Raw genomic sequence first — 72,089 nt, 5'->3', positions numbered from 1 at the left:
ATAAACTTACCAATGAGCAGAACTATCTTCCATGAGAAAAGGGGTTGATTTTGCAATGGGTCAATTTGGTTTCCAGCAATCTTGCTGTTCAAAGATCTGCCCTCACGGCCACCAAGAAGGCCTTGCTTTCCAGGCACGTTGTCCTCCAACACCATTTCCTGAGTTTTGGTTGATGGCTCGGACGATGCTCAGGGGATCTTAAAAATACATGGAAGATGACGAAACCCACCTGCTGCTTACTGAGGGTGACCAATGTGGAGGGAGGTTGAGGCTCTCTCTCCACCTTGCAGCTCAGTATCGCTGAGCACGATCTGGGCCTGATCATCCAGGCTCCCACATAAGCCCAGACAAGAAGGAGGTGCAAGGAAGCAAGGCTTGTTCTGCTTCTTCTTAAGCTTGTTATTGGGTTGGCCAAAAATTTCGTTGGGATTTTCCATACCATCTTACAGAAAGATCAGAACGAACATTTTGGCCAACCCAATACAATGTAAAACAATGTGCTACCAACAGCACTGTGTTTGTCGCAGATGAGGCTATCAGGAAGCCCATAGGCTTGTGGACAGAAGACAGCTTCTCACTGTCTGGCAGCTATACCCCCCTGTGGAAATGAAGCCCTGTACCAGCATTTGGCATCCCCGTGCGAGCCCAGGGTGTACATTAGAGAACCAGCCCCTTATCCACAAGCCAGGCTCATCAGGCATGGTGGGCCCACAGCAAAGATTACCCTCCATAGTAACCAGCAGTTCTCCCTGATGATTGAGGTGCGACAGCCTAGATGGGCACAGTTTCCAAGAGGGAGGGGAAGGGGTAGACCACAGGGCCCTTTTCTCATTGTCCTTGCTGGATGGGAGTCACACCAGGAAGACAAGAATCAGGAGCAGATGATCAGAGGCCCTGGTCATGCCATCTCCTCCTCTGTGATTCCCAAAGTGAGGATGCCTCCTGCAGGAATGGATTTAGCCCACTTCTAGGTCTGCTTATATTTTCCGAGGCTCTGCAAGTAACTGCCTAATCCAGCATGAATGTCTTTGGTGTATTTGGAGTATTTGGTTAGTTTTGATTTTGTGCTTTACCTCAATGGCCCTACAATGGTGAAGCTCCCTGCCATGGGTAAAGCCTAAGTCAAGTTGTATTTCTGCAGCACAGCTGTGTCCTCATCCTGAGTACAGCTGCTCCCAATCATCTCTTGTAGGCTCATCAGAACGTTTCTAAATACTGTGCAGTAATTTTGAAGAAGTCTATATACCTATCACTTTGATTCTACTGTTAACATTTTACTATTTGTGCTTTATCCTTTCCATATATTCATTTTTTCTATCTATTCATCACTGCATCTTATTTTTGATGACTTTTAAAGTAAATTGCAAACATATTTATACTTTCCCCTAAAGACTTCAACATACATATAATCAACTAGATTTCAATATTTGCTCACAATTTTTCTTTTAATGAAAAAAATCTACATTTTGCCTTTAATCCTTGTGTCTGTGTATGTCCTCTAAGAAGATATGCCAAGATGAGATAAAATGTGTGAGAGATTTACTGGGGGAAAGTCTGTGAAGGAAAAACAGGAAGAGGCAGGGAGAGACACCAAACCCTGGTGCAGGTGTGACACTAGGAGAGGGAAAGGGAAAGGAAGGAGGGTTGGATTATAAGAGTCTCAGAGTGCAGTGCAGTTCTAGGAAATTTTTGGCCAGGCCAATGAGGAGTCCTAAAGCCAAAGCTGCACTATAGGAGGCCAACGAGGGGCAGGAATAGGCATGCACTGGTGCTTCACTGTTGAGTCATAGGCTATGAGCAGCCGGCAGAAGTGCAGTCTTGGTGCCGTCATGGTGGTAGACACACAGGGTGGCAGCTGAGCTGTCAGTCACTCTCCTCCCCACAGAATATCAGAACAGCTGCCACATCCCTGATCCTCTTCTCCCTAGAAGCAGCCAATATCCTCTTCTTATCTCCCACCACAGATTAGATTTGCTCATTCTAGGAACTTTGTATACATGGAATCATCTAGGATGGACCCTTATGTATCAGGCTCCTTTTTCCTAGGATAATGTTTTTGAGATTCATCTACGTTGCTGCAAGTACCAATGGTTCCTTCCTTTTCCATGATGAATGATTTTTCATTAAATGGATACGCTACAGTTTATTCATTCTCCTGTTAGTGGATATCTAGACTGTTTCCCTGTTTTATGAGGAAAACAGCTACGAATAGTCAAAATCGGGATTCCTATTGCAACAGCAAAGCTTGGTATAAGTGTTTACCTCAATTCTTGTTTTATTTAAGTTTAATTAAAGTAACCATATCTGTTGTGTAAGCTTTTTGGACAAAACAGACACCAGGCTTCATTGATAAGTGGTATCAATGACTATAGAGTTGCTGAAATTGACCAGTCTAGTTGGAAAGGCTCTGCCTACTTGTGTAAAGGCTTCTTACATTGTGCCTTGTCTACAGAGATGAAGCCCAAAGCCTTTTAAGAATACAAAAATTAATGCAGCTTATAGAGCAAGCTGAACAAGAAAAGGAATTAAGCGGTAGTTTTGGTCCAAGTTACACACATGACTCCCTCACAAACAGATCAAAAAGCAGAAGAGAGGCTCTCGAGGAAGATGGCAGAGGAATAAGGTGTGAAAATCACCTTTCTCCCCACAAACACATCATGAATACATCTACATGTGGAATATCTCCTACAGAACACCTACTGAACACTGGCAGGGGACCTCAGACTTCCAAAAAGGCAAGAAAATCCCCACATAACTAAGTAGGGCAAAAGAAAAAAGGAAAAAAAAAAACAAAAAAAGAGAGAGACAAAGGAATCTGGAGGAGACCTGCACCTCTGGGAGGGAGCTGTGAAGGGGAAAATGTTTCCACACACTTGGAAGCCCCTTCACTGGCGGGGACGGGGGAGCTTTGGAGCTCCTGGAGGAGAGGGCAACAACAGGTGTGAGGAGGGCAGAGTGGAGAGATCCCTTCACAGAAGCTCGGTGCTGACCAGTGCCTCCCAGCCTAAGATACTGGTCTGATCTCCTGCTGGATGGGTGGGGGCTGGGTGCTGAGGCTTGGGCTTTGGAGGACAGACCCCAGGGAGAGGACTGGAGTTGGCTGCTTGAGGACAGCCTAGGGGGGCTAGCGTGCCACAGCTAGCCAGCATGGAATCTGGGGAAAAGCCTGGGCCTGGCAGAGAGCCCAAAGACCTTTGTTTTGGGATGCTTGAGAGGCCGACCACCGTAGAAGCTTCCTGCTCCGCATGGTCATAGACAGCAAGAAAATGCCTACGTGAGCACCACCACTAGCCATGGCTGTTATATCGGAACACACAGCCTGCCATTGCAGTCACCAAGGGTCCTGTGTGCAAGGCATGTCTGTCCACAACCTCCTGGCAGCTGGTGCAGCCCACCACTGCCAAGGGTCCCATGTTCAGGGACAAACTTTCCTGGGAGAATGCATGGAGAACCTCAGGCTCATGTCAACCTCTGCTGCTGCAGGCACTCCCCACGCACTTCAATTGGACTGCCATATCCCTCCATCCCCCAGGCCTGATGGAGCAAGTGAGCTCTAATCATCCACTTTTGCCCCCTCTTGACTGGGGTAGGAGGAGGAACTGATACTTGAGAGCGGCCCACATGTAGAGGCGGGACCGAAACTGAACCCTGGGGACTGTGGGACCTAAGGAGAGAAAGGGAAACCTCTCCGTATAGCCACAGGAGGAACAGATTAAATACCCATAATTGGTTTTGTAGACCCTTCATCTGTGGATTACCTGAATAGATGAGTGTTCCTATAATTGAAGCTGTGGACTTTGGGGGCAACTGTGAACCTTGAGGGCAAGTTCATTTGGGAGTAAGGCCAGAACTAAGAGGAATTATGACCCTGCAGCCTTAGGAAAGGAGACTCCAGACACAGTAATTTGAACAAAGTGAGAAGACAGAGAAAGATGCAGCAGATGAAGGAAAAATGGAGGTGACTTCAGACTATACTACAAAGCTACAGTAATCAAGACAGTATGGTACTGGCACAAAACCAGAAATATAGATCAATGCAACAGGATAGAAAGCCCAGAGGTAAACCCACGTACCTATGGTCACCTTATCTTTGACAAAGGAGGCAAGAATAGACAACAGAGAAAAGACAGCATCTTCAATAAGCGGTGCTGGGGAATAAAGGATAGCTACACGTAAAAGAATGAAATTAGAACACTCTCTAATACCATACACAAAAATAAACTGAAAATGGGTTAAAGACCTAAATGTAAGGCCAGACACTATAAAACTCTTAGAGGAAAACATCGGCAGAACACTCTATGACATAAATCAAAGCAAGATCCTTTCTGACCCACCTTCTAGAGTAATGGAAATAAAAACAAAAATAAACAAGTGGGACCTAATGTAAAAGTTTTTGCACTGGAAAGGAAACCATAAAAAAGACAAAAAGACAATCCTCAGAATGGGAGAAACTATTTGCAAATGAAACAACAAACAAGGGATTAATCTCCAAAATATATAAGCAACTCTTGCAGCTCAATATCAAAATAACAAACAACTGCATCCAAAAATGGGTGGAAGACCTAAACAGACATTTCTCCAAGGAAGAATGGCCAAAAAACACATGAAAATATGCTCAACATCACTAATCATTAGAGAAATGCAAATCAAAACCACAGTGAGGTATCACCGCATATTGGTCAGAATGGCCATCATCAAAAAAATCTATAAACAATAAATGCTGGAGAAGGTGTGGAGAAAAGGGAACCCTCCTGCACTGTTGGTGGGAATGTAAATTGATACAGCTACTATGGAGAACAGTATGGATGTTCCTTAAAAAATTAAAAATAGAACTACCATATGACCCAACAATTCCACTACTGGGCATATACCCTAAGAAAACCAAAATTCAAAAAGTTATACATATCACAATGTTCACTGCAGCACTCTTTGCAATAGACAAGACATGGAAGCAACCTAAGTGTCCATCAACAGATGAATGGATAAAGAAGATGTGGCACATATATACAATGGAATATTACTCATCCATAAAACAGAACAAAATTGAGTTGTTTGTAGTGAGGTGGATGGACCTAGAGTCTGTCATACAGAGTGAAGTAAGCCAGAAAGAGAAAAACAAATACTGTCTGCTACTGCATATATATGCTACTGCATATATCTAAAAAAACGGTACTGATGAACCCAGTGGTTGGGCATGATTAAAAGACGCAAATGTAGAGAACGGACTTGAGGACATGCAGGAGTGAGGGAAGGGTAACCTGGGATGAAGTGATAGAGTAGCACTGACATATATACACTACCAAGTGTAAAATAGATAGCTAGTGGGAAGCTGCTGCATAACACAGGGAGATCAACTCGATGATTGGTGATGACCTAAAGGGGTGGGATAGGGAGGCTCAACAGGGTAGGGTTATGTGGGCATGGGTATATGTATAAATACAGCTGATTCACTTTGTTGTACAGTGGAAACTGGCACAACAGTGTAAAGCAATTACACTCCAATAAAGATCTGGAAAAAAAAAAGTGAATCAGCCAACTCACAGCAAAAAAAAAAAAAAAAAAAAAAAAGCAGAAGACCTGTTTTCAAGCCTTGCAAATCTGAATCCCTGAAGACTTCATACTTGCTTTCTTTTTTTTAGGAAAACCATTATATTGCTGCCAAACTGTAGAGTCCTAACATTATCCTCTTTTTGTAAGAAAAATATAATTGTCCTTGTCACTAATTGTCTCCTACTCTCTATGCTCAAGGATTTGGGTCAATGTTCACATCTGTGTTTTACCCCTGAAGTGTTATGAATCAAATGGAAAATGTCTCTAAGCACCTAATAGGTTGCTTATGATGTTTTAAGTGCTTAATTTTGCCAGTAATGAATATGTATAGTCTTTCCTACTTTTCCATATATATTTGCTGCTTGCCTGGAACATCCTAGGCAGCATAAGGGAAAGCTTGGGGAGTGTGTCCTGTCCAAGGACAGAGTTGGGGCACTTTTAGACTCCACACGATTTTATATTGATTTCCTCCCAACTCTCAGGTTATCACAGCTTGAATGTCCCCAAAAATGTTTAATTGGCATCCAGCACTTTTCCTTCCTAACACCTTTCACAGTGATAGCTCAGTAGTGGCTGGCCCTCACTGGATTGTGGTTATCTTCATGGCTAGAATGGAAGTTCCACATGAGTAAGGTTTATCATCACATCCCCAGGACCAAGTACAAGATTAGGTACAGAGTAGGGCGTCTGTACATATTTGTTGAATGAATGAATGAAATCGAGTGATAGTGTTTTAATGACGGGACTAAACAGATCAACAAATCAGAGAGCACAGCAACACAATGATTTCTTTTTTTTTTAATTTTTGTTTTATATTGGCATGTAGTTAATTAACAATGTTGTGTTAGTTTCAGGTGTACAGCAAAGTGATTCAGTTATACATATATATATATATATCCACTCTTTTTCAGATTCTTTTCCCCTTTAGGTTCGCAATGACTCTGATTAGCCCACCTTTGTCTGGGGAAGTTTCTAGGCAAAGTATTGAATTCATGGAGCATGAAGGAATAGTAAATAAATCGCTGTGCTGCAACTGTTGGCCAAATACAACTGTGGTGGCTCTTCATGGTGTGAACAGATTATTGCAGGGCCTTCCTGTGGAGAGGTGGTAAGAGCCAAGAATTGGAAATAGACAAATGTGGGTCAGTTCCTGGCCCATCCACTGGCCATAGGAGTGACCTCACTGAAGTCCTCAACTTTCAGGCTTAATCTATCTTCGCCATCTGTGAAATGGGGTAATAGCAGTCCCTGTGTCACAGTGTAGTGAGGCCTGGGAGAATCACGATGGTAAACACATAAGGAGGGGTTCGCCTGTGTGAACCAGGCTTCCGATTATTTTTGGAAGATGGTTCCAGAGATACTGAAGAGCTGTTGTGTCAGGGAGGGGTCTGCAATTGTAGATATAAGTCAAAATACACACAGGAAATACCAAATCTGATTGATTCCGTTAGTTGTCTAGTTTTTTCCAAACATTGCTAAAAACTTTAATTTTTTTCCATAAAACTCTAGAGTAGGTGACTTAATATTCTTGATTTAAATTTCATCAGATTCTTCCAGAGGACCACTTGTTACACACTTTAACTTTTAAAGCCACTCAGTTCTTTTGGGTCACTATAGTGTTCTTTCTTGCACTTGGGCAATAATTTATCAAATTGCTCTCAAGTGCTTTAGAAAGCTTACAATCTAAGCACTAGATTTATGCATTTCATTCTAGATTCCCCTCCCATAATTGACTCCACACATTAATTTTTTGTGTCAAATTGTAACGGTTGTTTTAGAGGTAAAATTTGCAATATTGGTCCCAATCTTTTAAGATGATGCTCCTGTTCATGCTTAAAAAAAGCTGTAATTTTAATATTAAGGATTTATGTTAATGTATAATTTTTTAAAATCTCAAACATCCATTATTCACATTTATTTTTAGGAACCAAAAATAAAGTGATATCCTGTACTTATCAGTAGGTATTTTTTCAATATTTTTGTTGCAATTATCTGACATATTAAAAAGGGCATAATATCCTATGTTGAATCATAAGAGCTGTAGAGAATGGAAAGAAAACAAACATAGAGTTGGTATGTGTGTGTTTTAAGGGTTAGAAATGAACAACATAAATAAAGCACTTTTGAGGGATTCTCAACTATCTGATTTAAATTAAAATCATAATATAGATAGGTGTGAAACATTGCTCAAATAAATTTCTAGAGAATATGAAATTAACATCCATATGTGTATTATTGTCCAAATCAATTGTAGCTTTCTCTTTAGTGCTATTTTCTAATACATTAATAATTGCCTTTTCCCAGTGATAAAGTCATAGTGTGACTTTGAATTGTTACTGTTCTTTTTGTAAATATCAGTTATTTTTATAAATATCAATCAATCAATAAATATATGCATTGGGCAACTGACTAACTCTGTATAAGTCAGAGCTAAAGAGAGAAAAATAAATGTTAAGAAGCATTGTTCCTTAATTGTCAAATATATGAAAATAAGACTTTGATAACAGATGTTCTAAGAACAACCGGGAAACTTACAAGGGTCCCTCAGGAGTTGACTACATACTACTCTTGTATGCAGTTTGTCGCGAGAACACTATATTTAAAAGGAAAGCAGTTTTGACTTCAAAAAAGGGCTCATTTATTTATGCTGAGAATCTGTGCGACCTGAGGGGCACAAATGTCTTCACACTCCTATTGGGGGTGATAATGGCAGGCCCTTTCCTGCAACTGAAACCAGCATTGAGGAAAATTGGCAGACCTGCTCTATGGCCACTAGGGTGCAGGGAGGGACAAATCAGGATTCAGGAAACATCTTTAAACATGAAAAATAGAATCTGCATAGCCAATAAATAAGTGCATATAAGACAGAGAAAAAAACCTAAAGGATAAAGAGAACAGGTTGATATTTAAATAGATAACAATATATAATTGTTCTTGGAAAATTATTGATAAAATTGCAGGTGCTTCTGGGTTGGCAGGTGCATGAAAGAAAGAACCTTTACAATGAAAGTGTTTGGTGCCCACTTCAGTTCTACAGCCTTCTTGGCAGCCTCAAAAGTGATGGATTTTATATCCTTTTTCCTAATGGCTATAACCTCAGAGAACAACAGGATACTCATTTTGTTTTGTTCTGTTTATTTAATTTCCAGAATAACAACTAAATTCAACTGTGTATCTTAGGCACATATGTTCTAGCTGTATCTTGACTTGGAACTTCTATATATTTTCCCCATGGCTTCTGTTTTATAACTGTGTCTGCATGACTCAGTTTTCTCTGAGGTACATACACTTGTTTTCATTTTATGTCCTTGCCTGTGTATAAAATTTTAATCTTCAATTAAGATTCTTATCCTCAAAAGGTAGGTTCCACCATGGTGAAGTGACATAATATTTCTCAAGTCCAGGGAGAGTCTGAGGTAGAGCTGCTAATTGTGTTTTAATTTCTATATTCATTCTTTATTGCTGCATAATAAACTATCCCCAAATTTAGTGGCTTAAAACAACAAGCATTGATTATTTCACGGTTCTGGGGGTCAGGAATCTGGGCATGGCTTAGCTGAACGCCTCAAGCTCAGAGGCTCAAGTGCTTCAGTCAAGCTGTTGGCCCTGCTGTGGTCATCTCAGGCTTGATAGGGCTGAAGAATCTGTGTCTACTCATCCTTCATGTGGCTGGACAGCCTCAGAAAATGCACTTCCAAGCTCATTCTCTTGGGCCTCTTCCCAGGGCTGCCTTACATTATGGCAGCTGGTCTCCCCCAAGGCTAGCCACCTAAGGGAGAGAAAGCCTAAGATAAAAGCCTCAGTCTAAAAAGAAACATCAAAGTGGCATCTGTTGGCTTCTACTGTATCCCATATTTTATAAGGGTGTCAGTCCAGCTCATACTCAAGGGGAGGGCATCCACAAGTGTGTGAGCACTGACAGGTGGGCATGATTGGGGCCATATTGGAGGCTGCCTGCCACAATTCCCATTTATTTTTCCCAGTTGATTTTACACTTAATTGTGTATCTAATATTGGGTATCCAATTTTTTCAATCTATCTTAGGTTTTATTGGACTATAAAGAAGGGCCACTGACTAACTTGAAGAGGGACAAAAATTATCGAGATAGACAAATTTTCAGAGTAGTAAAATTGATTAGGGTAGTTGCAATAAGAATAAGATAAAAGCTATATTAAGTTCTTTATGTCTTTTTTTGGTTGTTTTTGTCTAGTTTTGTGTGTGTTTTTGTTTTTGTTTCTTTTGTCCAGAAGGAACTTGGTTCTATTTTTTATCTATATCTAGATTCACATTAGCTAGAAACTCATCTACATACCCTTAAATTATATTGTTGGTCTTTTCTATAGATGGCTAAGTGTATAGTTTAGGCTGAAAGACAATGTGGAAAACTTAGCTTCTCTGGATTATTTTTATTTAAATATGGGAAATTGTTAACTATACTGTAAAAAGAGAACAGTATAAAACTTAATACATTTTTTACCCACAACAACCATTTTTATGCTAGCAAATTCAGAAAAAAATTTGAGCTTTGAAGTTGGTAAACCCAAGTCTAAATCTTGATTCTTATACTTGTTAGTTATGTGACACTGAACAAGACATTTTCAACTCAGTCAGGGTTCATTTGCCACAATGCCTGTCCAGGACTTGAAATATAAAATTAAGGAAGCAACGGTGGCTAAGCCAACGGATGAAATCACCTTAGCAACAAATTATTTTTTGAAGAGAATCAGGCTTCTTGATATGAACAACAGAAAGTGTTTCCAAAGCAACACAAGAAATTAATTGAAACAATATGAGACAACTCACAAAATCAATGGGAAGCCTAGGGCTTAGGTGTAAGAAAAAGGCAGGAATCAGGAACACTGAGTTTCCAGGACCACAGCCAAGGTCACCCCTCCAGTCGGGCAATCAAATTGTGTAGTGGCCTCGGCAGGGGAGGCAGCAGGGGCACTGCATCAGGCTTGCACCTGCTGGACACTTCACCCCCATCCCTCCCACCCCTGCATGAACTCTAAATGTTCTGTGGTCTTCTTGCTTCAAAAGTATCCAACTGACAGAGCTCAGGGGTCAGGAAGAGCCCAGGTCTTCCCTTAGAATTCTGGGGTTCACACAGCTTTAGGATCAACAAGCAGGGGAGGGCAGTTCAGATACTACACAGCAACAGAAGACAAAATTCCACCCCATTATCCCAGGGCAAGAGAAAAAATACGGAGCAACATTTTAAATTAAATTCCAATAAATTGTAAAAAAAAAAAAAAAATGTATAGTCTAACTAATGGTCTTCATATGCCTGAAGACAGAACATATAAATGGAGGAATCTGGTCAGGACAGAACACAAGAAAGAAAAAAAAGAGAAAAGGAGTCTGAGGAATAGGCATCTGCAGTGTGGGTTTGTCTAGCTCTGTCCTGGGAGGGGTGCCAGTGGGTTCTCAGCCCTCAGGCGTGGGTGGTCCCTTCCCATAGTTGAAGGTGCTTTGAGACCACTGGTGGGAAAACCACCCAAATCATCACCTCCATCTGTGTCTGTGTCCACCAAGCAAGCTTGCAAGGGTAACACAGTGTCTAGGTCAGGTTTGTACATTGTGGGGGACTATGCCGATGGAGTGACTGAAGTGCCCAATGGCCTTTGTCTTACTTCTCACAGAAAATGGCTAAATTGGATTTCTCTGGGTGGAGTTAATTAACACAGTCTCCTGAATCTGACAGAACGCAGGCAGTAAATTTTAGAATAATTAGAAATGTCTGCAGTAACTCCAGAGGAGCAGGAATATTTGGACTTGAGAAAATATGGCAGAGGAGAAATGATATGTTTACTCCACAATGTCTACCAAAAAGATTATGAATTAGCTTGTAATAAAAACCTGGGCTTAGGTTCATGCAAATTCAGAAAATGTTAACTTTTTCAAACTTAAGCATATCCTTTACTTCTATCTTCAGTTCCACTCTCCTCCCCACCCTTCAACACACCACACACACAGACAAGCTCCACACACCCACACATACACACACAGTACACAGCATACACACACACACCCCCCACACATGCCATACACATCCATCCTCCATTCCCTCCTTGACTAAGAACATTTTTGACATATTTATAGTGAGTTGGTTTGCTCTTTCTGGACTGACCCTAGGATCTAGGACTTACATTGTTTTCTGTGTTTATTTTTGGCTGAAAGTCTGCCTCCTCAGAAGGAGGACCTGTGGAGATAAGGATGCCTCCATATACCCAGAAGCCCATACAGTTCCCTGCTCATCGGAGGCATCTGTAAGGTTCTATGCAAAAGATTACTGAGCAAATGATGTGTGTGCCTGCTTGGGGAGAAATGTCTGCCTCCTGAATTGGCTTCTCTAACAAGGATACAGGTATCATTTCCCATGGGTGACACTCAGCCTTAACACAGGGAACAACCTTCCTGGAAATTGAATTTCAGATTCTGAGCAGACGACTAACTTCAGTGAGATCATTCCATCAGCCATTCTGCTGCCAGGGTCCTTCCTAAAGTGACCCGGATAGATGGCTTTCCCCTAGAAAATATTTCTAGGCTTCTCCTAGTATTAAAAAAAATGTCATCAAGGCTGAGGATTGACTGACTCTCTTTCTCTCAATATGGCTGTAACTGTTTTAGCACATGACCAGCCTGTTAAAAAGTCTAGACAGTCAGGTCAGATGACCAATGCAACTAACCTAAATTTTTACGCCACCTCGCACCTCTTTTTATCCTAAGGCAGAGAAAATATTAAGAGACCAGATGCGATAGTTGCATCTAGCCAATGTACAATCTTGTGTGTTGCAGATGGCCACAGGAACCTGAAGGCAGAGGACCAAGGGGAAGGAATGGCAGGAGGTAAAACAAAGTGACTTGAGGCAACTCCTTAACCCAGAATATGGACATAAAACAAGACCAAGGGATCATTAGATGATTGAAAATCCTACTTGGTTATAACATTTGTCATTCTCTGCGAAAGTCATTATATTCCTTAGGCTACTATATAATTCAGTCTATTAAGAAAAAGAAAAATTCAAGCTTTACCTTTAGAGCCAAAAGAAACTTTGCCCAGATTATATTACACTGTATTTGCACCAGCAGAGTGATCAAGAGGCACTGCTGATTTTAATTGATATATACATGTTTATTCTCGTTTAGGTTGGCAAACTAAAATTTCACTGCAAATCTAGTCTTTTTACTATGACATTATCTGAGTGTGTGTGCATCAGAAAAATTTTAAACCTCATATTCTTCACTTTCATAAGACAATGTTTCCCAAAATATTGAATAATCATTTCTAAAATACTGGTGAATATGATTTACAAGAAATTAATGAAATGCATTATACTTTATAACATAAAGGAAAATGTTTTCTCTAACAACTGTAATAAAATATTTATTGTCTATTTTTGAGACTTATTTGCAAAAATTTCAAATAAGATGACTGATAGTGGTTATATAAAATTTAGTTCAAAATTGTTTTCAAAATGTTAGACACTAAATTGAATACAATTCTATCAGTTAAAAACTATCTGCACCTATTGGATAATTTTAACTACTTATAACTTCTGAAACAGAGATTATACCTCTAATTAAATAAGGAATTTACTTCCAGATACCACCAGAAAGCTGAATGCAATTTATATCCATTTTTAGGTATGTCGTATATAATATCCTGTGAGTTAGCTCCTAATCATTATTTGCATAAAATTTTATGACTACCTGGTTCTTTAATATGCTCAAAATGGTACATTGGAAAGCTACTTCTATTATTAGAAGCAAAATATATTTGACTATTTTAAATTTATATTTTATAAATATAGGGAAAGCTACTGAGCTGGACTTCCGTGGTGAAATCACCGTCTTACATTATACATATTGACTAAATACTCATTGCTTCTCAGATCAAGTAATAATGAAATAGATCATCTTAAATCAAAGCTAATACAACCACTGTTTGTCTTTGCAGAGTAAATGATCCATTAAGATCAGCAGAACTTAGGAAGTGTTTTTAAAAACATAACTTTGGAACAATTGACAATACATTACAACACATTCATATTGTCACTGATTTGCATATATGTATATGCAGCAAGTGGCATTGTTATCTTATAGTTGTATTGACTCATAGAGAGCAGAACTGTGGTTGACAAGGAAGAGGAGGTGAGGGAGGGATGGAGTGGGAGTTTGGGGTTAGCAGATGCAAACTCTTACATATATGGTGGATAAACAACAAGGTCCCACAGTATAGCACAGGAACTGTATTCAACATCCTGTGATAAACCATAATGAAAAAGAATATAAAAAAGAATGTATACATATACGTATGTATAACTGAATCACTTTGCTGTACAGCAGAAATTAACACAACATTGTATTGATAAATCAACTATACTCCAATTTTAAAAAAGAATGTTTTACTTTGAAAAAATAACCATAAAGGACAAAAGACTGAAAAACAAAAAGAGACAGGAAGGAAGGAAGGAAGAGAGAAAGAAAGGAGGATAGATGAAAATAAAAGAAGGAAGCCAGCTTTGCAAAAAAAAGTCTTTCATTATAGTAAAAAATTATCTCACTTACTCCGTGATTTTTATTCTCCATAGACACAGGTCCAAATTCACTCTGCTATTGTAAATATGTTGGGCATAGCTAAATTTACCCAAAAATGTATTCCTAGTGTGCATGTGTGAAGCATGAAGAAGGCACTGGTCTACCTGTGTCCCATGTGAAGCCTGGAAGTAATGTAGGCATTCTTCAATGGCAGACGATGACAGTGAACTGACATCTTTTGCATATTACCAAATGCCATTTTTGGTGTCAAATGACCACTTCTTAAGTCTGGTGAACACGATTAATCATGAAATTTTAAGCCTTTTTCTACTTTGTACATGAAACAAAAGTTATTTGACCCTAAACAAGTAATCAGTAACAGAACAAACTGGAATCATGTGCCTCTTGATGTGATGTTCTGAGCAGGACACATCCCTCACTCTGTATTGTTACTTCCAAACATATAATGTGAATCTAATCATGAAGAAACATCAGACAATCACCCAATGAGGCACATTCTACAAAACGGCTGGCTATGATCATAACTAATCACTAGATCAAGAAAGAAAAACCAAGGCTGAGAAACTGTTCTTAACTGAAGGAGAGTAAGAGGGTGATGGCAATCTGTGATCTTGAGTTGGTCCTGAAACAGGAAGATAAAGAGCTATGAAGGGCATTATGGGTACAACTGATATCATTTAAATAAGGACTGTGAATTAGAGGATAGTACTATATCCATGTCAAATATCCTGATTTTGAATATTGTGTTAGAGAATGTCCATCCTCTTTGAAAACACAAAATAAAGTATTTCAGGAGAAAGGGAGAAATACAAAGTCAGAATTCAGGAAACAAGCAAAGAACAGCAGTAACATACGGAGAAGGGACATTCTTTGGTCTACTCTTATAATTCTTCTATAAGTTTGAAACAATTAAAATGAAATGTAACCAAAATACTATATTTGAATTGCCTTTGCCTGCCAGGGCCTTTTAGCCAATTCCACTGTGGCCATCTAATTGAGATCCTTGCCCCAGAAATAGACTTGGGAGAATAGCTCTGTGAGCCAGGACCCCAGGGGTTCCCCAGTACAATGAAGAGGAAGAAAGGACATTTTATTCATTTAGTCATTTTAGAGGGAGAGGACTTTGCTGGGTGTCAGTACATCTGAGTTAGCTTCTTCCTTTAAACTAATTTATGTGGTTAGTAATTAATGTGGTTACTAACCACTAATTTATGTGATTAGTAATTCAACCAAATAATGAATGACTCAGAGTTTGGATATTACACTAATGCGGTTTGACAAGACAGTTGTTAACGCTTTCTAAGAATCAACTTCATCTTCCCCTGTTCCCCACTTCCTTTGATTCTTAGATATTTATTTCTGAGAACTAAAATGTGTTTTAAAACACCAAATAGAATCCAGTTTTCTGATAGATTACAGGTTAATATTTTCTCATACAAATTTAATTTAAATTCAAACCAGAGAGTTGTGTCATACAATTTTAATTACAAAGGCAATGTTTTAATATTGTTAACTGTATTAAAAAGTACTTTTTTTTACAGTTATTAAAAAATATTGGCTATACTCTTTATAACTGTAAATGGAGTATAACTTTTAAAAGTGTGTAAAAAATGATACTCTTTTAAAAAGAAAGGGATAAATCATGACTCTCATATAAGTACAAAATAAACGTGTCACAGATTCTATTTAGCACAAGGGAACCAGTAAAGTGTTACAAGTAGTTTAAAAGAGAACTCAAAACACACATGTTGTAGACATCAGGAATGCTAAAATGAATGTACAAAATAGACGCAAAATTGTTCAATATCCACATGATAATACTCAATCACATTTCTAGGGACCAATTTGTTTTTCTAAGGATAAGAAAACTTGCTTTCTTATAAAAATTCTGCAACTTGCAGAGCTATAAAATAGATCAGACAATGAAAGATGGAGATAACCCAAAATGTGCTAGGCAGAATACCCAGTAATCTTTTTTGCCCATTTCAACGTCTTTCTCAATTTTTCCTGACAGTTATTTTAGGGAACTACCAACATTATGGAATAATTGTTCCATGAACCATTTGTAGATCAGTGCTTGGCTTCATCAAGTAGGGATCTTTGTTCAAAAGAGGCAAAAACAATTTTGGAAATAAAACACCTTACTCTGGAAATCTTTTAACTCAACAGGCAAAGATGGTTTTTCTAAATCTATTTTTATTTACAACATTTTAAAAAGTTGTGTTACTAGCTTAACACCGAAGAAACTGTAAAAATGTTCTTTCACTTTCATTACTGGGTAGGCATGAGGGCCCTGGCCCTGGAGCCAGACTCCTCCTGGTTACTTCTAGCTGTGTGATTGTGGATAAATCACTTCCATTTTCAGGATCTCAGGTTTCCCATCTGTCAAGTGGGCATAGGAACAGGACTACTTCATAGAAGTGTTATAAGGATGAAAATAATTAATATGCCTGTGTGGGATAGGTCTAAAATTAATATTATCAATTGGATGTAAAACCGAGAGGATTTCGAATGGTCTAACTGAGGCAGGAGATAGATGCACCCCCGGGGCAAACAGTTGGAGTTCCTTCTCTGTGGACCAATCCTCCAAGGCACAAATAGCAGGACAATTGAGGAAGGAGGCTTGGCCCTGCCCAGATAGAAGATAAGAGACCACGTATTCTCATTCTCCAAGTCAGAAGAACTCCCCAATGACTTTTTTGCTCAGAAAGCCTCCTTGGAGGTCAAAAGCAGAGTGACATTAAGTGATGCTAAGTCTACCCATAGGCCTCTTTGGTAGAATCCATCTTGGCTAAGAGACATGTGCGCACACATGGGAGGATCCTGAGATATACCAAATATAGACTCTGAACCAGGCAAATCAAAATGATTTGCCAAAGGAAACCCAGAAGAACTACCCCATATAAATGATTTATGTCACTTATATTTATATCTGCCACAAGGGCACAACTCTCTCTCTCTCTCTGAGTCTGCCCGTGCGTCTATCTACACGTATTCTACTCTTTTTTTTTTTTCCTATTAAATACTTTCCTTGTTTCATTACTTTCTGTCTTGGTGAGAATTCTTTTCTGCGAGGCTGAAGGGCAGGGCCTTGTCACTGACCACTGGTCTAGTGGCTAGGATTCGGCACTCTCACTGCCGAGACTCCGCTTCAGTCTCTGGTGAGGAACTGAAACCCTGCTTCAAGCAGCTGCAGGCTGAGGTCACCTGAGATCATAACCACATTTCCCCTCCGCACTCTGCTCCTGTGGGCAAGGTGCGCAAGTCAAACCACCCTTCTTATCTAACAGACCAGGCACAATACCTGCCTAGCCCTGAGGACCAGGCTTCAGCTCTCTGCCAGCTTGCAGGATTATTCAAACCAGAGAATGACATCCTCCTGTAGGAACTGGGGAGAGTCCACCATCTTGACCCTACAAAGCCCGCCTCTCACAGTCTGTTCCCAAGTGCATTCCCTGTGTGGCCCTGCATGGTGTGTGCAGTGTCCTTCTCCACAAGGCTGTGAGTCTGTGGCTAACAACCTGCTGTCAATTACATCTGTTCAGTATCCTGTGTTTGGTATCCTCATGACCTCAGGGCAGGAATCCCTCCTTCCCCAATGGAGTGAAGAGATGATTAAAACAGCATGCACATGACAAATGCTCAATAAATGATTGTTATTATTAGTATCTAGAAATAGCATCATTCCTGATGCTGTGCAATGTAGATTTTCACCATAGTACTTAGCTCATTAACAGCAAATACATTCACTTTGAAATAACAGTGGGATGACACTTTAATATTTTAATCTTCACTTCAGCTGACTGCTACAAAATAGTCTGATTTCTCTGGGATGCAGGAACTTTGAATTTCAAGGGCAATCTTCTGATATGTAAATTCAGGCAGCAAACTTAAAAATGAATATAAACCTCTGTGGGGCAAGCAAAGCATGCTTGGGGGCTTTTAGGGCCTGGAAATCTCCTGTTACAGCTGAAGTACAACTTCAGATGGGATTTCAGGTGCTATAAGGGCAAACACAAATTTAAAAAAATCAGTTGTTCCTGGTGCAAAAAAGAGAAAAGCAATTTCCCCTCTCCCCCCTTTTATTTTTTTAAAATTTCATTTATTTAATTTATTTTTTAATAAATTTTATTTATTTATTTATTTATTTACTGTGTTGGGTCTTCGTTGCTGCACACTGACTTTCTCTAGTTGTGGTGAGTGGGGGGCTACTCTTCATGCGTGGGCTCCTCATTGCCATGGCTTCTCTTGTTCCAGAGCACGGGCTCTAGGCGTGTGGGCTTCATTAGTTGTGGCACACAGGCTCAACAGTTGCAGCACACGGGCTTAGTTGCTCCGCCGCATGTGGTATCTTCCTGGAGCAGGGATCGAACCCGTGTCCCTTGCACTGGCAGGCAGATTCTTAACCACTGCGCCACCTAGGAAGTCCATCCCCCCTTTTTTAGAGCATTTACTCTAGAAAGCTTGTGATTGTAAATTCTTTCTCTCTCCTTTTGAGATGTATGTAAATCCTTTTAAAGCTTAAACAAGACTCTTGCCACTTTTACACCCCAAGACAGTTTTTCCCAATGACCCAGGAGCCATCTCTTTGAAATGTAATTATCAAAGAAGATTATGCCCTTATCTTCCAGACTCAGCAGGAGGGCAAGAGCCTAACTGCCTGGTTCCAAGTTTTAAAACTACTTCTTGTCATAAAGACATGAGAAGTTTTTTTCCTTCGGTTACAGGCAATCAGCTAACACAGATGGTCACCCCAATTACCAAGTGAATTTAGGATGAACTATTTGTGACAAATGGTTCTGTCCATTCCTATAACTTGAGGGCAAATTATCATCTATCTTGAGATCATGTACATAATGGGTCTTAGCTGCCCAGCTGTATGAAAGGGTTAGATTTTCTTTCATTTCTTTCACAATGTCCAATGTCGTTAGCAGACTGCCTGTGGTGTGCAGTTCAATGCTTATTCAATAACAAACTTGTTTTCTTTTTCTTCTGCTTTTGTGCTGAGGTTTTCTCAGATGGCAGGAGATTTTGTTTCTAATTTTTCTCCCACAGTGCCTCCTTCCTGCACAATTTTCAATGACCACAGCAAGCAGGGCTTTCCAAAGAAAAGCAAGTGCCTCCTGGTGGTCTTTATCACTTGATGGCTTACTTTTAGTAGCTCTGGCTGTAAAATGATATATCTTGCTGAGAGGTGTACACCTGTGCCTTTCACATTGCTCACTTGTTGGTCTTTGAGCTGTTCCCTAAGCCTAATGTGACTGTGGACAGACCAGTTCAGAATACACAGCTTGTAAGCATGGCGTCCTCCTGACCTGAAGGTGATTCTCACACACTCAGCCCTGGATAGAAACCATCCTTAATAACATGCAGAACATCTCCTCATTGCCCCTCATTCTCTCCTTTTCCAACAAGCCAGGGAATCCCTTGGCCAATCACTCCATCTAGACACGGAGGTGGGGTGGGGGCTGGGGTGGGGTGGGGGGGTTCCTCCTCTAGTTCTCTCTTCATGAATTTATTTCTTTTCCCTGATGCTGGCATTTAATCTTCCAAGATCCTTCTCTGTTGGGTGGCTTTATTTTCCAAAAGCTCTGAGGACTCTTAAATATGTCAACATCTATCATAAAAGAGTTGAAACCTAAGAGGTAACTTCATGCAACTGCCTGTCCTGACTTTATCAGCCAATTCTCAGGTGAAACAATCTGCCTTACACAATGGGGAAAGCAGCAGCTTTACAGCATTCTCTACATTTCTCCCCACACCTATTTCCTTTGTTAAAGACACTAGGTTTCCTTCTTTCCCCATCCTTATCCCCCGATTGTACTTTTTAATATCAAGTTCACAGATTGTTCTCTTATTTACCCCATTCACCCCCAACAATAAATATTTACTCTTTTGAGGCCAGAAAAAAGTCTTAGGTAACCATATTTTCTAGATTCCAAAATACCGTCAAATAGAAGAGACAGCATAAAATAAATGTTATTAGTAAAAATTAAAAAAAAATAAGCATTACCACTTTGAAATGTAAGTATTATTTGAAAGGTGACCCCTATTTTCTGAAATATTAAGTGATGAATTTGTACTTTATCATCAAGAAAATACATAGGTCAACATGGCATCAGTGACAAATAAACCCTCAGTGGGAATACGAATCAAGATGGCGGAGTAGGAGAAAGTGCACTCACTCCCTCTTGCAAGAGCACTGGAATTACAGCTAACTGCTGAACAATCATTGACAGAAAGACACGGGAACTCACCAAAAAAGATACCCCACATCCAGAGACAAAGGAGAAGCTGCAATGAGACAGTAGGAGGGGCACAATTGCGTTAAAATCAAATCCCATAAATGCTGGGTGGGTGAGTCACAAACTGGAGAACAGTTATACCACAGAAGTCCACCCACTAAAGTGAGGCTTCTGAGCCCCACGTCAGGATTCCCAACCTGGGGGTCTGGCAATGGGAGGAGGAATCACACTTTGAAAGCCAGAGGGATTTGATTGCAGGACCTCCACAGGAGTGGGGGAAACAGAGACTCCACTCTTGAAGGGCACACAAAAAATAGTGTGCTCACCAGGACCCAGGGGAAGAAGCAATGACCCCATAGAAGACTGAATCAGACCTACCTGCTGGGGTGCTGGAGGGTTGCCTGCAGAGGTGGGGGGCAGCTGTGGCTCACCAAGGAGACAGAGGCACTGGCAGCAGGGGATCTGGGAAGTGCTCATTGGTGTGAACCCTCCCAGAGTCCACCATTAGCCCCACCAAAGAGCCTGTAATCTCCAGTGCTGGGTAACCTCAGGCCAAACAACCAACAAGGTGGGAACAAAGCCCCATCCATTGGAAGACAAGCAGATTAAAGTTTCACTAAGCTCCACCCACCCAGCCCAACCCACCATCAGTCCCTCCCATCAGGAAGCACCCACCAGCCTCCTAAATAGCTTCTTCCACAATAGGGCAGACATCAGTATCAAGCAGTATCAGCAGTATTTTGTCTTGTGGAACTGAAAACCACAGTCACAGAAAGATAGAGAAAATGAAAAGGCAGAAGACTTTGCACCAGATGAAGGGACAAGATAAAACCACAGAAAAACAACTAAATGAAGAGGAGATAGGCACACTTCCAGAAAAAGAATTCAAAATAATGATTCTGAAGATGATCCAGGACTTTGAAAAAAGACTGGATGCAAAGATGGAAAAGTTGCAAGAAAAGTTTACCAAAGACTTGCAAGAATTAAAGAACAAACAAACAGAGATAAGCAATACAATAAGTGAAATGAAAAATACACTAGAAGGAACCAATAGCAGATTAACTGAGGCAGAAGGGTGAATAACAGACCTGGAAGACAGAATGGTGATAATCACTGATGCAGAAAAGAATAAAGAAAAAAGAATGAAAAGAACTGAAGACAGTCTAAGAGACCTCCGGGACAATGATAAACACACCAACATTTGCATTATAGGGGTCCCAGAAGGAGAAGAGAGAGAGAAAGGACCTGAGAAAATATTGGAAGAGATTATAGTTGAAAACTTCCCAACATGGGAAAGGAAATAATTATCCAAGTCCATGAAGTGCAGAGAGTCCCAGGCAGGATAAACCCAAGGAGAAACATGCCAAGACATATAGTAGTCAAATTGACAAAAATTAAAGACAGAGAAAAGTTATTAAAAGCAACAAGGGAAAAATGACAAATATCATACAAGGGAACTCCCATAAGGTTAACAGCTGATTTCTCAGCAGAAACTCTGCAAGCCAGAAGGGAGTGGCAGGATATATTTAAAGTGATGACAGGGAAGAACCTACAACCAAGAATACTCTACCCAGCAAGGATCTCATTCAGATTTGATGGAGAAATCAGAAGCTTTACAGACAAGCAACAGCTAAGAGAATTCAGCCCTACAACAAATGCTAGAGGAACTTCTTTAAGCAGGAAACATAAGAGAAGAAAAGGACCTACACAAACAAAAACAAAACAATTAAGAAAATGGTCATAGGAACATACATATCGATAATTACCTTAAATGAAAATGGACTAAATGCGCCAACCAAAAGACACAGACTGGCTGAATGGATACAAAAACAAGACCCATATATATGCTGTCTCCAAGAGACCCACTTCAGACCTAGGGACACATACAGACTGAAAGTGAGGGGATGGAAAAAGGTATTCCATGCCAATGGAAATCAAAAGAAAGCTGGAGTAGTGATACTCATACCAGATAAAATAGACTTTAAAATAAAAAAATGTTACAAGGGACAAGAAAAGACACTACATAATGATCAACGGATCAATCAAAGAAGAGATAACAATTATCAATACATATGCACCCAATATAGGAGCACCTCAATACAGAAGGCAAATGCTAACAAGTATGAAAGAGGGAATTGACAGTAACACAATAATTGTAGGGGACTTTAACACCCCACTTACACCAATGGATAGGTGATCCACACAGAAAATTAATAATGAAACACAAGCTTTAAAAGACACAATAAATCAGCTTGATTTAATAGATATCTATAGGACATGACTTCAAAAAACAGCAGATTACATGTTTTTCTCAAGTGCACATGGAACATTCTCCAGGATAGATCACATTTTGGGTCATAAGTCAAGCCTTGGTAAATTTAAGAAAATTGAAACCATATCAAGCATCTTTTCCAACAACAACTCTATGAGATTAGAAATCAATTACAGGAAAAAAACTGTACAAAACACAAATACATGGAGGCTAAACAATACGCTACTAAATAACCAACAGATCACTGAAGAAATCAAAGAGGAAATCAAAAAATACCTAGAGACAAATGACAATGAAAACACAATGATCCAAAACCTATGGGATGCATCAAAGGCAGTTCTAAGAGGGAAGTTTATAGCAATACAATCCTACCTCAAGAAACAAGAAAAATCCCAAATAAGCAATCAAACTTTACACCTAAAAAACTAGAGAAAGAAGAGCAAACAAAACCCAAAGTTAGTAGACAGAGAGAAATCATAAAGATCGGAGCAGAAATAAATGACATAGAAACAAAGAAAACAATAGCAACAATCAATAAAACTAAAAGCTGGTTCTTTGAGAAGATAAATAAAATTGATAAACCTCTAGCAAGACTCATCAAGAAAAAGATGGAGAGGACTCAAGTCAATAAAATTAGAAACGAAACAGGAGAAGTTACAACAGACACTGCAGAAATAAAAAGCACCATAAGAGATTACTACAAGCAACTATATGCCAATAAAATGGACAACCTGGATGAAATGGACAGATTCTTAGAAAGGTATAACCTTCCATGACTGAATCAGGAAGACATAGAAAGTATGAACAGGCCAATCACAAGCAATGAAATTGAAACTGTGATTAAAAATCTGCCAATAAACAAAAGTCCAGGACCAGGTGGATTCACAGGTGAATTTTATCAAACATTTAGAGAAGAGCTAACACCCATCCTTCTCAAACTCTTCCAAAAAATTGCAGAGGAAGGAACACTCCCAAACTCATTTTATGAGGCCATCATCACCCTGATACCAAAACCAGACAAAGATACTACAAAAAAAAGAAAACTACAGACCAATATCACTGATGAATTTAGATGCAGAAATCCTCAACAAAATACTAGCGAACAGAATCCAAAAACACATTAAAAGGATCACACACCATGATCAAGTGGTGTTTATCCCAGGAATGCAAGGATTCTTCAATATACCCAAATCAATCAATGTGATACACCATATTAACACATTGAAGGATAAAAGCCACATGATCATCTCAATAGGTGCAGAGAAAGATTTGACAAAATTCAACACCCATTTATGATAAAAACTCTCCAGAAGGTTGGCATAGAGGAAACTACCTTGACATAATAAAGACCACATATGACAAACCCACAGCCAACATCATTCTTAATGGTGAAAACTGAAAGCATTCCCTCTAAGATCAGGAATAGGACAAGGATGTCCACTCTCTCCACTACTATTCAACATAGTTTTGAAAGTCCTTGCCACAGCAATCAGAGAAGAAAAAGAAATAAAAGGAATCCAAATTGGAAAAGAAGTTAAACTGTCACTGTTTGCAGATGACATGATATTATACATAGAAAATCCTAAAGATGCCACCAGAAAACTACTTGAGCTAATCAATGAATTTGGTAAAGTTGCAGGATACAAAATTAACACACAGAAATCTCTTGCATTTCTATACAGTAACAATGAAAGATCAGAAAGAGAAAGTAAGGAAACAATCCCATTCACCATTGCAACAAAAGGAATAAAATAGCTAGGAATAAATCTAACCAAGGAGGTAAAAGACCTGTACTCAGAAAAATATAAGACACTAATGAAAGAAATCAAAGATGACACCAACAGATGGAGGGACATACCATGTTCTTGGATTGGAAGAATCAACATTGTGAAAATGACTATACTACCCAAAGCAATCTACGGATTCAATGCATTCCCTATCAAATTACCAATGGCATTTTTCACAGAAGTAGAGCAAGAAATTTTACAATTTGTATGGAAACACAAAAGTTCCTGAATAGCTAAAGCAATCTTCAGAAGGAAAGATGGAGTTGGTGGAATCAGGCCTCCTGACTTCAGGCTATACTACAAGACTACGGTGATCAAGACAGTATGGTACTGGCCCAAAAACAGAAATGTAGATCAATGGAACAGGATAGAAAGCCCAGAGATAAACTATGGTCAATTAATCTATGACAAAGGAGGCAAGAATATACAGTGGAGAAAAGGCAGCCTCTTCAATAAGTGGTGCTGGGAAAACTGGACAGCTATATGTAAAAGAATGAATTTAGAACACTCCTTAACACCATACACAAAAATAAATTCAAAATGGATTAAAGACTTACATGTAAGGCCAGACACTATAAAACTCCTAGAGGAAAACATAGGAAGAACACTCTTTGATGTAAATCACAGCAAGATCTTTTTTGATCCACCCCCTAGAGTAGTGAAAATAAAAACAAAAATAAATAAGTGGGACCTAATGAAACTTCAAAGCTTTTGCACAGCAAAGGAAACTATAAGCAAGACGAAAAGACAACCCTCAGAATGGGAGGAAATATTTGCAAACGAATCAACAAAGGATTCATCTCCAAAATATATAAACAGTTCATGCAGCTCAATATCAAAAAAACAAACAACACTATCAAAAAATGGGCAGAAGACCTAAATAGGCATTTCTCCAAAGAAGACATACAGATGGCCAAGAGGCACATGAAAAGCTGCTCAACATCACTCATTATTAGAGAAATGCAAATCAAAATGACAGTGAGGTATCACCTCACACCGGTTAGAATGGGCATCATCAGAAAAATCGACAAACAGTAAATGCTGGAGAGGGTGTGGAGAAAAGGGAACCCTCTTGCACTGTTGGTGGGAATGTAAATTGATACAGCCACTATGGAGAACAGTATGGAGGTTCCTTGCAAAACCAAAAATAGTGTTACCATGTGACCCAGCAATTGCACTGCTGGGCATATACCCAGAGAACACCATTATTTTAAAAGACACATGCACTCCAATGTTCATTGTAGCACTATTTACAATAGCCAGGACATGGAAGCAACCTAAATGTCCATCAACAGATGAATGGATAAAAAAGATGTGGTACATATATGCAATGGAATATTACTTAGCTGTAAAAAGCAATGAAACTGGGACATTTGTAGAGACATGGATGGACCTAGAGCCTATCATACAGAGTGAAGTGAGTCAGGAAGACAAAAACAAATATCGTATATTAACACATATGCGGAATATAGAAAAATGGTACCAGTCAACCGGTTTGCAAGGCGGAAATAGAGACACAGATGTAGAGAACAAACATATGGACACCAAGTGGGGAAAGCGGGATGGGTTGGGGGGAATGAATTGGGAGACTGGGATACCAAATTGTACACTCTAAATATATGCAGTTTATTGTATGTTAACTGTATCTCAATAAAAGTTCTTAAAAAAAAAAAGAAAATACAGAATTTTCTTTTACCCACAAGTCAGTAGAGAAGAGTCTATGATATTAGGTATATTTTCTCTCCAGTACCTTCAGAGTGTAGAGGAGGGTATAAAAAGATTCTTAAATTAGGAATCTTAGATATCAAAGAAAGAAGATCATAGTATGTATTCCGAGCATGAGAGGGAAACCAGGCCTGCCCAGTCCAGTCCTCATATAACTTCTCTATCTCTTCACCCTGACTGTTCCCTGGGTTGTGGTCATTTGAAGGTAGGGATGGCTCCTCATTCTATATTGTTCACTACTTACCCAAACAACGCACGAGTGTAGTTTCAACTTAGCTTGTCTGCTGCAGAGTGAAGCGTCTGCATTTTAAATACTCTTCTTGTTGTGGACAGATGTGCAGGAAAGAAGAGACAGTGTAGGGGTTGGGCCTGAGGGCTGCACTTGCCTGTTTTGTTCATTTCCTCTGCAGACTGAAAAATGTTGCCTGCCACGTCAGTCAAGAAAAAACGCTGCCCACCATCAAGCCACCAGCCACTGCAGCCCCTCTCTGACAGTGCCCCCTGAGGGGAATACAGGTTGGAAAAAATCAAAACACTGGCCCCAGATAGCTAAGATGCATGTCAAAGGAATGATTTCAATGAGTCCAGACTCCTGCATCTTCCCATACATAGAAAAGCACTAAAATCATTAGCTTGAGACGTCTGTTTCTTCTGATTAGCTTTAATCTTTTGATACTTGACTACGTTTGTTTTGTTTGGTCATTTTTTCTTTTCCAAAAAAACTCCTATGTATCCCAGCTCCTGCCTTACCTCTAAAGAACTATCCGTGAGGCTATCTCCCAGGTTATAGTCCTCAGTAAAATCACTGAGTAAAACATAACTCAGTACTTTTAGGTTGTGTGTTTTTCTTCAAGCCATACCTCTGAAGCCGAGTGCAATTTTTTCTTTGATTTCTAAGTCAATTAGAAAATTAGTGCATTTTCAAAATACTGCTGAAGAAAATTCAATGATCAGAGCACTAGGCTAATCTTTTTACAAACAGGCCTTCTTGCCCCTGGCTACAGTGACTTCAAACCTCTTGTGTTGTATTCTTTACATTAGGTTCATACCTGCACTCACTGTGATCACCTGTGATGCACACTAAGGCTGTTGAATAAACTACTGTTGCACTTTGTGTACTTAAATTGCACAGCTCCTCCCCCACCCAAGGTGCTTAAGTTGGGCAGGTGGGCACAGGAGCAGCAGGAGCTGTGCTTTTGGTCTCCCTGCCAGGTAAGCAGATGCTGATGACTACCCCTCCCCCCGCAGTCTACAGCTTCCCATCACTTTCTTTCCTTTTCTCCATCCCATTCTCTTCCTATTTCTCTTTCAATATTCTCTTATCCTCCTTGTCTAATTTCTCTCTCTCTCTCTTTCTTTTTCTGCAAAGTGCTAAACCCTTCACTGACTACAAGAAGGAAGGTACAATTCCTTTGTCATTCAGTAATCCGAGCTCCATTCAAAATTCTTCTAAATATACATGCCTCATATTACTGATAAAATAATGATCCCACTTCATCTCTCATCTCCATTCTGTTTAATAAATTGGCTAATTTAATCTAAAGGTATATATGGGTTTTGATGAGTAAGATCCAGCAGAGGCGTGCACGCTCCATGGTGCTTTTTAAAACTGAGCATTGTTTGTTTTATGAGCTCATTAATTATAACTGTGGAAACCACATCATTCACTTAGCACCATCTCCTAGCTTTGTGGGTTCTCCAAGGAGGAAACTAGAAGAGTCACAACGAAGAAAGGGCCAATCTTCAGTTCTTGCTCCGATGAGAGGCAAAACTAAGCTGTCCACAGTCGAGGGGCTCCAGGGCTGTGGGCTTGGCCATTTGTTTAGCTGATTTCAGAACATCTTCAGATGTTGTGAGAGCCAGTGACCCAGACGAGGTGAGGATATCCAACTTGCATGTGTGTACACCAGTTGTCCCCCCACCCTGAGTTCAGGTCTGTACCTCTCAACATTGCTGAGTAGCATAACTAGAATTCATCCCTAATGTAACTTCATGGATACCCAGCACAAAACCATAGGATTAAGTAGTACATTTCTCTGTGCTTCTCTCCTTGTCTGTCTCTACCCAAACACAAGCACACGCACATACATGTGTGTACACGCACACAGCACTTTCTCCAAAATTTGCCGCTAATTATTTTTTACTGCTGGTTCAAAAAGGCAAATTCACATTTTCATATTGTGAAAAATTTGACTTCACTATTAATTATTTACTGGAGAAGACACCCATTAAGATCTATTGATTATAATAAGGATTATATAGAAATGTATATGGAGAGAAAATTAAATCGTGTTATCTACCCATTTAACCAAAGCATCTTCATGAGGAACATTAAAATAAATAACTATGCAAGTATATTATATAAAATACAGGCGAGAAATACACTTACTCCAGGAAATAGTTAACAATAATGTCTTACAGGTGAGGTAGAGATTATTTGTAAAAATGGACATGTATTCATAGTTTTATAGTGGCCTTTAAGATGTGATCCAAATTGACGAAGACTGCATGATGCAGCGGACTTTTACTTGTTTCCTTAAAACAAAACTGTGTAAAATTCTCAGTGAATAAATTGATCAGGGTAAAGAAATCAAAATCAAATTTAGTTCTATTTGATGAAAACAGATGTGGCTGTGTTGAAGATAAAATAATTTTCTTCAATTATATATTTATTTACCCCTAAAGCTATGACATTTTTTTCTAGAGTCACAATCAATGAAAAATTTTACCAAATGCTTAGGAGCATAATGATTTTTTTAATTTTAAATAGTAGGTAATAATATCATACCTTTTATAACTAACCAACACATAACAAGCAAGGCTATTAATCAATTCATCAACTTCAGTACAATGATATCTGCTATTATGGGAGACTGACAAATGAAAATGGTTAAATGATGTCAACATGTCAAGTGAATTTGAGGCTGGGCAGCATTTGTAAAATCTTGAATTTTTATCTATAACACTTAAAATAGCTGTTCAGGAGTCTGGGAGTCTGAAAGTCAGTCCATTGATCTGAGAGGAAGAAATCAGTCAAGTGAATAACGACTACCTATACTGCAAGGTTTTTGTAACATCTTCATTTTTTGCATGAATGCATTTTTCTATTATTTTCTCCAGTTTCCATCTCTGACAAAGGTCTGAAAACTACATTTAACATTTTTCATTTCCAAGGATGACTTCACTTAATTCTTACCAAAGATGGTCTTTTCTCACACTGACTCTCTCTTAGGAATTTGAAACTGATAGAGGTGGGCAGCTTCTAGCACAGCCTCCAATGATTCTGCCTCCTGGTCTTCCTGCCCTATGTAACGCCCTCCTCTTCAGTGTGGGCTGCACAGAGAGGAAATGGCCAAAGCGATGAGGTAGCGTTTCTGAGTTTAGTTAACCCAAACCTGTGAACAGCATTCCCTGGAGTGGGCATCACTGCAGGGTGAATTGACCTGCACTTCTGGAGGCATGCGTTGCCACAAGTTCCCGAGGCACTGGGAGTTCTGCAGTGCCTATGTAGGTGTTCTCAGGTTTCCCCTGCACCAGTCAATGATTGGATTCTTTGAGTTTGTTTCCTAGCTTGTGTTGCTGTTTTCTTCTCTATTTTACTATAGTTTCATAAGTACATGTCTTTCTTAAAATCCACTTACTGTCCTTCTAGAAAGATTTGGTGAGGGATTAGAGGTAAACATTACATTCCACTGAACTGAACTCAAAGCCCTTGATATTTCTTTTTCTCCTTTATTCCACCTGATGTATAGATCAGAGAACTCAGACCTACTCCTAGTAGAAACACAAGATCCAAAATACAGGCATTACTCACTGGGACTCTATCAGGAAAGCAAAATGTCAAAGTAATATATTCCTATATTTCTCATAGAATTTTATCACATTTCTCATGTCCAAGTTATCTAAGTTCTGCATTCAGAATATGCTACTTCTGACCTTATCCATGTTTTTAATGTCTCACATTATTCCTTATTCAGCTGAGTTCCTTCAAGATGAGATAGTCTCTCAAATTTGCAATTAAGGTAAAATATGAACTTACTTCTACTTTATAAAACTTTCATTTCTGCTATACTGTTTCAGTTTAAAGAAGAAATTCTGTAAGCTTCATAGTTTATTAAATAATTAAATAATCAACTAAACAAAATAGTCTTTGTTTATCTTATTTAAATCCATTGTCTCAAAATCTCTCAAAAATGCGCATATTGATATTCATTGGAAATGCACACATTTTGCTTTGGTATTAATCCTAGTATTTTGTAAATGTAAGTCAAATATAGGAGAAGCAGGAAAAGTATAAATAGTATGGTTTTAATCCTCTGTGGATGTGAATGTAACACTGAGACATAGCAGGAAAAAGAGCATTTATCTGTATATTTTACAAATACTTGACTGCCTTCCATTCTATAGCATATATTACATCACTTAATGCTATGGAGTTTATAACTGCATATTGTCTCTCACAGTTATCATGTAAACAGTAATCACGGTACATGTCTTCACACTAAGGATCCAAAATCATTCTTTAGGCAGACTGTAAATTTTTAAGAAAGTTTCTATCTAAAGGAAGGAAGCTCGCTTCCCTGGCTTCCTTCTGACAGTCTCTCTTTTCAATAGTTCCTTTTATCCAACCCGTTTTCTTCCTCTCATCTGAGAATTTAGATAAGGTGACGTGGCATATGACTCTGGGGTCCATACTGGACACAGGGATCCACAGAACTGTCCTGTGCACTTAATTAAAATAAAGATGATGGATTCTCTGTATTTCTTCAATGAGAATGAACCCCCAGCAAAGTTTCCAACATGGGAGATCTTATCTCTATGGGAACAACATCATATTCCTGTGCAGGCCTACAAATGACCTCCTTCTTCCTTAAGTGTGCCTCACCCTAGCACAGTGTAGGCCTATTTTCAGCCCTGACTTTTCTGGCTGTTTCTGAACACTTTGACACTTTCAGACACTCTCTTCTCCTTAGTCTTTGGAAACCCCTCTCCCTGGCTCCCCTCTTTCCTTGACTCTCTTCAGTCATGGAAAGTGTCCACGATGTTCAGTCTCCAGGATGGCATAAATCAAATAAAAGCAAGATACAACTGTAATATCACTCTTAATATTTGTATTTTTTTAAATATGTTTTTAATTTTAAAGCTTTTTTCTCCATCTTATTTCTTTCTGGATTGAAATTCTGAGTGTTTTTATAACAAAATGTACAATAGATAGATTAGCCTGATTTTACCTATATGTTTATTAATTGTTTGTACCTACTTAATTCCAAAAGAGATCTATCGTGACTTTACAATAAGAGGCACAAATATAACTGAGCTAATAAAAAATGATTGAAATAGTAAAAGTCCATTAATAAAAACAGAGAAGATAGAAGTATAATTCATATGCCTAGAAAGGAGAGAAATGGAATATTAAATGTTCAAGTAAAGCCACAAAAGGCAGGAAACAAGTGTAAGACAAAAACAGGAGCAAAGAACAAGGTAAACAAATAGAAAACAGTAACAAATATGGTAGATACTCATCCAACTATATCCATAGTCACTTTGAACACCAATGGTCTAAATATACCAATTAAAAGGCACAGACTGTCAGAGTGGATCAAAAAACAATACCATATTATGTCTACAAAAACCCCACTTTAAATATAAAGGCACATATAAGTTAAAAGCAAAGAGATAAAGAAGAATATGCCACTAATCAGAAGAAAGTGGGAATAGCTATATTAATTGCAGAGAGTGGCTTCCAAACAAAGAAAATTATCAGGATCTAGAAAGTCATTACATAATGATAAAGTGTGCTTTATGGCATCAACATATGTGAAGCAAAATCTGATAGAACTACAAGGAGAAATAGATAAATCCACTATCACACTTGGAAACTTTAACACTCATCTATTAGTAATGGACAGATTCAGCAAGCAGAAAATCAGTAAAGACATAGTTGAACTAATAGCACCATCAAGCAACATGATATAATGGACTTCTATAGACTACTTCATTCAATGACAACAGAATACACATTCTTCTCAAACTCATATGTAACATTCACCAAGATAGACAACATTCTGGGCCATAAAACATACTTTAACATGTTTTAAAAAGTAGAAATCATACAATGTCTGCTCTCAGACCACGGTGGAATTAAACTAAAAATCAATAAAAGAGAGATAGCCAGAAAAGCACAAAATTTGTGGAAATTAGACAACATACTTCTAGACAACAAATGCATTAAATAAAAAATCCCAGGAGAAATTAAAAACTGTTATGAACAAAATGAAAACATCAAACTCTGTGGGATGTAGCAAAAGCAGTGCTTCAATGGAAGTTTATAGCATTGAATGTGTGTATCATAAAAGAAGAAAGATCTGTAATCAATAACTAAGTTTCTACCTTAGGAAACCAGAAAAAGAATAAATTAAATCTAAAGTCAGCAGGAGAAAAAAATGTGAAAATTAGAGTAGAAATGATGAAAATGAAAACTGAAAATCAATAGAGAAAATCAACAAAAACAAAAAGCTAGTTCTTTGCAAAGATGAATAGAATCTATAAGCTTTTACCTAGGCTAACAGGAAAAGTAAAATGATCAAAGTTCTAAAAAGGAGATATAAATGATTATGTCTGCATATTCAGAATCTCCACTATTAACTCTATCAAAATATTATAAATTTTAAGAGTTAAGCATTTCCATTCCAGTTTATTTTAGTTTAATAAATGGTGGTTTATTATTGGGAAAAAAAGAGAGAAGCCCATTTTACCAGAAACTAAGATTAGGTTTGTTTATAAACAGTATATTTAAGAATAAGATGTTCAGAATTTTTTTCTAAAGTAGAAAAGATTACTGTGTGACACTATCTCTTTCTCTGATACAAAGTTATAAATATCTTTAAAAATTTTCAGAACACAAAGCTTTTGGTGCTTAATCAATGGCATAGAATTATGTTCATGTATCTCATAATTGTCTAACTTCTTGTGAATAAGCCTGCTGTGTTTTCATTTATCATATTTGTTCTTCTGTGTTCTTTTCTCCAATATGCTGTCTGCAGATGAATTTTGAGGTTGTAAACATTTTATGAAGTAAAATGATATTTTATAGCATGATGTTTTATCATGCATGAAAACTGGATTTAGTTATTACTAAATACTCAACCAGAAAGAAATGAGTGCTTTGTGAGGTTTTCCTTAAACTATATGTCACTAATTTCCTAATTTGGGTAAATCCTGAATGAATGATTTGTGATTCCTTCAATGTGTCAAGTTGAAATGTTTTACTATTTTGTTTTTCTTTGAATGGCAGTCAAGTTTATTTACCACTCACACACACACACACATACATATAAAGTTGTGTTTTCTCTTTTGCTTTCTCTCTAGCTTTCATTTCCCTAAGCTTTGCTTTAACTTCTTTGCCTGAAAACATGTCCTTGTTGATGCCATTGTTATCTTTATCTTCATTATATCTTGACTTAGCTTCTGAGCATTGGGAATTTTGTGTACTATGAATACCTGTTAAATTCCTCATAATGACTAATATGTAATCTGTTTTAATAAGTAACTCTTTGAGGTTAACTTTTTAAGATAAAAAATTCATTTAAATAGTTATCTTTGTCTTCTAGATTCCAAATAAGTCTTATGATTATTTAAATACAGTGGGCATAAGAATCAGACTCCCAGGCTCTATCCCACTGGAGATTCTCTTTCAGAAGGCTGGAGCTGAGACTGGGGAATCCTCACTTGGATTTATAATTACAATAATGCAGATTCCACAGAAGGAGAATCCGGGGGGCACATGCAGGTGTGTCATGTCTTAGAGAATAGGCTCACCCCTTTTTGTTAGATGAAAGATGGAAGATTGAGGCTGCGTTGCAGTTTGGGCAAGAAAGCTCCTCTGATCACTTTGAGATTCCTCTCCACCACCCCTTTCTTGACTGAGGCCCTGGGGGTGAGCCTCAGGTCACAGCCTGTGGTGCTCCCTGAGGCTCTGGCTGGCCCTGAGCCCTAAGTCTTATTTCAGCAATGTGGTTAGACTGTCACAAGCTTCCTCAAAGGCCTCTACTTGGCTTTGTTAGCTCCTGTACATACAGCTCCTAATTGAACTCTGGCTTGGATTATCCGAGTTGATTTATTAGCCAAACATTTACTAAGTTCAGCCACTTTGGGGCCTTCACTCATATTATTTATAAGCCCTTGGTTTTCTCTAATTTTCTACAACTTACATGAAAAGTTTGGCCATGTCTTGTCACCTCTGCATAGAGTTGTCATTCTGCTTGAATCATGCAAGAGATCTGTCTAATAACCATCTGGCTATTTACTGTCAGCACTCATCCCTCAGCAGCTGTTAAGTAGGAGATTCACTTGTACACATGTCATTCCAAAGCTCACTATCCTAAGGGAAGAGGCATTAGGAACGGGAGGCATTTGGTTAAGTTGATGAAAGATGGACCCCATTACACTGCCATCTGTGTCACAGGGCTTGCTGCAATTCTTCTGTGTTCATCTGTCAATTTACAGACATTAATATTGTTTGACAACTGCCTAGTGTTGGAAATAAATCATTGGCTCATTTTTTACCTAAGCGTTATTGATTCAACCATGCAAACATATTCCTACATCTTTCATGTGTTTAAAAAGTGACCATATTAACTGAACATCTGCTTGGAAAATATCACCTGCTTGACAACACTGAATCAATGGCTATAAAAATAACTCCTGTATTGATAGCTTTGCTGAACTTTATCACTGAAGCCACGTTGATGTCTTATTCTCCATGGTAGACCCTAGAACCCTGCAGATGCACAGAGGAGATGTGAGCTGCCAAAGTACACAGTAACGGTCAACAGTTATCCAGGTTATCACAGGTACCTCTTTTCAAGCCATGTGATTACCTAAATATTTGCAGCTGAGATCATACTGTTAGAAATGACTCACTGAACAGCAGTCACTTCACTTCTGAAAGAGCAGTTTGCAGTAGAGGAATCTTTAAAAGCTCATCTGTGACAAGAGAAAAACTAGATAGAATATATTAAAGTTTGGTAGAGACCTAGATAACACTAATGTAGCTTTGCATTGTTCAAATTCCTTAAGCACCACCTAAAGTATCAAAGAATCATGTTAAGTTAACCCATATGTTGGTGCATGTCTTGGTGGTTATCAGTTTCTTTTCTGCTAGTATAGGATTTTAGGTCAATTGTCACACTTAATATGAATCATTAAGTCCCTTCTCAGTCACTTCTTAGATTTCATGTTAATTTATTATACTCACCCACTGCTACTGTAAACTGTGGTTACTTTATCTCTAATTCTACTAACTGGATTCCTCACGTCAGTTGAACCCTCTCTTATTTACTTCAGACTGAAGCCAGAGTATTCTTTTCATGACACAAATCTAATAATGTCATCCTCCTACACATACACACAGGTTATTAAATCCCATTACTTGTTTCTCGTTGATCTCAGAATAAACACCAACGTCCTTCCACAGTCTCTAAAGTCCTGGATGACCAGGACCATGTCTGGCTCTCCAGGCTCATTCAGTGCTTTCCCTTCGTCCTTCCTTCCCACAGCCACACAGCCTTCTCTCCAATTGTTCATGCCTTCGTCACTATGAAGCTTTGTGGATGGTGTTTCCCCTGAAGACCCTATCACCCCCACAGTTAATGCTCACTCCTGCTGACCATCTCAAGCATCACTTCCTTTGGTGCTCGCTTCAGCAGCACATGTACTAAAATTGGGACTCTGCAGAGAAGATTAGCACAGCCCCTGGGCAAGGATGACATGCAAATTCATGAAGTGCTCCATATTTTTCTCACAGACTTAGAGAATGAACTTATAGTTACCAGGGGGAAGGGGGTGGGGGAGGGATAGATTGGGAGTTTGGGATTGACATGTACACACTGCTATATTTAAAATAATCAGCAAGGCCCTACTGCATAACACAGGGAACTCTGCTGAATAGTCTGTAATAAACTAAATGATAAAATAATTTGAAAAAGAATAGATACATGTAAAACTGAACCACTTTGCTGTACGCCTGAAACTAACACAACATTGTTACCAATGATACTGCAATGTAAAATAAAAATTAAAAAAAAATTATCACTTCCTTTGGGAAGTCCTTCCTGTTCTACTGCCTAGATTTGCATTCCTCTGTAAAATCTTCTCAGAGAACTGAATTTCTTTCCTTCAGCCCATTTACTTTAGAATAAAATAACTTGTTTATTATTGTGTTTATTTAATTATGTCTTCTTCACGACACTTTGTCTTCATTAGAAAATAGGCTGATGTATTTTCCTTCTCTATGAGGTTTTCCATTTTTATTATTACAGGGACACTAATAGAGTGGGTGCTCAAAATGTATTTTGAATGAATGAATGTGTTAATATTTCAATATAATGATGTGTTAACATAATGTTATATATTGTCACTAAAATATTACTTTCATACTTAGTATGAACCTAGAATTACACATCCAGTCTAACTGATAGTTTCGAACATGGAAAAACTCAGGGGATATTTTTCCTGTGAATACTACTCGAGGAAACTCTTGGAGGATAAATTTCTTCTAATCAAGACGTGCTAGCAAAATAAGGCAAAAAGATTAGCAATGAACTTTGTATATATTAATGTTGAGACTAAAACAGATGGGGGGACTGGAGCCTGGACATAATAAAAATGTTTTATGTCCTCACAACATAGAATTGACATATCTAATGAAAAATCAAGGGGAGAGGCGAAAGAATGTGGAAGGAAGAACAGTTTTATTGATTGCCTCATCTGAACAAGATGAACTGGGTAAGGGCAGAGGCATGTGGTAACTACAAAATTAATTGATAGATTGTATTTCAGAATCAGTATAATGAAATAAAATAATTCCCCTTTCTTCACTATTCTCTACTTCTGGAACCTAACTAACTTTTATTTGGTCTATCTCAAGTGACATTCTCAATCTTCCTTAACTTCTCTTTCGTTTACCTTTCTATTTTGTAATATCACGGTATCATGTTCGGAGGATAATTCTCATTCTAGCCAAAATAATTATAATTTCATTTCAGAATAAATTACAAAATCGTAAGTTATAAATTGCTACTTCTACTAATCTTCTGTTCATCTCATATTTTGAGGTTTATCTGTTATTTTTTTGTTTAATGTCATTTTGCACTTCCAAGATGTCCAGTTGGCTATTTTCATATTTCATAGCCCTGTATTAATATAACAGCATTATTATTTCCTCCTTTACTTATTAATTGTGTATGTATGGTTATTGAAATTAAGGAAGGAAACTGGTTTCATTTATGAGTTAATATATATGGATCATGGGTATAAAGTAATCTATGAAATGAAGAAACAGAAATTCTTAGCCAGAAAGGCCATGAGATCTTAGCTCATCTGGGAAATTTCATAACTTTTGAGGAAGGTGTTGGAATTTCACAAGACAGGGAGTTAAGTATTTCATTAGATTTTATCAAACTCTCAAGAGAAAAAAGGAGGCCCAACTAACAGCTGCATTGTACTATAATTTAATTTATTATTCCAGTTTTTGCTTTTCATTTAGAAAAGTAGTAACAATGGAGAACCAAATACGTATTAAAAACTCACGAAAATGCCAGCTTTGTAGGAACAACAGCTTATGCTAGGCCTAAAAATAAAAGCCATTCTATTGGTTTGGAACAACCTAAGAGCTACATGTAGGCTCTTCTTGCTCAAACCTGAGGCTCATGAGGTCTACAGGTGAGGGAAATGTGTACCATCCACAATAATTTGATTTCTTGTCAGACAGTTGAAGACACTGACTTGTCAAGCTGCTGCACATTTAAAGCAAGAAGGCTTAAAATTCACACAAATGAGCTTTAATTCCATATCTCCTGCAAGATATACCTCTCAGATTCCAAATATGATAGTGTCTGAGCATCTGACTTGATGTCAGAAACTTCCAAGGCTATCTTGAATTCAATAATAAACCCTTCTAAGCCAACCATCATATGAGTCTTTTGGCAGATATTATAATTTTTATCAATATTGAGAAGTGCATTCCCTGGAGGGCCCATTGTCAATGGAACATACAGAAAAGAGTAAAGCAGCCATCCCCTTCCCCACTGAAGAATGAAGCCTAGGCAGATGCAGTCCCACATAGACCAGGGAAGTGAGAGCTCTGCAATGATATTATATTTAGTGTGAATAAGTGTTTTAGTTTTTCAAATGAAATAAATATATTAATTCTTCAGGAATTGTCCTTGAGAAAGAATTTTCAATGGATAAATTTCCAGCTTTATCTGTTGAGTTTCTTCATTACCCACTCAAAAAATAATGATATTGTCCATTAAGTTTCAGTTGACTTGTGGAACATGGAAAGGAGGAAGCTAAAGCTTGTTTGCTCATGTTTTAGGTTTCAGTTTTGCTGAGTGCAGATATTTACTGAAAAAAAAATCCATAGATGAGTGACACCTGTTATTATATTTCTATTTTGAGCCTGTGTGACAGGAAAGCTAAAAAGCAAAAGCCATGTATTCTGTGAACCAGTAATGAATAAGCAGACTTTGAAATTAAAAACAAAATACATTTGTATTAAAACCTCAAAAATAAGATACTTAGATATGAATCTAACAAAATATGTACAAGATCTGTACTGGGGAAACTTTAAAACACTGATGAATGAAAACAAACAAACAACTAAGTAAGTGGAGAAATATTCCATGGATAGGAAAACTCAATATTGTCACGATATCAGTAGTTCCAAGCTTGATCTATGCACTCAACACAATTCTGGTCAAAATTCTAGCAAGTGGTTTTGTATACATTAACGTACTGACTCTAAAGTTTATGTGGAGACAGAATAGCTAACACAATGTTGAAGGAGGAGAACAAAGTAGGAGAACTGACAATTCCAGATTTAAGGACTTACTGTAAAGCTACAGAAATGAAGACAGTGTGATATTGATTTAAACCAAAAAAAAAAAAAAAAGATATAGAAATTGATCAATTGATGAAACAGAATAGAAAGCCCCAAATCGATCTACATAAATACAGTCAACTATGTCAATGTAGGATCATAGGTTGTGGCAAATGTACCACTTAGGGGTAGGCTATCGATAGTGGGGGAGGCTGTGCATTTGTGAGGATGAGGAGGCTGTGTAGAGGAATCCTCTGTACATTCTGTGCAATTTTCTGTGACCTAAAACTGCTCTAAAAATAGTCTATTTTCAAAAAATGTATACATTTTTATTTCATTCAATGAGAATGATCACAAAAGAAAACAGGAAATACTAATTAATGAACTATAACAACATATTACAATTAAGGTGGTTTAAAGCTATGCAAAAAGAAAGACATTAAAATCATGAATATTTATTTTTAAAATAAAATTATTAGGTAAACAAGAAACATTAGGTGGTGCTTAACTATAAACAAATCATTGAAAAAATAAGGTATTAAGGCAAATGGTTGTGACTCATTTTACTTGTTGGGTTTTCTCTACCCTCAGATATGTTCTTCCATGACCCTGACTTATACATAATCTACACATGGAGGGCAGTTGTCCATGGTTCCTCCAGCACCATAACTTGCATCTGTGAAATCAGTAGCTTGTAGACTCTAACTCTGGAGAAATCATAGGAATTGATTTCATGGATTTAAGAGCACCTAAAATGGTTTCTCTAATGTATAACCTGAACATGAAAGTATTGATTGGCAAGAATAAAAATTGCTTGGGACATGTGAAAAGATGCTCAACATCACTAATTATTAGAAAAATGCAAATCCAAACTACAATAAGGTACCCCCTCACACTGGTCAGTATGGCCATCATTAAAAAGTTTACAAACAGCAAATGCTGGAGAGGGTGTGGAAAAAAGGGAACCCTCCTACACTGTTTGTGGGAATGTAAATTAGTGCAGCCACTATGGAAAAGAGTATGGAGGTTCCCAAAAAACTAAAAATAGAGTTGCCCTATGATCCTGCAATCTCACTCCTGGACATGTATCCAGACAAAACTATAATTTGAAAAGATACATGCACCTCAATGTTCATTGCAACACTATTTACAATAGCCAAGACATGGAAGCAACCTAAATGTCCATTGGCATTTGGATGGATGGATAAAGAAGATGTGGTACCTATATACAATGGAACACTACTCACCCATTAAAAAGAATGAAATAATGCTATTTGCAGCCATATGGATAGACCTAGAGATTATCATACTAAGGGAAGTAAGTCAGAAGGAGAAAGACAAATAGCATAAGATATTGCCTATATGTGGAATTGAAAATATGACACAAATGAAAATATCTATGAAACAGAAACAGACTTACTGACATAAAGAGCAAAAGAACAGACTATTGGTTGCCAAGATCGAGAAATGGGGGAAATATGGATTGGGAGTTTGGGATTAGCAGGTGCAAACTATTATATAGAGAGTGGATAAACAGCAAGATCTTACTGTATAGCACAGGGAAGTATATTTAATATTCTGTGATAAACCATAATGGAAAATAATATGAAAAAGAATGTATATATGTGTGTGTGTGTGTGTGTATAACAATCACTTTGGTGTACAGTAGAAGTTAACACACATTGTAAATCAACTATACTTCAGTAAAATAAATTAAAAAAAAGATTTCAGATGCAAGCATTTGGAGAGAGTTCTAAGCTAGAGATGTAGTTAAGGGAATCAACATCATTTCAATAGTTGAAGTCCAAGGACAAATTAGATTTCTCAGGAATAACTGTGCAATGAGAAGATGACCAAGATCCAAATCCCTGAATTAAAGTGTATCCATTTAAAGACAGACCATGAAGGAGAAAAGGAGGGGAAGCAGAAAAATAGAGCAAATCAGAAAAAAAAAAAAAACCCAGAACAAAAATACCCCCCAAAACAAAACAAAACAAAAAAACAACTGTTGGAAATGTTTTAAGTCACATTCTGCAGAAAAAGTAATACTAGGACTAAAATAAGCTAGATGGCTGTGGATTATGAGAATAAAAATTAGATTGGAAAGGACTGAAGAATAAATGAAAAGGAAATAAGCAGAGACTATTCTTTCGCGGAGCAGAGGAGGGATGTGTATAAGAAAATATGGCCAAAAGAGTATTTGTTTGTTTTCAGAAGAGTGATAATTACGTAAGTTTAAAAGTTGATGGTGAGGAGCTGGTAGAAAGGGAAAAGTTAAAGGTTCCAAATGAAAGGGGGCTAATACAAAGGAGGTAAGAGGAGTAGACAGATCTGACTTTTCTGAAGGGATGCCTCAATGGGGTTGGAAGGAAAGGCAATCAAGAATGTCTGGGCTGCAGACATATTTTAGGGGTACAATGTATCTCAATTTGAAGGCAACTGTCTCTCAGGACTCTGCAAAATTGAATATGCCTTTGTAGACTATTCCCTTGTGGAATATGCTTTCCCATTTTACATCAACCCCAACAAATTTCAATTCCAAGGTTTAAAACAATGAGGAATCAAGCCAGAGCTCTGGCAGTTGTTTCCATAATACAAGGAGAGCAAATTCTGTAATGTAGACAATTTCTGAAAACAAACAGCTGTCAGTCTTTACTACTTCAATAAACATTTGCAAGCAAATCTTTCCATCTAGGTCAATAATGTTACCAAGAGGGCTAATGTGGTATTTTGAGATAGGTCTATTATTTATCTGATTTTTTCTTCTTTTTTTGCCTTACGAATGTATTTGCTGACGAACCAACATTTGTTTCTTAAAGCATTTCTCTGCTCTTGTTGCAGTTTCCATTTGAAAACGCAATATGCTCTACAAACAGCATATTTAGCCTCCCAGTGAAAGAATGAACATATAAATGGACATGGACAGACCATATATGACAGTAGAACTCTACTCATAACTTCTGCAACAATCAACCAAGAGAAGTCAGAACTTGTTCAATGAATGCCAACTTATTTATTTTGTGCTCCTGTTTCCAACAGTAATGGAAGAAAAGCAAATATATTTCCCAAACCAATAACATAAGATGCTCCATTTCTAGTTTGCCCACCTTTAGCGTCCCCAAGCCAACAGCCTCCACTCTTAGCATCCCTGGAGCCTTTCCTTTACTTTCACTTATAAAATTTTCCCGCTCCCCTTTGAATCTTTGCCAAACACAAATGATCGTGGTTTATTCCTATACATAGCTTGTTTTTTTCTAATTTGAGTGGTCTTTATTTTCACACCAGCAACTAACTGCAAAACTATTGCCACCTCAAGGGTTGGGAGATGAAGGTCAGTGATGGTAGTTCAGAGGTTCAAATTAAAACATAACCACTCCACTTCATTAGAAGAGAAAACATCACCATTGTTCTATTAGATCACATTTTGTGTCTTTAAATTTGCAGAGGGATTATCAGAAAATTGCTTGCATTTCTCAAAACTGCTTTATGTGGTAACAAACTAACACTGCCTACATTTAACTATCTCAAATTCAGGCTTAGTGGAGTTTATTCAATGTCACATAATATGTAAGTAGTATGTTTGGGTTTAAACTTCCTTGTTTTATAACGTAAAGTGTCCAGGGCAGTTTCAAAAATTTGAATGTGCCTATGAATCACCAAGGGATCTTGTTAGATGCAAATTCAGATAAGATCCTGAGATATTGCAGAGCTTTGAGTAGCAAGGATCTGCGGAGTTAAGGTTGCTTGTACAGATATTTGCTTTCAAACAGAAAGTGAAAAGGTAAGAATGAACAAATACGAATTAGCACATTTAGTTCAATAAATCCCCTCACCTGAAACCCAAGAAGAAACTGAGTCAGTTTAACATTATGATGAGTTTGCCAAAGTGTAAAGTTTGAGAAGACAGTCCCCACAAAACTGCCTTCACTTTAACACCAGCCACAAGTTCACTGGGGAGAGGTAGAGGAAGAAAAGGGCAGTGCCCAGCGGACTGAAAGCAGAACTGCAGGTCCTCTGAGAAGTGAAGTCTCATACTCCATCCCTGGGAACACCTGGAGGAGCTGACAAGATCTATGAGGCAAACAAGCCAGAATTTAGGAGAAACTTTGTCAAAGATTCCTCACCCACTCTTGTGTTTCAGTTATCTTCTTCTTTGTAACAAACCACCCACCACCTAATGGCCTTAAGCAACAACATTTACTCAGCAACAGACAACTAAGACAAGGGTGAGTGGCTTGTGGTATGGCTTATTGGGGGCCATTAGGATCATAGTTCACCCCATCTTGGAAAGAAAACATTGAGTTTCAGGGAACATGCAGGTCTCAACACTGAGGTATCAGCTTTCTGTGGGGACAAGGTGCACAGCAGGTCACATGGGCTTCTTTTCTTGGTGCCACATGAGCTTCCTGATTTCTTATGCTGCCCTGGAGAAAAGATTCCCCACTCAGCCACTACAAACACACATATACATTAAAGGAAAGAGGAAGGAGAAGGAGAAGGAGAAGGAGGAGAAGGAGGAGAAAGCGGGGAAGAGGAAGAGTAGGGGCAGGGGGAAGGGAGGAGGAGGGAGAGAAGGAAGATAAAGGCTAAGATTGAATTTTTGGACAGACTGATATGACAGCAATAGTACAGCACAATGATGTGACAGTTGTTGCTGAGATTTTAGAACTCCCTGGAATGGGCCAAATAGAATTTCCCAACACTTGGCTTTGATTTCACTTGTGTAGGAGTATCATTTGCTTTTCTCAGTCATTTTTAGTAACATTGTAATATTGCAACTTACTTAAATTACTTCAGGAAAAGTATAGGACAACCACCATCATAATGTGATGGGGGGTGTGGGGGGTAACGTCTCATGCATTTCCTGTTCTACATTAAATCCTTGGCCTGCCTTTGCTCATTTAATTCTCTCAGCATTCTGTACAGGGTCCTACATTATCTTTGTTTTTATAAAGATGAAATGAAGGCTTAAAGGAGGTTCTCATGGCCATTCTCAGAGTCCATTCTCATGACCATTACATTTCATGGCTACATAAATGAATTAAAGCAGCACTTTCTCATCACACAATTTGGCTTAGAGAAGATTTAACGTGCCAATCACTTATCTTACTAGAAGATGGAATCTTGCTCAGAATAAAAACTCTGTATCAAAAATTATTTTTACTATTATACTATGTCACATGTTTCCCACTTAAGACCCTTCTCAGTCCTGGTTTACTAATTAAACAATTAAATCACGGACTTCACCCTTCCACTAACTAATAGATTTGAGGGTGTTTGCTTTTGTTGCTGCTTTTGGTTTTGTTTCTATGTATTGTCACTTTTGTACCAAATTGTGGTAATGTGGAAATTCAAATGCTTGGTGTTAAAACTCACTATGGGTATAATCATCTTCTAACATATGTTTTAACGTATAGAATATCAAATGATGTCTATATATTTGCCTCCTTATTGGTTGTTGTGAAGCTAGACGTAAAAAGCAAAGCCATCAAATCAAGATTCACCTGTAGTACCTATAAATTTGGGTGAACTTTTCTTTCCTTGGAATAGTCAAATATCAGGAGAGAGTCCTGACCTGTCAAGAGGGGATCTTCCATACTCACTTGTAACCTGGACCCTGTGAGTCAAGAAACAAGCCAGCTTTCCCGAGAGATCTTTGAAAGCATTGGTTCCATAAAGCTAACTTTAGTTCCTTAAAAGTTACTAGTCATACCTGATTAAGCAAGCATTATTCTCTAATATGACATTCTGGGCAAGGTCTTGATTGCATAATCAATTTTACAATTATATCCTGCTAAAAAGGAAGACAACTTCTTACCCAACTTACACAAATCATTATTCTGCCATGCAAAGTAAGAATATTGAATAGAAGTTTCTGAATTGTGGGATGCTCATGTTTTGGGGAAAAAGTCAGTGAGAATAATATTATATCATTTAAAAATGTTTCACTACAGTTTACAAAAGCAGATTCTACTAAATTGTTACGAATTGTTATGAATCTGTGGATGACAGACATTTAAAATGACTGTGATTAATTCATTACCAGTAATTTTCAAATGTGAGGGTTCTGATAAGAGCTCATAACAAGAATAATTAACCTACAAGGAAATTTGGCTGTTTCTGGGGCATGCAAAACATCATAAAGTTAGTCAGAAGGAAAAGTTTTAGACAAAATGTCTAAGCACACAATTAAGCATATTTTCAAAAAAGATATAGAATAATACATCTCACATATAAAAATGAATGGACATAATTTCTATAAGGGAAAAAGTCTTGACAAGTAACATACAATAATTATGAGATCTAATATATATACTACACCATAAATAAATCAAGAGTATCAAAGAGATGCAGTGAATTTGGAGTAGGTCCTAGTTATCTGTATATTTATAAAATTCCATAGGTAAATCTGATGTATATGCCCATCTGCGAACCACTGGCCTAGAAGATATTAGATTCAGAATGAAAAAGAAAGATGTGGTCAAGTAAGCATTTTATATAATAATTTAAATTATGACTAATAATACTATATTGCCACTGTCTAACATAAGGAAAAGCATCAGCAGGACTCCAAAAATATAGGAAAACTCAACAGAACTATTTCATACTATTTTAGAGTTTCTCTTAATGTTATAGTATATGGGAAGTGAGGGCATTGATAAACTTCTAGCTATTTCTCATGAATTATACTTTCTAAAATGGTTATGTTAAAGGACATTTGACTTAAATTTAACTTAGATAAGACCCAGCATTTCTACTGATTTGACAACTCTTCCCACAAAATTCATCAATACTAATATGTCAAAAACAAAAAAGCAACAACAAAAAATCTAGGCACTTCCCTGGTGGTGTAGTAGTTAAGACTCTGTTGCTTCCACTGCAGGGTAGGTGGGTTGGATCCCTGGTCAAGGAACTAAGATCCCACATGCTGTGCATCATGGCCCCCCTAAAACCAACCAAACGAAAAAACCAATTACTTTTAGCATTCATGTCTTTATAAGGTGAAAGAGCAAATCTCTGTAAATTATCAGGTACCTTCTGGAGAATCTCTGAGATTTAGGTGCAAAAGATACCCTGAAAATTTTCATTTATTTTTATTATATTTAGGATCTGATTTTATGAAAATGGAAGTTTAAAAAAAAAAAAGATGTTGTCAAAGGAAATTTGGAAACTTAAAGTTTCCAAATCAAGATCATAGGTGCCTGAAGGAAAAACAAACTGGTTACATATTTAATCAAAGTAACCATAAATATCTAAAAACACAGGAAGTAATATGATTGTAAAACACACACACACACACACACACACACACACACACACACACCCTTAGGTCTTTCATAAATGAGGAACCTTTGTTTGTTTTCTTAAATAATAAAAGGAATAGTAATGATATGTAAAGCAGAAAGAAATTATTTCAGTATATCACAGAATGTTTGCTCTCCAGGCAGCTTACACAGAAAAATAAAATAATCCTTTGTAGTAGGTGGAATTCTGATGATATCCCCACAAGGTTCCTGTCCTCTGGTGAGCCAATCAAACACTAATCCATGTACTGCTATAAAGGGACTTTTCAGATGTAATATAGGCTACTAATCAGCTGATTTTAAAACAGGAGATTTTCCTGGGTTATCTGGGTAACCTCAATGTAGTTTCATGAGCTCTTAAATGTAAAGGAGGAAAGAAGAGAAGGCTGCAGAGAAGGTAAAGTGGACGTCAGAGAGAATAAAAAAGGGGAGACTTGATGAGCCATTGCTGGCTTTGAAGCTAGACAAGGGGGTCATTAAAAAACGTGGGTGAACTCTAGGAACCGAGAAAACCCTCCAGTTGACTTCCAGGAAGGAAACAGAACTTAGTTCTACAACTATGAGGAACTGATTTTAGCCAATAACCCAACAATAATAAGCTTAAAAGCTGATTCTTTCCCAGGCTCTCTCAAAAGAAATGCAACCCTGCTAACACCTTGATTTTGGCCTGTAAGAATCTAAGCCAACAATGGATAAGCCACACTGTACCTGGACTTCTGATTTACAGAACTGTGAGATAATAAATGGCTATTTACTAATTTAAGCTTCCAAGTTGGTGGTAATTTGCTATGGTTGCAATAGAAAACTAGTGCACCATTCATATTGCGGGCAAGGCAATAAACATTAAACCAAGGAAACAAGTCTCTCAAAACTCAACAAAACTTTGCTAAAATGTTAACAGCTTTCATGATTATTAAAACTATGGTAAATAAGTCAAGGCAAATAAAATCCTTTCCAAATTTTGTCTTTCATTATGCTCTTTCCTGTTCCAAAAGCAACTCATACTTAACGTCTGATATCAGGAGTTCTGTGAGGTCAAATTAATTTTATGGTAACACCAAGATATTATTAACATAAAATGTGTTCATTGTTGCTATTTTTAAATGAATCAATAAATAATATCTTGTAATTTCTTAATTTCAATTCCAAACCACTTATAATTATCAATTTTAACCAAAGTAATTTCTATTTTACAGAAGAAATTGGGATGTAGAAAATTGTGAACTCTGCATCACACATTAGAATTTTAACAGAACTGCAGGGCTTTTCAGTATTCATAAGAACTGTGTAAAACCTCAAACATCCCTTTAACAACTTCTCAAAGTGGCAAAAATGAATACATTTATTAACATGTCTCAAAGATACAACTTCTCTGTGGCATGTAAATTAAAAAACAAAAGTATGTGAACCTAAAATTATACTAAATAGTCAAACTACTTAGAAATGACCTACGTAGCCAATGATTACTCATTAAATATCTCAATTTGATATCAGTACAAGTTACTGATAAGTTACTCAAAGGTATTAAAAATTACATTCACGCCTTGTAGTAGGACTTAGCTACCATATCAAACATCCATATGAACAGGGGAGGAGAAGAAGGCTGCTGCTGGTGGTTAAGGGAGAGATCTTGGAAGTGACTTCTTCAGTTTCCATCAGGTTTTCAAATTCTGGAGCCCTGGCCAACATCTCAACTGCAACCTTGTGAGAGATCCTGAGCTAGAACCACCTGGCAAAGCCACTCCCAGATTCCTAACCCTCAGAAACTATGTGAGCCTTTATATATATGTTGTTATAAGCTGCCGTGTATGTTTTGGGGCAATTCATTTCGCAGCAATAGCTAATTAATATGCACACGGGTGACAAGAAGCATCATGATTGTTGAATGGTCTCAATAATACACAATTCATGATGATGCTCAGCTTGGCTGGCGAACCATTTGTCTTTTTTAATATTTTAATTTCTCGCCAGCACTCAAAATCTATATTTTCATCCTTCTTTTTGTCCTTACAATCTTTAAGGATTGTCAGTGCAAGTTCTGTTAAGCTAAAAATCATTTAAACCAATTTTCATGGTGTAATTCCTTCCCGGAAAAACAAGTGTATTTTTTATGGTCAGTAGAAAAATGTGATTTCTATTCAGTGAATGCATCACTGAAATGTGCTCCTACCTGGTGATCTGACAAAATAGTTTACCTTTTTTATGGACCAAACCTACTACATGCAAAGAAAATCCATGCAGACATTTGTCATTTCTAAATGTTTCAACAAGGAGAACAAATAAAAATAAAAATCTTCCTTTTTTCCCTTCTCTTTTTGTTTGCTTTTAATTAGTTTTTTTGTAGCAACTTTTTACAGTGTAAAAAAATGTGAAAATGAGAATTTAAAAATGATCAAGTAATTCCATAATCCTCAAACACTGCACGTGACACAGAGTGAAGATGATGTATACTGCAATAACCTACTTATTTCCTTATGTCATTTACACCTTAAGTGTAAATTTATTATGTGAGAAGTATTAATTAAAAATGAGAATCCACACATGTTGGGACCCAGAAAGATCACAGAGTTTTAAAAACCTTTTGCCTTAATTTTTAGGGAGGCCCTGATTGTGAAATAGTTTTTTGTTTTGGGGTTTTTTTCAGTTTAATGTTGGCAGTTTTACAACCAAATAAAGAAGTGTCCTCTCCTTAATCCTCTATCATTGTTTTTAAGATAAATGCAGTCATCCACAATCACACTGGAAATTTCACTGGAAAAAGTTACATTCTTTTATTCAAGCTGGCATTACCTATGAACAGAACACTCAAGTTCTAAGACTCTTCAGTCATATGTATAGAAATATGTTCTCATTTTTTTGGGGTTTAGAAACAAGTTGTACCAGGATTTAATAGAAAGATGTCTATATTAAACCTAAAAAAGCAAAAACACTAAATTTGAACAAATAAAATTAGGAAAAACCTCGGTCATCATTTTTCTGTCACATATTAAATTTATCACCTTAAATAAAGAACGATTTCTCTGTAAATTACTTTCTTTAAATATTCAAAGGAAATCCTGGTTCTTGTCTTATTTGCTTCAGAAAGGTTTATGTCAACCAAGGGAAATAGCATCAGATTTGGGAAGTGTTGAGTAACATACAAATTTAAGAATCGTATTAATTTACGCAGTCTGACTGTGAGGGAAGTCCTACAGCCTGGGGACAGTATCTCTCAGTGTATACTCTACACAGCAATTGAAAGGTGTTCTTATGAATTTTGATATTACTTTTACCTATTAATGTGCAGTGTTAACTTATCTGATTATTTTGTCTTGGCTTATCTAAATTTCAGAACATCCCAATATGTGAAAAAAAAAAACAAACAAAACTGCAGCCATATTTTGAGTATGTAACATGTACCTGGCACTATCTTAAGTATTTTTCCTAAGTTATTTTATTTAATATTTTTTTACATATGAAATTGACAAATGCACTGATAGCAAAAATTGATGTCAAGAAGCCTCTGCAATTCATCCAAGTGTAACATTTTATACCCTAAGTTGTGCCCTTCACTCTCTTTGACCTGTTTCTTCATTGCTCTGTGACTATGTTTATTTCAACCCTATTCTCTTCCTTCATGTGTTAACCCCTCTTAACAGTTCTCCCCCATCCCTTCTACCTGTTCAACTCCTACCATTCTTTAATGGATTTTTTAAAATGACCTTTATTTTCTCTTCATTATCCTCAAATCATTTCCCACAAACACTTGTCTTTGGGGTCAGCTCTAAATAAGTGTGCTTTTTACAAGATTTTTATCCTGGAGAACAGCTCTGCTTCCCGGAAACTTTCTCCAAATTGAAAATCAGCCCTCTACCCCTTTCAGTGAATCTGCTGGCCTAACTTCTCAGAGGTCCTTCAGCAAATAACAATCATCCAGTCCTCAGCATATGAGGCAGGCCATATTAGTGGCTTTAGAAACCTAGAGCTAACATGTCTGAAAAAAGAATAATGTGCCCTGATTTAAAAAAACAAACATCATTTCTACTCATTCTCTTTTTACCCCCATCTCTATTTTATCTTCGTTGGTAGTCTTGTCTCCTTGTGGCTTTCTTGGTATCGGCGTTTGTATTTCTTTGTATATGGGTCTCTCTGTGTATCCTCCACCTCCTCAGTTGGTCCATCCATTTACTTTCCCTAATGTCCACTTCATCTGAGCCTCTTTTTCTGTTAGCTTTCTCTCCCTTCTCTTAAATTCCTCTTGGGTTACAATTAAGCCATTGAAGCCAAATAAGGGGTGGTGGGGAATTTTTTTAAAAGAGTTTCTTATATTAAAGTACAAGATTCAGGAACTGCTAATAATAAATTAAGGCCACAATCCAGGGTCAGCCAGTGCTACTGGAGCAGCATATTCAAATTTTTCTCATCCTTTAGAAACCCAGTTGGAACTCAAACACTGACTTCTTATTTAATTTCTTTCTCAGCTTCCAAGCCTGAGCAGGACCAGCTACCTCTTTTGGTGCTGTTCTTGGTCCCTCAATGAGACCTCACAAACTGACACAGTCAGAGAAGATCAGCCTGTGATGGATGCGGACACAATTTAATTTTTTTTTTTTTATCTTTTTGGGCACTTAGAAGAGGATTTCCCTTTAAGCATCTTCAGCTTTTTGGTAGGAAAAGCTGACTCCTTAAAGGAGACCAGCATTTTCCTGATAGAGAACCAAATAGGTTAAGAAGCATAATCATACTCATTTGCTCAAGACATGCAGGCAGAATTAGCACATTCTGTAGTTCAAAGATTTGAGACATAGAAACTCTATTTTATTTGGCAATCTTGATTCTCCTTTTCTGAGCTCTTGTTGAGTGTCTGGATATAACAAATACCCCTGCACCAACTGCTAGGTTCTAATTTCTGACTCTTTGCTATCTGCAACATACACATCTTATTTTACAAACCTTTCTAGAAAATTAGTTGATTTTTTTTAATTTTAATAAAACCTAAACTGAGGTTTCAGCCTTCTCTATCAATAAGAAAAAAAGAAAAACAAAATAAGAAAAAAAAGAGTTAAAAATATACTTTTCAATTGAGCCATAAGTGGATTCTTTAGTATCTAACAATTTACTCCTTTATTTTTTTATTGTTTTTTAGTATTTGGCACCATCTGTAAATTTGGAAAAACAATACTGAACTCAGGTCAATTTAGTTAAAAAGAACATTAACTGATGAAGGCCCTGGGATCCTGGGGTGAGGAGGACATGGTCATTGCCCTCCTAGAGCTTACAGTCTTCAGTGGCTTTGAGTACCTCACAAGGACTTTTTTGAGGAGAAGATTCAGCACTTAGTGTGGAATAAACACCACTACTCTTCCTTATTACAAACATTCCTACTCTTATCTTCTTTCTAAATAGAGGAGCAAGTATACATTAGAATTCTTTCTCAGCTTAGATGAAGTTACTTCCTACTGATTTGAGGTCTTTGGCAGAATTGGCACTGTCTGCACTCTCATAGCACTTTGAATAGACTTTTTAAACTGCTTTATTGGGACATAATTCACATATTACACCGTTTGCATTTAAAGTATTCAGTGGCTTTTTGTATATTTAAAGAGTTGCTCAACCTCACCATCACCTAATTTTAGAGCCTCTTGATCATCCCCCCAATTCAAGTCTTTACCCATTAGCAGTCAATCCTCCTTCTTCCTTTCATCCGTCCCCTAGCCTTAGGCAACCACTAATCTCCTTTGTGTCTCTAGATTTGCATATTCTGGATACTTCATATGCAATAAATCATACAGTTTTGTCCTTTTGTATGTGGCTTCTTTCACTTGGCATAATATTTTGAAAGTTTATCCATGTTATAGCATGTATCAGTTCTTTCCTTTTATGGCCAAAATGTATTCCATCCTACGGATATGCCACATTTTCATGGTCCATTCATCAGTTGATAGTCATTTGGAGTCTTTGACTTTTGAATATTATGAATAATGCTGCTGTAAACATTTGTGTATTATATTTGTGTGGACATACATTTTCATTTCTTTGGGGAAGTTTATATCCAAGTTGGAAGAGGTGAAATGACTTATGTACTGCTTCTGACAATACAAAATGGTACAATACTTCCTGGATACAATAGTACTTCATTAGTTTACAAAAATGTACTTATTTATATATCTTACTGCTAAGAATATATCCTAAGCATTAATTTAAAAATAATAAATAGGACTTCCTAGGTGGCACAGTGGGTAAGAATCCACCTGCCAATGCAGGGGACATGGGTTCAATCCCTGCCCCAGGAAGATACCACATGCCGCGGAGCAACTAAGCCCATGCACCACAACTATTGAGCCTGTGCTATAGAGCCGTGAGCCACAACTATTGAGCCTGTGTGCTGCAACTATTGAAGCCTATGCACCTAGAGCCTGTGCTCTGAAATGAGAGAAGCCATGGCAGTGTGGAGCCGGCATACCACAATGAAGAGCAGCCCCTGCTCGCCACAACTAGACAAAGCCCATGTGTAGCAACGAAGACCCAACACAGCCAATTAATTAATTAATTAAAAAAAAAAGGTTATTATGAAGAGTCATTGAACACTTACAACAGTACCTGGCTCCAAATTAGTGCTACATAATGCTATTATTATTAACATCTCAGTGGTTTAGTTATCACACCTAAAATCAGATTAAAAGAGTACCTGTTACATGTGAGAGCATACTGAGTACATAAGACAGTATTCAAAAGATTACTAAAAGCTGAAATATTAGCTGTTATTTTTCTGTAAGTTGCTAACACATAATAGCTGTTCATAAAGTTTTTGCTAAATGAGTAAATAGATGAAATAAGTGTAATGTGAAGTGTGTTATCACCTTATTCTTTTCTTATTTCATGAATGACTTTCTATTTATTGTGCTAATAATTTTGTATGTGCCATAACTCCTGGTATATTGTATATTGGAATTGTCATCTCACTTTATTTAGGACTGATGAATTTGTATTCAGTCTCTGCAATTTCTCAGCTGCATAATTCTTACATAAAGAAATTACTGGCCTTTATTTCCAATCTTTATTTCCTTATATTTTTAATTTTAATTTTAATTTTATACTGGCATATAGTTGATTAACAATGTTGTGTTAATTTCAGGTGTACAGCAGAGAGATTCAATTATACATATACGTGTATCTATTCTTTCTCAAATTCTTTTCCCATTTAGGTTATTACAGGGTATTGAGCAGAATTCCCTGTACCATATAGTATGCCCTTGTTGGTTATCCATTTTAAATATAGTGGTGTGTGCATGTCAATCCCAAACTCTCAATCTATTCCTCACCCTCCCACACTTTCCCCTGGTAACCAAAAATTCGTTCTCTAAATCTGTGAGTTCTTATTTCTTTTACATGTAAAATGAGGATATTGTCCTAAATAATCTCTCAGGTCCTTTTATACTGTTAATATTCAATGACTGATATTCTGAAGATTAGACTCTGAGGCTGATTCCTCTTTGCAGACCCATAGTTCATGCAATCGTTTGAAAAATACAATAAGTTAAATGAAAAGCATCTCTATAAGGACTCAACAAAAGAGTTGAGTTGCCAGAATAAATAATCATCAAGCTTTAGGATAAATCAATAGAGGTTATCCAATCAAAAGAATGGAAAGAAAAAATAAACAACAATGAACAGAACCTTAAAGAAGTGTGGGGAACCATCAGGACATACTGTACCAATATAAATGTAATGGGAGACCCAGAAGAAGAGCAGAGAGAGAGAGACAGAAAATTTATTTGAAGAAATAATGGCTGGAAACTTTCCAAACTTGATAGGAAACATTAATCTACAACTCCATGAAGCTCAGCATGCCCCAAGTTCTCTCCAACACAAAGGAATGTACATCTAGACACATCACACTCAAATTATAGAAAGCCAAAGACAAAATTCTGAAAGAAGAAAAAAATAGCTTATAATGTACAAGAGAACCTCAATAAGATTAACAGCTGACTTTTTATTAGAAGTAATGAAGTTCAGAAGACTTTGCAATGACATATTCAAAGTGCTGAAAGAAAAACCTGTCAGCCAAGAACGCTATATTTAGCAAAACTTTTAAAAATGAAGGGAAAATAAGATAGTCCCAGATAATCAAGGATCTTTAATGAGGCTTCCCAGATTCTTTCTTCCTGCTTTGGACTTGCTTTGGCCCACATTAACATCTTAGGTCTTAGCAGAGGTGTGTGGTCACATCACTTACAGAGAAAATGCCATTTAGGTTATGAATCATTCTAATTGTATACTTAGAAATGTACATAGTTTATATTATGTTTTCCAGGGAACTATGCCCAAGAAGTGCAGAGATTTCAGGTTGTTGTTGTTTTGGTTTTTTTGTTTGTTTGGTTTTGGTTTTTTGTTTGTTTTTTTAAAATGGGAACAATTTTAAACAGCATTGCATATTGTACTGAAATCATTTGATAGAAAAGAAATCTACTGTGTGTCAGTAGCGTGTTTATAAGATGATAAGACTGAGTCACCTGCCTTCTTTCTTTTCCTCAAAACAGGAGAAAATAGCTCCTAGACCTGCAACTCAGTCCCTTCCTCTTCGGATTGCTGGAATATTAATGCCAAATTATTCACAAAACACTCATCAGAGTCCTTTGGACAGAAAGTGGACATGCTGCAAATGTATGGAGAAAAAAAGCAGAACCATTAGTGCTGATAATTGTCCATCTAAATTCTTCTCACATCTGTGGAAAAATAGATTTCTTAGACCTTGCAGAGTATAAGCATATTATAGATTCATACAAGTGATTAAATTAAAACATTTTCATTTCACTGAAAACTCAAACAATGCAAGCCCTTCGCAAAATTAAATAAAACTCTGGTTCTGTTGGTCACTGTAATTATCTTATTCTGGAATGCTATGTGTAATTGAGTTTTGAATTGAAGTCAGTAGAGCAAGTCTGTCAAAATCAATTCAATTGATTTTCATTTATGCAGATGCATTGAGTTCTACAGTGGTTGAAGTTCTTTATTGAATGGATTAGATTCCCGATGCAGGCCAATTTTTCATATTCCAAATCTTACATGCCTTCTCTATTACTTTCCATAGATATTTCAAAAACTTTCCTGAACAAATAATAAGGCTAATATGCTCAGACTATGTTAAGTAATTAGTTCTAAAATTAAAAATATTGAGTTAATTTTTCTAAAATAGTTACTAAAAATGTAGGATACAAATAACACTAATAGGATTTTCCAAAAATATGACATTTATGTAACAATATAAGGGATAGACCAAAATGTTAACTACTAATGGCTGTGGTTTGGAATTGCTAGGGACCATCCTAAGACCAAATAAAGGGAAGCAAAACTGAGATATCGAAATTTAAACATATTTTTAAATAAATAGAAAAAAGAATAAAAAAATAAAAGAAGGGCAGCTGAGTTTATACCCTTGGATCTCAATGTTCCTGAAACCAAATGTATCCCTCTTGAACTTCCAAATTAAGTAAATACAAATTCCCTTTATTTCCATAAACTTACTTGAATTGTGTTTCTGTTGCTTTCAGCCAAAGAGTTCTGACATATACATAGAATATTGTTGAGTTTTATGGCATTGTATATGATGAAATTATTTCTTTCAGTGGAATTTTCGGTGGTATGCTTTTGCTATGTTTAATGTGGAAAAAGACAGCTACAATAAATATTGAACATCATGCATTTTTATGAGATTTAAAATATCAGATCATTTGCCAATACTATGATTACTTAATACTGATTTAATATAATAAAATGAGACAGGAAAAAATAAGGTTTATAACCATTGGAAAGAATATAACATCCTCATTTATATAAGTAATTCATGTCTTGAAACAAGTCAATAAATAAATGTCCTGAAATTGAGATGCCTATCTATATGTATATTTAGGGGATTATTTCTTATTCACTCCCCTCGTCCTATACAACTATTATTAACTTGGTAGTGTCTTGTTATAAATGATGTCTTCAAAATCAAATAAATTGAAAGTCTCTATAGAAGTGGTATGACTTCTGAATAGTAAAAAAAAATTATGGTCTGAAAGACTGAGAACAACTGATAAAATATCAACATGAGAACTTTGGGAAGATAGGTGTAACTAAGGATAGTGATAAGCAGGCATGTGCTGACCACTGACAATATGGACAATATGATCAGTATTGTATCTGAAATATCACATTCCGTTCTCTTAGCAGCATTACCAGTTGAGTGTTGCTGTTATAATTAACCCCATGTTGCAAATAAGCTAATTGATGTTTGGGGTATCTAAGTGACTTGCCTGAATTTACAGACCTCAGAGCAGAGCAAGTGGTCAAACTTAAGTCCATGTGACTCCAGGATGGGCAGGACTGCACTCTGGTTAGATCCTGGTCAGCCTTGGTTTGTGTGTAGGCTCTACTATGTGACCTTGAACAACCTGTTTAACTTCTGTCTCAGTTTTCTTATTTATGTGATGGTAATAATAACATAAAGACCAAGTAAATGAATACATGGAAAGTGCTTAGAGCAATACTTGGAACAGTCAGTCTTCCAAGTATGAGCTATGATTACTGTTCTGAGTTATGTGCCTGGAATTTGGCGGGTTTTTGACAAATAGTTGAGGTATTATTATTATTATTATTAAAAGCTGATGAAATGCAATGACAGAAGTTGCCAAATTTTATTTTTAGAAAAAAAAAGGTTTTGGAAAAAAAGTTTTTTGGAACTTGTTTTTGGAAAAATACTGATAGATATAGAGACGAAATTACTTAGGTTTACATTATTCCAATGCATTGATTTAACATTTATGCAATTAAACACTAATGACCTAACATAAAATCTAAGATTATCTGAGATGGAATGAAGGGGCAGTAGAAAGTAATTTTTAAAATACCTTCCACTGATTCAACTAGGTACAATAATTTTTACGAACCATCTCGTATAGAGTAATTGGAGCATAGCGTTACCTCACATATTATCACTTACATGAATAAGGGGTTCCATATCCAATGAAGTATGCAACCAGAATTTTATGATGCTATTTTGCAAACTTTATTGTTGTTTTATTCATAGCCTCAATATGATAACAATTTATTAAAGCCCAATAACACTTTACAATCATTGTCTTCAAATTTATCACCAATTAGGGTAATTAGCTCTTCATTAGAGTTGCAACCATTCATATCACACTTGATGCTGTAATATTTCATAGGCTGACTGCAATATCTTAATTTTGAAAAAAATTACCATTGGTAGTTTCTTTGAGTATTTTCATTGGGTGACATGTACATAAACTCTAACATAGGTGGCCTAAGGGAAAAAAGGCTACTTTCAGTTAGACAGCAATGGGGTACTCTGGGACACTGGCTAAAACATGGAGAGCTGCTATCGAGGATGTGTTGTTTCCACAGAAGAAAGAAAGTGATTATTTTATTGGGATGACAACAATGATCTTTTTCACGAAACTAAGTCACTTAGCTCTTTAAACAAGCTGTAATTTTTTCAGTTAGGATGCCGGAGAAAAACTCTAGGATCATCTTACATTTTTCGTATAACAAATCCTGAATTACAACTTCACATACAAATTGCCTCAACTGGAAGTGGTTTTATGTGATTTCCTAAAGGCAGATCGGAATCTCTAATTGTACCATTTGGGATAGCAACCCTAGAATTAATAGTGACAAAAATGGCAATTCTACAACAAATATAAATTTCTTCCAAAGTTCAAAGTATGGAAACAGTAAACATTTGTATTTCCACATTCCCACTCACAGTCATATGAAAGCATATTGAAATTGCTTCATACACTGGCAACTAATCCTCTATTTTCCCTGAAACAGAGATAAATTGAAGAAACTTCAATAGTCCTTATTTCTGTAGGTGAGGAAAGTTGAGTGACTTGCTCAGAGTGATAGATATAGTTCCTGGAATTAGGATTAATGGGGATTCTTAAAAAAAAAAAAAAATCCAACATATCTGAAGTAAAAACACAATCAAGAGAGCAAAAGTCACTGGACCTAAAAGCCCTGCCTGGAAGAGTTGCCACGGCTCAAAAGAGCAGCTTTCTTAATTCGGTTTTCTGAGTTTGGGGGACTGAGATCCAGACTCAGGCACATCATTTTTACTATGTCAAAAACCAGACACAAAGAGACTATCTTGAAATCAGCAAGAGAAAAATGACTCATCATGCGCAAGGGGAAATGCAATAAGGTTAACAGTTAACTTCTTATCAAAAACAGCGGAGAGCAGAAAGCAGTGGAATAGTGTATTTGAGGAACTGAAAGGAAAAAAAAATCATCCAGGAATCTTCTGTCACGTAAAATTATTTTTCAAAAGTTAAGGGGAAATAACGTCATTCCCAGAGAAACAAAAACTGAAGGAACTTGTGACTAGCCAATCTGTTTTATACAAAACACCAAAGGAAATTCTTCAGGCTTACCCAGGAGAAAGCAGGCAGTAATTTGAATCCACAGGGGGTAGAAAACCACAAAGACCATTGGTAAAGATAATTATGTACATCATTATAAAAGGCAATATAATTATATATTTCTTTTTCTTTCTTTTTTGATTTAAAAATTTTATGTATATCTATTTTTTTTTGGGGGGGGAGCTATGCCATGCAGCTTACAGGATCTTAGTTCCCTGACCAGGGATCAAACCTGGGCCCCAGCAGTGAAACTGCCAAGTCCTAACCATTGTACAGCCAGGGAATTCCCCAAAAGTCCCTGTAAACCTATATCTATCTATCTATCTATCTATCTATCTATCTATCTATCTATCTATCATCTATCTATCTATCTATCTATCTATCTATCTATCTATCTATCATCTATCTGTCTAGTATTACTATCTAGTATTATTGGGCCTATAACATATAAACTGTAAACTGTAATATATTTGATAATAACAGTAAAAAAAGAGAAAGGTGAAAACAAAGCTACACTGGAGTAAGAAAATAATACTAGATGATAACTCAGCTCCATAGGAAGAAATGAAGATAACCAGAAATGGTAAATAAGAAGGTTAATATAACAAGGTCTATAAATATGTATTTGCCCTCTTTTCTTCTCTCAGCTACACTAAATTATATAAAATTATAAGTAATATTTATAAAAATATGTTCTTAGATCGTAACATATGTAGACATAATACGCATAGTAGCAAGAGCTATATAAGAATAAAGTATCTATACTTAAAATTAATTTAGTATAAATCTGAAGTAGACTATCATAATTTAAGTGTATATGGTAAGCCTTAGAACAACTAAGAAATTAACTTAAAAACATAATCAAAAATTATTTTAAAAATTAATATTTTAAAGTATAAAATATCAACCCAATGCAAAAGAAGCTAATAAATGTGAAACAGGAGGGGAAAAAAAGACATAATACATATAGGAAAATAGAGCAATATGAGGAATATGTTATAATAATAAAAAAGTCAATCCCTCAGGGAGATATAACAACTTAAATGTATATGCACCTAAAATGAGAAACTCAAAATATGTAAAGAAAAACCTGACAAAGTATAAGGGAGAAATAGACAAGTCATTAATATAGTTGGGAACAATAATCCCTCACTTTCAGTAATGGATAGAAAAACTTAACAAAAAATCAACAAGGAAATAAAGAATTTAAGCAGCACTATAAACCTTAACAGACTTAATGGACATCTATAGAACACTTCATTAAACAATGGCAGGGTACAAATTCTTCTGATGTACACGTGAAACATTTTCCAAGATAGGTCATATGGTTGACCATAAAACAAGGTTCAATAAATTTAAAAGGATTGAAATTATACAAAGTATGCTTTCAGAAAACAGTGGAAGTAAATTAAAAATTAATAATAAAGTGGAAAATTCACAAATAAATGGAAATTAAGATATCCTTCAATAATGAGTCAAATTAAAAATCCTGAGACAAATTAGGAAATATTTGAGACGAATGAAAACAAAAACAGAAAATATCCAAACACATAGGATATAGACAAAACAGTACTCAGAGAGAAATTGGTACTTATAAATATCTATGTTAAAAAAGTAGAAAAGTAATTTATATCAATAACCTAAATTTCCACCTTGATAAATGAGAAAAAGAAGAGTAAACTAAACACAAAACAAGAATATGAAAGAAAATAATGAAGAATTGTGTGGACTTATTCTGAGGTATCTTTTTCTTCTTGATGAAATTGTAAATGGAATTGTTTTCTTAACTTCTCTTTCTAATGGTTTGTTATTAGTGTATAGAAACCACAGATTTTTGTATATTAATTTTGTATCCTGTAACTTTACTGAATTCACTCCAATAGCTTTTTTTTTTTGGTAGTGTCTTAGAATTTTCAATGTATGGTATCATGCCACCTGCAAACAGTAACAGGTTTACTTCTTCCTTCCCAATTTGGATTCCTTTTATTTCTTTTGCTTGTCACATTTCTGTGGCTAGAACTTCCAATAATATGCTGAAGGAAAGTGGCAAGAGTGGGCATTTTTGTCTTGTTCCTGATCTTCAGCATTTCCCCATTGAGTATGATGCTAACTATCAGCTTGTCATATATGGCCTTTATTATGTGGAGGTATGTTTGCTCTATACCCACTGTCTGGAGAGTTTTATCATGAGTGGTTTTGAATTTTTGTCACAAGCTTTCTCTGCAATTAATGAGATGACCATATATTTTTTATGCTTCAATTTGTTAATATGGTGTATTACATTGATTGATTTGCAAATATTGAACCATTCTTGTATTGCTGGAATAAACCCCAATTGTTTATGGTGTATGATCCTTTTAAGGTACTGTTGAAATCAGTTTGCTAATATTCTGTTGAGGATTTTTGCATCTATATTCATCCGTGATATTGGCCTATGATTTTCTTCTTTTGTGATATCTTTATCTGGTTTTGTATTGATATCAGGGTGATGCTGGCCTCACAGAATGATTTCGGAAGCATGTCTTCCTTGGTAATTTTTTGGGATAGTTTAAGAAGGATAGGTGTTAACTCTTCTTTAAATGTTTGGTAGAATTCACCTTTAAACCATCTGACCCTGGAGTTTTGTTTGTTAGAAGTTTTTTTTTGGTACTGATTCAATTCATTACTGGTAATTGGTCTGTTAATAGTTTTTATTTCTTCCTGATTCATGCTTCGGAGATTGTACATTTCTAGGAATTTGTCCATTTCTTCTAGGTTGTCTATTTTATTTCCATATATTTATTTGTAGTAATCTTCTATGATTCTTTGTATTTATGTGATGTCAGTTATCATTTCTCCTTTTTCATTTCTAATTTTGTTGAAAATTAATAAATAATCTCTTTATCATGTTGAGATAAGAGATTTGTGGCTAAAGGTTTATTAATTTTGTGTATCTTTTCAAAGAACCAGCTCTTAGTTTCATTGATCTTTTCTATTTTTCTAGGCTCTTTTTTTATTTGAATCTGCATTGATATTTATTATTTCTTTCTTCTACTAACTTTGGAAGTAAAAGATTTATACTCACAAAACTATAAGGCACTGATGAAAGAAACTGAAGACAACCCAAACAAATGAAAAGATACATTGTGTTCATGGATTGTAAGAATTAATATTGTTTTTTTGTTTTCTGTTTTTCTTTTATTATTATTTTTTGGGGGGTACACCAACTTCAATCATCTGTTTTTATACACATATCCCCTTATTCCCTCCCTTCCTTGACTCCCCTCCCCCTCGAGTCCCCCCCACCCACCCCGCCCCAGTCCTTTAAGGCATCTTCCATCCTCGAGTTGGACTCCCTTTGTTATACAACAACTTCCCATTGACTATCTATTTTACAATTGGTAGTATATATATGTCTGTGCTACTCTCTCGCTTCGTCTCATCTTCCCCTTCACCCCCGCCCCCTCCCATACCTCGAGTTCTCCAGTCCATTCTCTGTATCTGCATCCTTTTTCTTGTCACTGAGTTCATCAGTACCATTTTTAGATTCCACATATGTGAGTTAGCATACAATATTTGTCCTTCTCTTTCTGACTTACTTCACTCTGTATGACAGATTGTAGTTCTATCCACCTCATTACATATAGCTCCATCTCATCCCTTTTTATAGCTGAGTAATATTCCATTGTGTATATATGCCACATCTTCTGTATCCATTCATTTGTTGATGGGCATTTCGGTTGCTTCCATGTCCTGGCTATTGTAAAGAGTGCTGCAATAAACATTATGGTACAAGTTTCTTTTGGGATTATGGTTTTCTTTGGGTATATGCCCAGGAGTGGGATTACTGGATCATATGGAAGTTCTATTTGTAGTTTCTTAAGGAACCTCCAAATTGTTTTCCATAGTGGCTGTACCAACTTACAGTCCCACCAACAGTGCAGGAGAGTTCCCTTTTCTCCACACCCTTTCCAACATCTATTGTTTCTAGATTTTGTGATGATGGCCATTCTGATCGGTGTGAGGTGATACCTCATTGTGGCTTTGACTTGCATTTCTCTGATGATGAGTGATGTTGAGCATCTTTTCATGTGTTTGTTGGCCATCTGTATGTCTTCTTTGGAGAAATGTCTATTTAGGTCTTCTGCCCATTTGTGGATTGGGTTATTTGCTGTTTTGGTATTAAGCTGCATGAGCTGCTTGTATATTTTGGAGGTTAATCCTTTGTCCGTTGTTTCAAAGGCAATTATTTTTTCCCACTCTGAGGGTTGCCTTTTAGTCTTGTTTATGGTTTCTTTCGCTGTGCAAAAGCTTTTAAGTTTCATGAGGTCCCATTCGTTTATTCTTGATTTTATTTCCATGATTCTAGGAGGTGGGTCCAAAAGGATCTTGCTTTGATGGATGTCCTAGAGTGTTCTGCCTATGTTTTCCTCTAGGAGTTTTATGGTGTCTGGCCTTACATGTAGGTCTTTAATCCATTTTGAGTTTCTTTTTGTGTATGGTGTTAGGAAGTGTTCTAATTTCATTTTTTAACATGTTCCTGTCCAATTTTCCCAGCACCACTTATTGAAGAGGCTGTCTTTTGTCCATTGTATATTCGTGCCTCCTTTGTCAAAGATAAGGTGCCCATATGTGTTTGGGCTTACTTCTGAGTCCTCTATTCTATTCCATTGATCTTCCTTTCTATTTTTGTGCCAGTACCATACTGTCTTGATCACTATGGCCTTGTAGTATAGTTTGAAGTCAGGAAGCCTGATTCCACCAACTCCATTTTTCCTTCTCAAGATTACTTTGGCTATTTGGGGTCTTTTGCGTTTCCATACAGATCATAAGATTTCTTGCTCTAGTTCTGTGACAAATGCCATTGGTAATTTGATCGGGGTTGCATTGAATCTGTAAATTGCTTTGGGTAGTAGAGTCATTTTCACGATGTTGATTCTTCCAATCCAGGCACATGATATGTCCTTCCATCTGTTTCTGTCGTCTTTGATTTCTTTCAGCAATGTCTTAAAGTTTTCTGCATACAGATCTTTTGCCTCCGTAGGCAGGTTTATTCCTAGGTAGTTTATTCTTTTGGTTGCAATGGTGAATGGGAGAGTTTCCTTAATTTCTCTTTCTGCTCTTCCGTTGTTAGTGTATAGGAATGCAAGAGATTTCCACACATTAATTTTGTATCCTGCTACTTTACTAAACTCATCAATTAGTGCTAGCAGTTTTCTGGTAGAGTCTTTAGGGTTTTCTATATATAATATTATGTCATCTGCAAAGAGTGACAATTTTACTTCTTCTTTTCCAATTTGGATTCCTTTTATTTCTTTTTCTTCTCTGATTGCTGTGGCTAAAACTTCCAAAACTATGTTGAATGATAATGATGAGAGTGGACACCCTTGTCTTGTTCCTGTTCTTAGAGGGAATTCTTCCAGTTTTTCCCCATTGAGAACGATGTTGGCTTTTGGTTTTTCATATATGGCTTTTATTATGTTGAGGTAATTTCCTTCTATGCCCATTTTCTGGAGAGCTTTTATTATAAATGGATGTTGAACTTTGTCAAAAGCTTTTTCTGCATCTATTGAAATGATCATATGGTTTTTATCCTTCAAATTGTTGATATGATGTATCATGTTGATTGATTTGCGTATATTGAAGAATTCTTGCATCCCAGGGATAAACTCCACTTGATCATGGTGTATGATCTTTTTAATGTGCTGTTGGATTCTGTTAACTAGTATTTTGTTGAGGATTTTTGCATCTATATTCATCAGTGATATTGGTCTGTAGTTTTCTTTTTTTTGTGACATCTTTGCCTGGTTTTGGTATCAGGGTGATGGTAGCCTCGTAGAATGAGTTTGGGAGTGTTCCGCCTTCTGCAATATTTTGGAAGAGTTTGAGAAGGATAGGTGTTAGCTCATCTCGAAATGTTTGATAGAATTCGCCCGTGAACCCATCTGGTCCTGGGCTTTTGTGTGTTGGGAGATTTTCAATCACTGCCTCAATTTCCATACTTGTGATTGGTCTGTTCATGGTTTCTATTTCTTCCTGGTTCAGTCTTGGAAGATTGTATTTTTCTAAGAATGTATCCATTTCTTCAAGGTTATCCAATTTATTGGCATATAGTTGCTTGTAGTAGTCTCTCATGGTGTTTTGTATTTCGGAGGTGTCTTTTGTTACTTCTCCTTTTTCGTTTCTAATTCTGTTGATTTGCATCTTCTCCCTTTTTTTCTTGATGAGTCTGGCTAATGGTTTATCAATTTTGTTAATCTTCTCAAAGAACCAGCTTTTAGCTTTATTTATTTTTGCTATGATTTCCTTCCTTTCTTTTTCATTTTTTTCTGCTCTGATCTTTGTGATTTCTTTCCTTCTGCTCACTTTGGGGTTTCTTTGTTCTTCTTTCTCTAGTTGTTTTAGGTGTAAAGTTAGGTTGTTTATTTGATAATTTTCTTGTTTCTTAAGGTAGGACTGTATTGCTATAAACTTCCCTCTTAGAACTGCTTTTGCTGTGTCCCATAGGTTTTGGGTTGTTGTGTTTTCATTGTCGTTTGTTTCTAGATATTTTTTGATTTCCTCTTTGATTTCTTTAGTGATTCCTTGGTTGTTTAAGAGTGAACTGTTTAGCCTCCATGTGTTTGTATTTTTTGCAGTTTTTTTCCTGTAATTGATATCTAGTCTCATGGCGTTGTGGTCTGAGAAGATGCTTGATATGATTTCAATTTTCTTGAATTTGCCGAGGTTTGATTTGTGACCCAAGATGTGGTCTATCCTGGAAAATGTTCCGTGTGCACTTGAGAAGAAAGTGTAGTCTGTCATTTTTGGATGGAATGTCCTATAAATATCAATGAAGTCGAGATGGTCTAATGTGTCATTTAAAGCTTGTGTGTCTTTATTTATTTTCTGTTTGGATGATCTGTCCATTGATGTAAGTGGGGTGTTCAAGTCTCCCACTATTATTGTGTTCCTGTCGATGTCCCCTTTTATAGCTGTTAGCATTTGCCTTATGTATTGAGGTGCTCCTATGTTGGGGGCATAGATATTTACCATTGTGATGTGTTCTTCTTGAATGGATCCCTTGATCATTATGTAGTGTCCCTCCTTGTCTCTTTTAATAGTCTTTACTTTCAAGTCTAATGTGTCTGATATGAGTATTGCTACTCCAGCTTTCTTTTGACTTCCATTTGCATGGAATATCTTTTTCCATCCCTTTACTTTCAGTCTATATGTATCCCTTGGTCTGAGGTGGGTTTCTTGTAGGCAGCATATAGAAGGGTCTTGTTTTTGTATCCATTCAGCCAGTCTGTGTCTTTTGGTTGGAGCATTTAATCCATTGACATTTAAGGTGATTATTGACATGTGTGTTCCAATGACCATTTTCTTAATTGTTTTGGGTTTGTATTTGTAGGTGTTTTCCTTTTCTTTTGTGTCCTACTTAGAGAAGTTCCTTTAGCACTTGTTGTAAGGCTGGTTTGGTGGTGCTGAATTCTCTTAACTTTTGCTTGTCTGGAAAGCTTTTGATTTCTCCCTCAAATCTGAATGAGATTCTTGCTGGCTAGAGTATTCTTGGCTGTAGGTTTCTCTCTTTCAGGACTTTCAGTATATCCTGCCATTCCCTTCTGGCCTGCAGAGTTTCTGTAGAAAGGTCAGCTGTTATCCTGATGGGTTTTCCCTTATATGTTATTTGTTGCTTTTCTCTTGCTGTTTTTAATACTTTTTCTTTGTGTTTAATTGTCGTTAGTTTGATTAATATGTATCTTGGTGTATTTCTCCTTGGGTTTATTCTGTATGGGACTCTCTGTGCTTCTTGGACTTGGTGAATTATTTCCTTTCCCATGTTGGGGAAGTTTTCCACTATAACCTCTTCAAATATTTTCTCAGACCCTTTCTTGTTTTCTTCTTCTTCTGGGATGCCTATAATTTGAATGTTGGTACGTTTAATGTTATCACTGAGGTCTCTGAGGCTGTCTTCTATTCTTTTTATTCTTTTTTCTTTTTCCTGCTCTGTGGCATTTATTTCCCCCATTCTGTCTTCCAACTCACTTATTCGTTCTTCTGCCTCAGTCATTCTGCTGGTTATAGCATCTAGAGTATTTTTAATTTCAGTTATTTTGTTATCCATTGCTATTTGTTTTTCTGAGTTCTTATGAACTGTTTCTTGTACTTTCTCTATTTTGTTATCGAGATTTTGTATCATTTTTACTATCATTACTCTGAATTCCTTTTCAGGCATTTTTCCTATTTCCTCCTCATTTATTTGGTCTTGTGGGTTTTTTTCCTGCTCCTTTGCCTGCATGGTGTTTCTTTGTTTCCTCATGGTAGTCCAAACTTTTGGGGTTGCTTGTCCTGGCAATAGAGTTGTTTATAGAAGACTGTCCAAGCCTCAGACTAATGTCCAAGTATTGGATTAAACAAATATTAAGTCTAGGAAACACATACATGTATAAGACACACAATTACTGAATCCATTAGGACATAAGGCTCTAGAAAGACCTGACAGAACCCCAGTGTGCTATCAGATATTCAAAGAGAAAGCCAACAGAAATTGACAACTAAAACAGAACAACTCAGAGACAAAAGCAAAAGCAAACAAACAAACAAATAACACCTTACACATACAAACACTAATCCAGGGAGATTTTGTAAGCTAGGATCAAATATAGAAAAGAGCCAGAGTACCACCAGAGAGAATGCAGATTCTCAGAATGTAATTAGACAACTGTACTAAGAACTAAGATAAAGACAAAAGCCTAATATTAAATACCAAGGCAGTGCATCATCTGGAGAATAGAGCAAGGAGTCTGAGCAGACTGATAGTGTTGCTTATAAGTATGTTAAGATAAAATAAACTTAAAAAGGCTGGAAGAAAGGGGAACAGAAGAGTGTAATGTGATTGGAAATATGGAAATAAAAAGAAAGGAATAGAAATGTATAAAAGATAGGGATGAAAGGAAAGTATGAGAGATATATTGTCCATACTACCAAAAACTTAGCTAGATATAGAAGTATATAAAAAGGCAAAAAAAAAAAAAAAAAAGAATAAAAAGTATCATTAAAAAATTATATTATAAAACTCGTAGATCCCTTAGGGCTAAGATCATATTTAATAAAGAAAAAAAAAAGAGAGAGAGAAAAAGAAAAAAAAAAATCCAGAACTGATCCCAGAATGGACCAGTTCAATAGGTATTGATACTACTATTTCTGTTTCCTTAGCGTCTCAGCTGTAAGTGTCCTTCTCCTTGCCTTGGGTTTTTTTGCATTATTCTGTGACCAGCAGAGGTTCCTTTATTGTTCGTCTGTAAGCGTCGGTGTGTGGGGAGGGAGAGGGGACAATAGTGGCTCCTTCTCCTGGGAGTGAGTGAGCAGTGGCCCACTGTTGTTTCAGTTGGGCTTGGAAGTGCCTGTTGCAGAGGGACGCTGGTGGCTCAGGCGTAAACAGAAAGTCTTAGAGTTGGGCCTCTCTCGGGGTTTTTTTTTGTTGTTGCTGTTGTTGTTCTTTTTTTTTTCTCTTGGCAGCCTCCCTGCTGCTGGTGTTGCAAGGGGTTTTAATCTAGCCCCCCCCAAGTGCCTGAGGGTGCTTGTTATCCCTGAGCACCTTAGTTGTCCCTCAGGGCGTCTCTCCACTGCCTGTTGCAGAGGTGCAGAAAGAGAGAGAGAGAGGCTATGCGCGTGGCTCCTCCCCCCTGCCCGTGAGCCTGCAGCCTCCAGCCGCCATCATGGCCGGGCAGCTCTCAGGGATGGGCACTCCTCGCCGCGGACCTCCTCCCTCCTGTCCTCTCGGTCCGTCACCCTACTGACAACAATGTTTCTGCCCCTGAACCATCTCTCCGGTTCCCACGCTCCCGCTCCCAGATCAACGTCTCGGTCCGGGAACGCTGAGCTGGGCTGCGGACCCTCCGTATGTTTCTCACTCCCTCCCATCTGCCACAGCTCCGCCGCTTCACCCTCTTTGAGCCTTCGTAGATGCCTCCCTACCAGCTATGTCGGGCTCCCCACGGTCCTTTCTGGTGTCTGAGGCCGTCTGCTGGTGTTCAGCTGATTCTCTGTGGGAATTATTGTGTCCTTCCGTGCATTCCCAATGCATCTGTGGAGAGGGATGCACTCCACATCCCTCTACTTTGCCGCCATCTTTACTCCCCCTGGAAGAATTAATATTGTTAAAATGACCGTACTACACAAGGCAATCTAGAGATTTAATGCTATCTCAATCGGAATACCAATGGTATTTCTTAAAAAACTAGAACAAATAATTCTACAATTTGTATGGAAATGCAAAAACCTCAAATAGTCAAAAAATCTTGAGAAAGAAGAACAAAGCTGGAGGTATCATGGTCCCTGATTTCAAACTTATATTAAAAAGCTATAGTAATCAAAAGAGTATGGTACTGGCACAAAAACAGACACATAGATAGATGGAACAGAATAGAGAGCCTAGAAATAAACCCACACTTATATGTTCAATTTATATATAACAAAGGAGGCAAGAATATACAAAGGGGTAAATACAGCTTCTTCAACAAATAGTGTTGGGAAAACTGGAAAGCTACATGCAAAAGAATCAAACTGGACTACTTTCTCACACCTTATACAAAAATAAACTAAAATGAATTGAAGACTTAAATGTAATATCTGAAACTATAAAAATTCTAGAAGAAACATAGGCAGTACACTTTCTGAGATCAGTCTTAGCAGTCTTTTTTTTTTTTTTGGAATGCCTCCGTAGGCAAGGGAAACAAAAGAAAAAAATAAACAAATGGCACTACATCAAACTACAAAGCTTTTGAACAGAAAGTAAAACTGTCAAGATAACCAAAAGGCTGCCCACTGAATGGGAGAAGATATTTGCAAACAATTTATTTGATAAGGAGTTAATATGTGTAGAGGATCTGAATAGACATTTTTCCAAAGATATACAGATGGCCCACAGGTACATGAAAACATGCTCAACATCACTAATCATTAGGGTAATGCAAATCAAAACCACAATGCGATATCACCTCACACTTGTCAGAATGACTAGGTTCTGCTATGGAAAACAGCATTTAGGATCCTCAAAAACTGGGCTGTTTTCCTCTTCGGATTGGGAAGTGCAATGAGCCCAATCCAAAGAGTGTGAGGCTTTCTCCACCCTGACTGTTAGCAAGCCAGCATGCATGCATTTCTTGCAAGTAGAGTCTAGGCTTCTCCAACCCCTCTATCTGTCTCAGCCCTTCTATCTGTCTCAGGGGGCTTGTCGTCTCTGTTCCAGACCTCAGGACTGCGATGCCTAGATTGTGGCTCAAAATGCTCCCTCCCCAGGGCAAAGGTCCACTGTATGGACTTTCTCTTCCTTACAGATCCCTCCTGGGGTGCAGGTCCTGACCCAATGCCTTTTTTTGTTTTGTTTTCTGGTCCTATCTGGTTACATGGAGACCTTTCTTGCATTTTGGTTGTATAGGAATTCTTCCACCAGTTTCTAGTTCATTTTCTGTGATAATTGTTCCACACGTAAATTATTTTTCATGAGTTTGTGGGAGAAGGTGAGCTCTATGTTCTCCTATTCCACCATTTTGATCCCTCTTTGTCTATTTTACTGAGCCTTCAGTGGACTAAAATATCAAAAGGAATATCATTTTCAGTTGATACAAAGGATCTTTTTTTCCTTACAGCTTTTTTTTTTATGGGATCTTTATCTATAGGGCATCACTGATCTTCAGATTACTATCTAAAATCAAAGGTAGAAGTAACTCAACTTGGAGAAAATAATATTTGTCCTTGAGTTGCACCCTGAGGGAGAAGTTGATTTGAACTGACACATAGATATAAGAGTTTATCTTAAGAAAAACTAATCCAATTTATGGAGCAGACTTAATTCATTGGGGTGTTACCATAAACCAGCTTTATCTCATCTTATTATCTTTATCTGCTTTCCCTGTGTTCCACCAAAACCATTGTTGCCCTCTCTTTCACATTTTCTAGCAGAAGCCAGAACTGTGTACTCACTTTCAGGTTCTAAAAAGTCTAGATGGTCCAGTTGAAAACCCCAGTTTCATATTCAGATTCCACCCTATCTACTCATTTGGACCAGGGTCAGGCAGTCAACTCGAGTCCCTTTAGTACACAGTTGGGTGATCTACTCATTCATACCTCTTCCTACTCAAGCACTTTGGAGTGTGAAGGTGAGTTAGTCCACTTCTAATAAACCTCTCACTCCCTGCATTTTCAAGGCTAACATTGCTGGGGTGGGAGCAGGATGGGAGGAACATAGGAGAGAAGACCTCCTTGGAGAATTAGTAACCTCTTGGTTACCAGGAGCCACCCCTGATGGGCTCTAGATATTGGTTTCTTCTATGATGAGACCATGATGGTCTCCATGATTCCTTAGGGTGACACTTAGCTCTATTCTGGCTACATCTGTCACTGCAGGTGCTCTCAGACAAAGGCAGTCTCCCTTCAGCACCATATGGCTTCTTTTTCCATATAACTTTCTAGGATGATAGAAACAGTTGAGATCTTCTCATTTGAAAATGGAATAATCCTCTCATTCTCTTCTTCCCAGGAACGTGACTCCATAGTATAAACCTCTTCTGCTAGAGTAGGATAAACCAGTAAGCTTTAATCTTCACAAATTTCCATGTGGGAAATAGATACCAGTCTACCACTATCCCACAAACACTCAGGAACACAAACCAGGCTCTCCCAAGAATGTCTTTCCTGGAGACAGGAGAAGGTCATTTCAGCAGAGTTTACAGGTCATACAAATTCAGCATGTATATAATGTCCCTGGGTTTATGGTTAGTCCGGCATCTTCATGGGGTCAGTTTAGGTTGAGCAAGAAGTGAGAGAAGGGGATCTGGACAATGGTCTGTCATGATATTCTGGTGATTGGACAGCACCATTTTGGTAATGAAACAACAATGATGTGGTTAAATGTTGGTTTGTGAATGCTGTGGGAATATAGATTGAAACAGGTAAAGCGTAAGATGTGAAGACCAGTCAGAAGACTTTTACAATAGCACACAGATTACTGATCATGCAGCCTAGCATGGCAGGGTAATAGTGACAGGATATAGGATAGGCTTCTATGTCAGAGACAAAAATAGCACTAGCTTAAACAAGGTTTCAGCTTCAGTCTGGGCCTTCCCAGGCCAAAGCTGCTATGGTATGCCTGGGTGCTGAGGACCAGCTTTCCTCTACCGTGCTTCTCTGCCATCTCTAGGATGCTGCTCATCCTCATTTCCCAGGATGGCTCACTACCATGGACACATGAGCGGTCGTGGAGAGGAGGCAAAGATACTACAGCACAAGAAGAACATAAAAAAATGCAGGAGGCAGATGAGTCTATGACCTTAAAATACAAACCTTATAATCAGAGCCTTTTCCCAACATTAGAAGAAATTTTTAAAAATGTAGCCT

At 37.2% G+C, this 72,089-nt stretch overlaps 1 non-coding gene across 1 annotated transcript; it reads left to right on the top strand.

Annotated features, from left to right (window-relative positions):
• The first annotated feature begins 35,833 nt into the window (after nucleotides 1-35,833).
• LOC130847280 (U6 spliceosomal RNA) lies at nucleotides 35,834-35,940 on the top strand. The gene has a single exon (XR_009052061.1). It is a non-coding gene; the product is annotated as a U6 spliceosomal RNA (small nuclear RNA).
• The last annotated feature ends 36,149 nt before the right edge of the window (nucleotides 35,941-72,089 follow it).

This window comes from Hippopotamus amphibius, chromosome 2 (genome assembly GCF_030028045.1).
Source record: "Hippopotamus amphibius kiboko isolate mHipAmp2 chromosome 2, mHipAmp2.hap2, whole genome shotgun sequence".
NCBI lineage: Eukaryota > Metazoa > Chordata > Mammalia > Artiodactyla > Hippopotamidae > Hippopotamus > Hippopotamus amphibius.
Note: the sequence above shows the minus strand (reverse complement) of the source record. Positions and strands in the feature narration are given on the sequence as shown.